This window comes from Macadamia integrifolia, chromosome 6 (assembly GCF_013358625.1).
Source record: "Macadamia integrifolia cultivar HAES 741 chromosome 6, SCU_Mint_v3, whole genome shotgun sequence".
NCBI classification, from domain to species: domain Eukaryota; kingdom Viridiplantae; phylum Streptophyta; class Magnoliopsida; order Proteales; family Proteaceae; genus Macadamia; species Macadamia integrifolia.
Genome location: NC_056562.1, coordinates 30,139,391 through 30,209,152, shown reverse-complemented (window position 1 = coordinate 30,209,152; position 69,762 = coordinate 30,139,391). Strand labels below are relative to the sequence as shown.

The window sequence follows — 69,762 nt, the reverse complement described above, 5'->3', positions numbered from 1 at the left end:
ATTTTTAATTCTGATTCGGTCAAAATTTTTTATTAAATTCGAAAAAATTCGATTCGACCAAATAATTCGTGAATTATTTGGCCGAATTGATAACACTGGTTGGGATACCGATAATTCTTGAAAGTATCAAGGGTTTCAGCCTCACCCTGAATGGCAAAAGCAGGATCAGGATCAATCAGGGCCAATCGGGCCCGATCCCACCCGACTAGGCCAATCAGGGTGGGCCTGGGCTGATCCCGGCAGGGTTGGACCTAGGTTGAGGTTCTTGGGAAGGCCAGAGAGGTCCTTCCCTGAATTTTGACGTTGAATCCCCTGGCGATTGCAGTTACTCGGTTACTCCATAGCTTCTAATGGCGAATTCCCAAGTAAACTATGAAGTTTCGTGAGTCGTAAGTCGTAATTCGAGGGAGTTGGGAAAGATGATGGTCGATCTGGGAGCGTTCTCTGAGGAGAAATTCGATGCGAAGAAATGGATTAATGCGGCGAGCCAATCCAGGCACCCTCAGGATCCAGTGGAGAAGCACTTGGCAGATCTTGAGATGAAGTTGCAGATGATGTCCGAAGAGATCGCTGTCTCTCTCGAGGAGCAAAGCAGCTCCGCTCTTCTTCGAGTTCCCCGTGCTGGCCGCGATGTCATTCGCCTCCGTGATGAAGCCATTTCTCTTCGCAATTCCGTCTCCGGCATCCTTCTCAAGCTCAGAAAGGTGCCCACATTCATATTCACACTTTTTAATTTCATTACAAAAGATGTTCTTTTTTACTTGAATATTTATGATTTTTTGGTGCTTATCGTTTTAATTGGAAGAAACTATAGATCCTTAGGGGAAATCGATAGATTTCGATCGCATAACGGATGCATTCAAACAAGTTGCATTGAAATACGCCGTCTAAATACCACTTAGTAGTAGTATAGTGATGGCAAAGTTACTCAAAATGCTTTGGCAAACTTCGGAGATGGGAATCCATGGTGCCGAAGCAAATTCGTGGCCAATGAATTTTTCTAACTTAAATCTATAACTAAACGAATTTTTAAATTATATTTGTACAGTAAAATTGAATGCAATTGTTACATCTTATGCGTGTGACAGTTATATTGGGATGTATTCATATGGAGATCCTTCTATAGATCCGAGTTCATAATGCAGTCATGAGACTTGGAAGGTGGCACTTTATAATATTGACTTTATATGACAAACTAGTAAGCTGAGAATGACTAGTGTGAAATTGACTATGGTTTAGGGCACTGAATTCATGTTTTCAAATAACTAGAAGATTTGAAGAAAGGATATCAAACAATCAAATTGCATCTGGTAAAATGACTAAAACTAAGGTATAGAAATAGTAGTTTTCATTTATTTGCCTGATTCATTTCCATCTGTTGATGTCCTGTAACATTTGTTGGAATTCTCACTGAAGTGACCAGGTATTCTTGAACTTACACAGCTTAAGCATAAATGCCAGTAAATGTTTTTTCCGTTGTGGCTGGGCTATTCATTGTGGTGCAGGAGAGTCTGAGAACTCTTATCCGCAATAAAATTCAATAAAAATAAGAAATGTTGGTGAAACTGGTCAGGGTCTTTATATCCTTTTAATAATAATCTTTCGACTTAATAAAAGAAAATGAGTGTTGGTGATGTGGTCTAGTGGTTCAATCTCATCACTGAGAGGAAACTTTCACAATTTCAAGTGTGTTGTGGTCTAACAAGTTTTGAGGCAACTGTTCAGACGAACAATTGTTTCTTAGATATAACATGAGCAATCTACTGTGTCCAATCTTGTTCAGGTTTACTTTTCATTTTTGTTAAAACTTTGAATATGTATAGCAGGAATTGTCTCTCATTGTCTCGTTTGTGTGTGTATGATTTTATGGTTCTCTGACTTGATGATCTTTATCTGGGCTAAGCTGGACAGAGTTCTAACCGATGCTGCAGCTGTCACTACTCTTCCCCCCATCAAGACTATCTCACTAGACAATATTCAGACCATTGCCATCTGCTTATCAAAGTGCAACACCTTTCTACTTCTCCTAGGCCTTTTTTTTAGATTCATGAAGATGTGGACTGATCATCAGGATTTTTTACCCTTCATCAGCTCTATTTCTTACAAATGCTTTCCATACTAAATCGTATAGTTGCTGGGAATTATTGATAAAATAATGCTTCATTTTTCTCCTGTGAACTTGTTGGTTCTTGGCTTATTGATGATCGAGATCTGCGTTTGATCATAAAATTCATATTTAACAATATATATACATTTTTTATCTTCTTTACTTTCAACTACAGGCAGAGGGCTCCTCAGCTGAATCTGTAGCTGCCCTTGCAAAAGTTGATACAGTCAAGCAGAGAATGGAAGCTGCATATGAGACACTACAGGTTGTAATTGTTCTTGGTCTGGTTCCAGACATTCAGACTTAGTTAATTCAACCAATGGAACCTTTGTTTTCTTAATTATACTGATGCTACTTTTAATTTAAGAACAGGATGCTGCTGGGTTGACTCAATTAAGTGCTAGTGTGGAAGATGTGTTTGCCAGTGGTGATCTTCCTCGTGCTGCTGAAACTTTGGCTAATATGAGACACTGCTTATCTGCTGTTGGTGAGGTAATTTATTAGTTCTCATTAATGTATTTATTTGGTCTTCTTTAAGTTTCTTAAGTAAACTAATGTGTAATTCTTGTACCTTCAGGTTGCCGAGTTTGCTAATGTTAGGAAGCAGCTTGAAGTTTTGGAGGATAGGCTAGAAGGAATGGTTCAGCCTCGTCTTTATGACGCTTTATCCAATCGCAAGGTATTCTGCTACTTTTACCCACATCCCCTTTTTACTCCAAATTTGGTTGGCATGTACCCTAAGTTTTGGTGTTCTCCTCCAATTGCTGTCTCATAGATTGATGCTGTTCAAAATTTACGGAAAATCCTCATTCGGATTGGAAGGTTCAAGTCTTTGGAACTGCATTATACAAAAGTTCATCTAAAGCCAATAAAACAACTCTGGGAAGATTTCGACTCCAGGCAGCGAGCTAATAAGCTTGCAAGCGAAAAACACGGTGGTGAAAGGCTACCTAGTATTACTGACTCATCATCTGGTTTGTCCCCTATTTCTTTCTCCAGTTGGTTGCCGAGTTTCTATGATGAAGTTCTGCTCTACCTTGAACAAGAATGGAAGTGGTATGGCCGTGTCTTTGTCAGTTTTGCCTTTTCAATTTTCTTTTTTTTTTTATTTGAGGAAATTAAGATCTGATAAGTTTTGTCTGGCTTCTTTGCATGGTGATCTCTTTCTTAAATATTGCCAGGTTACATTCTCAGTCACAATATCTGAGACAAGTATAATCTTTTAGGAGTTTTGTTACAGGAATTTGGCAATTATTCCTGCCAATACTTATGATTTTTTTTGAAGGAGAAATAGGTAGGATCAACATACTTTCCTATCTTCTGAGTAAAAACTTAAGAAAAAAAGGTCCTCTATTTCGGGTCCCCACCACGCGCGCCGCGCCAAAAAAAAAAAAAAAAAAAAAAAGTTTCTGAGAATATATAACTTCTTTCTTTTCCCTGTAATGTTTGGAAACTGATACTTTTGGAAATCTAGACTTAGGATTTGCTACAACAGCTGTAATGAAATTGTCATGCACTAATCAGGATGAGATACTTGTTCTTTTGGGAGGTGTTAGGGCCAATACATGGGTTCATGCTGGTTCAATAATAAAGAAATAAGGTGAAATAGAGGATGATGTTGCACATAGAATTAGAGCATGACTGATGTAGTGGAGAGGTGCATCTCGAGCGTCGTGTGTGATTAATGCATTCCACTAAAAAATATATACTTATAGCCTTATAGGACAGCTACAAGACCCACAATATGTATGAGCTAAATGCGGAATTCATATGCAAGGCTTTTTATGCATGAATTCTGATTGGGTTAATCCAACCATTAGAATCATCAATCATCCAATATCTTGATCAGTAGTTCATCAATCCTAATATCAGGGCTTACCCCGGCATGACGGTCAGGTAGCTCCATTGCGACCTACTGGTCGCGGAATCTAGTTTAGAAACAGCCTCTCCACGAAGCAGGGGTTAGGCTGCATAGATTGTGACCTCCCCAGAGTCTCAGTGGCAGGAGCCTCATGCACTGGGTATGCCCTTTTTTTGTTCATCAACCCTAATTAGAAACTCGATTCCAGTTTGGTGCCATTCTGACCTGGTGATCTTGAGTTAATTGAAATTTCCCAGCCCTTTGTTCTTATATCAGTATTACAGTTGTGCAATTGATTTATCAAACTGTTAATGTATTGCTACTGAAGTTTTAGAATCTTTACATGATCGATTACTGATCATAGCTTACATTCTGATTTCTGTTTTGATCTGTCAAACTACTGTTTGGCCCTTTTCCTAGTACTAGGATTACCCTTTATTTGCTGATTTAACCACCAGATCGATCCCCAACTTTCAGAATTTATTCCCCCTCCCAAGTACTGAACTTGGTAGGAGTTTCAGACTCATTCCACTCTCTGATTTTGTTACCTGTGAGTTCTCTTAAATCTGGAAATTATTCTTTGTGAAAAGATCTTGTCTTGGTGCTGTTCTTTCCTTTCAATTACAATATTATATTACATACCAAACATATTTATCATTATATTCATTATATAATCTTCTCTATCCAGTTGTAACGAAACGCTTATTATTTATGACACATAATTTATTCTCATAAATGGTTTCTCATAAGATTATAAATACAAGTCGAAGTTATACCAAGAGAGCCTTAATTGATTTGGTTGAGTTGATACAGTGTTCATTCAGGTTTTTTCAGTTATGTATTGACCATAGTAGCCCTTGCAAATATGTAAATATCTTGATTGGTCCTGCAGCATTTGTGTGTGACTGGTGTTAAATGTGGAAGTATGCATAAGCTATCCCTTCTTAGCGCTTGGAACACACTGAACTGTTTAATGTTCTCAAATCTAACCATAGCCTGTTGGATATTATATTTATCTAAGCCTTAAAATCTCAGATCTCTGTCTGGTGAAGGCGAAAGCTTCAATCCATGATGCTGGCAATTCATGCTCATTCCTTATTGTTTATGAATCTTGTGATTTTTCATTTGCGTCTTCAATAAAGGTTGTGCTAATCTCCTATATTAATGTTCCCTGTGGACATGAACTACATTTTCTTTTCTTTCCCTAAAGGTATTGTTGTCAAATTGCAATTAGCATGCATTGACGGTGTTAAAGATTTGTTTATTAATTATGGAACCTAAGCTTTTAGCTTGGTACCCTACTACCTACAGGTGTATGACTGCATTTCCTGATGATTATAGAGCGCTTGTCCCAAAGCTACTGATTGAGACAATGGCAACGCTAAGTTCAAGCTTTGTTTCTCGTATCAACCTTGCAACTGGAGAGGTTGTTCCTGAGACAAGGACATTGGCTAAAGGTTGGATCTTAAACATGTTTTGGAGCATTTATTTTGATGTCAAACCTTGTTCTGGCTTGATATGATAGATGGTAGAACATGTCATATGTGATGTAACTTCATTTGCATTGTTGTTAACCATAAAGGGTTTTTGTAGCCCCCCTTAAATCTAGAGGGGCTTACATTACCTATTGTGGTACATCGTATATACTTATTTGGCCAAATCTAAATCAAAGAATATCATCTTCTTGGTCTAGTTTGATGGATTTTTGGGGTGATGGATGGAGCACAACACTGGGGGAGGGGGTCAACTGTTGATCAAATGATTGTCACTGTATAATTAGCTTTTTTTCCTGATGAGGAAATCCACAATCAAGTGCATGAATCAGGATACTATTAGAAGAGCTACCTGAAATTGGGACGGCTTAGTCCAGAAAAGAGTAAGTCACCTTACTGGTGAAAAATCAGTGTAAAAGTAAAAGAATGGTACAACGTGTGTGGGGTAGCATGAATAAAAAGAAAGTTTGTCTGATGGTCAACTCAAGAAAATGGAATAACAGAGGAAAATTCAGAGAATCATGTTGTGTCCCCTATTTGACACATTGAGGCTATGTAGAGCTTTTCTTAATTTGACAAATATAGTGTCGCCTTGAAAGTATCAAACTATCCGCGTTGCTAAGATGTTGTCTTGTTGATTTGAAATTCACTCTATTTCCCAATGTTGAGCTCCATGACATCCATCTGGAAAGGAGGCCATTAGTCAGCACATGGTGCAGCCCAAATGGTAGCTGCAGAATAAGTTGAAATTATCTCAAAGAATCCTTGTGCTATTGGTATGAGTTCCGACATCATTATTTCTGAGAAGCATTAAAGCAGAAATCCATGGCAATGGATGATCATGGACATTGGCCTAGCCGCTTGATATGATGATGGAAGTGAAACTGATTAACCAGTATGAACCACTATTAGATCTGCTGTAGTTGTATTGAATGCTGACGATGATCTAGTTGGTGAAGAGCTTGTGACTGGAGGCTCTGCAACAATAGTGGAACCATGGGGCAACGTATCATTAAACTGTTACAATGCAATGCATTAGAGGTCTCTAACTAGATACATGTTCCGCAATGGGTGGACTAAAAAGAACTAAAGCCTGAAAGAATAGACAATGACCAAACCCTTAAAGATCTCTGTAGGGTACCACAATTAATTCCACAATTAATTCTATACTCAATCAATGTATATGTGCAAACTCTGTTATCTATACATTTTATTTCAATGATTCATTTGCACATGTTGATTCTACAGCCTTTTCTATGCTTAATGGTATGTACTTTATTGGATTTATGATGTAAACTTGCTTGTGTCACTTGCATTTGTTATAGGAACCTTGTTAGTCCTTTGTGCCTTCCACCTAAAAAAAATCTTTTGTCCTGAAATGATATGAAAATTTGGTTAGGATTTCTATTTGTTGTTTGGTGATAATCTAAATATTGATTCATAAGTTTATTTTTCATCTTTAAACTGAATATTGTCTTCAACCATCTGATGGTGAAGCTTTCTGTTTATTCTTTTCCAGGTATACTGGATATCTTGCCTGGAGATATGACAAAAGGTACTAAGATTCAGACTAAGCATCTTGAGGCACTGATTGAACTGCACAATATGACTGGTGCTTTTGCGAGGAATATCCAGCACTTGTTTTCGGAATCTGATCTTCAGGTTTTATTAGACACGCTGAAGGCTGTCTATTCTCCTTATGAATCGTATAAACAGAGGTGAAGACATAAACCAAGCAGTGTCATCTATTTTGTTGATTTAGTTGCAATATTACCATGAGGTTCTTTTATGAACACTTAGAATGCTTGCCAGGTTCAATAGTTGTGTTCAGATAACCTGTTATTCCCTTCCATCTACAGAAAATTAAGTTATACAGTTGCACAGTTGTACCGTTATTTCTTAATCTCAACATGCGGTTCTTTTCTCTCTACTTGTTCTCAAAATGCAGCTAGGCACGCTTCCTGAGATTGACAAGTCCAGTGAATGATTACTATTCTGTACAATGATCTCTATTAATGATCTTACCATGGGGAGATGGGAAATCAGGGAATAAGAAGTGGATTGGAATGAAGAATACTGAAACTATTTTTTTAACCACTTCTGTTAACATCACTAATTACAACAAGAACATAGCCTTATCCCAACTAAATGGGGTCGGTTAATTACATTCTGATTAATACTTAAAGATCAAATTTTGCTTCTTAAAAATGTGACAATTTTTTCTGCTTCTTGTTAGCTTCTAGATGTGCGTAGGGACCATGGTTTCAGAAATTGGATCAGAATTGGGGGAATTGGCCATGAATGCTCTTCGATCTCCATTTGTGGCCATGTTTCCCCCATTCCCCCTTCTTTTAGTCAGTAAATATAAAACATTTCACTTGTAACAAAAAATCGAAAACCCTAAAAGGCCACAGATTTGTGAAAATATTTGCATCTTCCCGATTCCAATTTCAAGACAATTCATCATTGTTCCTAATAAATAGTATTGTGACAAATCATGCTGTTTTTCTTTAATTGGATAATCATGTTATATACTTTTTCTAGGTATGGGCAAATGGAGCGAGCCATTCTTTCTGCTGAAATTGCAGCACTAGATCTTAGAGGGGCTGTTGCTCGTGGTGTGGGTGCCCAAGGAATTGAACTCAGCGAAACAGTTCGAAGAATGGAGGAATCCATTCCACAGGTCATTGTGAATCTTGAAGCAGCCATAGAAAGGTGCATAAGCTTTACGGGAGGTTCTGAGGCAGATGAGCTTATTCTTGCAATTGATGATATCATGTTGCAGTATATTTCTGTGCTGCAAGAAACACTAAAATCCTTGAGAGCTGTATGCGGAGTAGATGTTACAAGTGATGGTGTTGGACAAAAGAAGGAAATGGGATCTGACAGAAAAGAAGGAATTCACAACTCACGTAAAGTTGATGCAATCTCAGATGAGGAGGAATGGTCCATGGTCCAAGGAGCATTGCAGATCCTTACTGTTGCCGACTGTCTAACCAGCAGATCCTCTGTCTTTGAAGCTTCCCTAAGAGCTACTCTTGCCCGGCTCAGCACAAGTTTATCACTTGCTTTATTTGGTTCAGATGCAGACCAGAACCAATCACATGTGTCTAGTGATGAGGGAAATGGGGAATTATCTATGGCGGGAAGGGCATCCTTGGATGTGGCAGCTTTGCGGCTTATTAATGTTCCTGAGAAATCTAGGAGACTCTTCAACCTATTAGATCAGGTATCCTGGGTCTTGGTATAATTTTTTATATATCTTGAAGTCCTAAATTATGCCGCCATGATGAGTTTATATCCTATGATTACATACGCAGTTTACCTTTTTGTGTCCATTTTTGTTGACAATAATATATATGTGTGTGTGTGTGTGTGTTATATGTATATATATACATATATATGTTATGTATATGTATAGATGTGCCCACGTGTATACTTCTGTAATTGTGCACTTTGATACTGGACCATAATCTATTTCTTTGCAATTTTATTTTAATTTTTGGTAAAAACTCCATCCTTAACAGGCCACCAAACTAAGTTGTCCCTGTCACATGGTGTAACTGATTTATGCCAAAATTTGAAAATTTATCGATCCTACTTATATTGGATCTGGTTTTACTCTCTCTCTCATACTGCTAGTCTGTGTTACTTAGGTTTGGCCTTTGAAACTTTTGTTTTGTGGTATACTCAATGCATCAGTCTCCATGCCTTCGGTTGACATCATTTTTCATTCTCTCATGCAGTCGAAAGATCCCCGGTTTCATGCACTTCCAGTTGCGTCTCAGAGAGTAGCAGCTTTTGCAGATACTGTTAATGAACTCGTGTATGATGTTCTCATATCTAAAGTAAGGCAACGCTTGAGCGATGTGTCCAGGTTGCCAATATGGTCTTCCGTAGAGGAGACTAGTGCTTTTCCTCTCCCAAGCTTTAGTGTCTACCCCCAGTCATATGTGACCAGCATTGGAGAATACCTCCTTACTCTACCTCAACAATTGGAGCCACTTGCGGAAGGCATCTCTAGCACTGACACCAACACTGATGAAGCCCAGTTCTTTGCAACTGAATGGATGTTCAAGGTGAGACCAGCTTCACCATTTCCACTCTCAAATTTTCTCTAGGAAATCCGATAAATATTCTAAGAGTATATGTATATTTGTTTAAAGGTTGCTGAGGGTGCCACAGCACTTTATGTGGAGCAATTACGAGGAATTCAGTACATAACTGATCGCGGAGCCCAACAGTTATCAGCCGATATTGAGTATCTGAGTAATGTACTATCAGCTCTGTCAATGCCAATTCCTCAATTCCTATCTACATATCATTCCTGCCTCTCAACCCCAAGAGACCAGCTCCGAGATCTCTTGAAATCAGATGCAGCGGCCCAGCTTGATCTTCCAACTGCACAGCTTGTGTGCAAGATTCGGCGTGTGACTCTAGATCAGTGATTAAATCATTCAACTTTTATGATATGCAGTTCGGGGAAATTGGTCTTCTTTCTCCAACCCATTGAATTGAATTTGACATATATCTGACTACAACTTTGTACAACATATTTGTAATCCAGGTACCATGTAACAAAGGCGTCCAATTTTTGTTTCGGGCAACTTGATCTATGGTGAATTCAAAAACATTTTTATGGCTGAAATATTGCTGCACTGCTAATCTTGTGTCCCTAATGAATAGCCTAATGCACTTGTGACTAGGATGTCATTAGAGCAGATTCTGAGAAATTGAAAACATTTTTTAATGGTGAGTCCTTAACTGAAAACATTTGATTGCAGCTGAATCTTATCTGATACAGAACAGAATGTCACCCGAACTCGATTGTCCAGTTTCTTCCAAACCTGGCCTGGATCGGTCAGAATCAGCCAGGTTGGATTAGGGTCAGCAGGAGGTATCTGATCCTAAATAAAGAATTTTACTTCCTCGTGTGAAGTTTTGAAGGCCTGAATCTGATTTGAGTTTGGCCGGTATGGACCATCGTAAGCCCATCCAAGCCTGATACCACACAGGCTTGGCCAGATGCGCAGTCTTCAGAAATCAGGATACACCCTTGCAGACTAGGACATGCTTACTCTCTTTTAAGTTACTCAGAGATACCAGCTCAACCCTACGGCTATTTGAGGTGCCACCTTGGCTTGGTTGCGAGGTCTTCAGCAACTTATAGCAATGGCTTAGACTAACATTAGGACTTTTTTCGGGAGTGGGTGGAGCGATCCGGCTGCGACTAGGGGTGCAAGCCCAGCCAGGTTGGGTTGGGCTTCTTAAAACCTTAGCCCAACTCTAAGTTCCCTTCACTGGGCCCAAACCTACCTTAACCCTAACTCAAGGTTGCAAAACTTCAACCTATGCCCAACCCTTCTGTGTTCAACACAACCCTTACCCACTCTGATTGGCCCTGATTTTTCAGGGTCAGGCCAAGATGAGCCTGATTGACCCTGACCTTGGTTTGCCATCAAGGGCCGGGATGACCCTGACCCTGGTTGCCATTAAGGGTGGGGTATACTCTTTTATTTTTGGGTAAAAAGCAAGAGATTTTTTTTTTTGTTAAAAAAAACGTGAGATCGGTGAGAAGATATATTAGGGGTTTTGAGGTGTTAATGACTCAATGTCAAACAATATCTAAAACTAGGTTGATATCAGGGTTAACATCAGGGGCCAAAAACCAGGGCCGGGTTGGGCCAAAATGAGGGCCAAAAGTCAGGGTAAAAATATTAGGGCTGGGTTCAGGGCGGGTTGGGCCGGCCAAAGACATCAACCCTTACTCGCCCTAACCCTGACTCAGGGTCAAAAATTTCAAGGTTAGGCCTGCCCTCAGGGCCAAAAATTTTGGGTCGACACTTGTTCAGGATCAGGGTGGGCCAAGGGAGGGTTTGGGCTGTTGGGCCAGACTTGCACCCCTAGCTGCGACGTAGCACTGCGTGGCATGGTGTGCAACGCACATTCAATGGATGGGAGCATCCAGACATGCACCCCAACACATGGGCACGTGGTCCCTCAGGGGTTCCCAACTGTTGAAAGTGTGCTACACACTGTGCTGTGCCATAGAATCCTATCCGTGAGTTGGGGGGGGGGGCATGGTTAGAGGTTTTGGTTTCTCCTTGTAGAGAGAGAAAGCTATGTGGAGATAGTAGGCACTACCTGACCCATTATAGAATGATTCTAGGTAACCATGACTCAGTTTTTCTTATTTTTTGGACTAAGTTTTCCTTCACCGATGGGTGAATGAATGAGACGGTACAGATGTGACACCATCACTCCCCATATCTCTCTCTCCACCTCCCACCCTTTGGTGTGAAAATTGTCAGTAGTTGCTACACCAGTGTAATGAGCATCGAATGGTTGGGAGTCCTTGGGGCGTGTGCCTAGATGCTCTCAATCGTCCGATGCTCATTGCACCTCATCACTCGCTACAGAAGACGTGGACTCCACCCCTTGTGTGTTATTGATGGGCCACGGTGAATGGAAGCCGTGGCCTTCGGAAAACTCGATCCTAATTTTTTTCTTTATAGGTTTTCCTAATCATCAATAAATACATTTCACTAGTTTATCTATGAAGGTGGAGCAGTTATTACTGATATAAAATATTTAAACAAATGTAAGAAAATCCTCAACCATGGGGATGTAGCTCAGATGGTAGAGCGCTCGCTTAGCATGCGAGAGGTACGGGGATCGATACCCCGCATCTCCATTTCTTTCTAGTATTTTTTCGTCTTCCTTCAAAATGAGGGAGACAGAATTGGTTTTTAGCACCAAACATTTCCCTGGCATGCAGCAGCATTCCAAACTTCAAGCTTTCTAATTCTAGGTTCCAATTTGGAAAACTACCCTTTTAAATTCCCTCTGAAATATTCTACTTGAAAAAACAGAAAGGTGATTTACATTAACCTCTCTTTGCCTATATTAACATCATCTTCTTAAAAATTCAAAAATTACATTTAAACCCATCCAAAAATGGAAAAGATGATTTTACCCTTCTTCTTCTTCTTTGTTTTGAGTTTAACCAAAATCGAAAACCAATCATTTCTGATAAGTTTCGATAATCTTGAATTTTTTGATTTCGATCACAAGTTTTTGAAATGGAAAAGATGATTTTACCCTTCTTCTTCTTCTTCTTTGTTTTGAGTTTAACCAAAATCGAAAACCAATCATTTCTGATCAGTTCCGATAGTCTTGAATTTTTTGATTTCGATCACAAACGGGTGATTGGTAGGTTCAATTCTAATTTCGTTACTAATCAAAATCTTATCAGAAATGATTGGTTTTCAATCACCCATTTGCGATCGAAATCAAAAAATTCAAGATTATCGAAAACTTATTAGAAATGATTGGTTTTTGATTTTCGTTAAACTCAAAACAAAGAAGAAGAAGAAGAATAACGGTAAAATCGTCTTTTTTATTTCAAAAAGATTTTTGGATTTTTAGGGGGATGATGTAATATAGGCAATCACTAGGGGAGGTTGATGTAAATCACCTGAAAAAGAAACTAAAGCCGAAGAATGGATATGCAGTATTAAGGGTGTTAATCGGTTCGGTTTCGGTTTAAACGGTGTGATCAATTCGATTCACATTTATTTGACTAAAACCATAACCGCACCGTTTACTCAACGGTTCCACTTTATGAAACCGTGACCGTTTAGTAAACGGTTTCGGTTTTCACGGTTTCTAAACGGTGTTGGTTTCATGGTTTTAAACGGTTTCGGTTTTGGTTTCGATTTATTCCATACGGTTTGTAAAACGGTTCACAATCGGTTTATTATAACTTGCAACCATCTCTAAACTGAAGATCATGAGCTTATCAAAAAATAATTAGCAACCACAAATAAGAGATTCTATATTAACGATGGTATGTCTTAATTTGATAATCTAATGTTATTTCTTTGCATGGTCATTCTCCAACATTTAGAACTAATATCATACAACATTCAAATCCAGCCTTCTACAGCATAAACTATTAAAATGACAGGTGGTTCAGCCAAAACACCCCATCTATGATAACATAATATCATAGTAGCATAAATGGATTATAAGTAAATGATCTCAAGCCTAAACTTGAACTGAATTGCAATAAATCATACAAAAGCAAGATGGACACTTAATTTAATTGTTAATTGTTATACAGATTAATCAGATCGATTTAAACGGTTTTAAACGGTTTCGATTCGGTTTGAAACCAACGAGTTCCGCGGTTAAAACCGACCCAACCCGTTTAACTAATCGGCTTGAAACTTGAAACCATAACCGCACCATTTACTAAACGGTTTTGCGATTTCGGTGTAAATGGATCGGTTTGGTTTCGGTAAACGGTTTCGATTACAAATTCACATCCTTATGCAGTCTTATACTTGTATCCTTGGAACTTAATTCACTAAAATTGTTCTTAAGCCTTGAAGATTCAATTTATTTACTTCGTTGTGAAATAATAATATGAAAAAAGGAGGTATTTCAGCCGCTGACTTGTAACTATTTTATACGAGATCTGTTCGACTAATAGATCTCTCCTTGATGAAGAGTTTTTTTTTTTTCCCAATGACTTTTTCTAAGGCCTCTGTCTCCTTGGCTATCTCAATCCTGGTATTTCCAAAAGTGCCTCTTCTTAATTGTTTCGGCAAGATGCAACAAAGAATGCTCCTTCAGGGTCCCAGATAATTGGCCCTCTACCACCCCATGCGGGAGAGTAGGGACCAAGCACCATCAAGACTTATTAGACAATCTCTTCAAAGTGAATTCTATCTCTTCACTTTCATCTTTTTTGCCTCAAGACATGCCTACAGATTATGTCATCATATTCACCGATCAAGTTTGGAATGCTTAAAAACCTCTCAAATACGTAGAGGCTTGGCAACTTTATAGCCGCATAGAGCAAACATAGCCCAAGGTGATCAAAGCTAACATTTGAAAATTTGACAATAGAACAATAATTTTGATATATCTTCGACACTATTTGTTGATGGACTGATGACCAAAGCCTTACATTTGAACCTGTAAAATCCCTTTTATTGAGTTAATACTTCCATGTATAGATTCTTGTTGGCACAGAACCAAAGAAAGGGAGAAAGGGGGGGGGGGGGGGTTGGATCTTCTCCAGTCACTGAAAACTGACGGGGAGAAATCAAAGAGGTAGCTTGGTGTGTGGAGTCCAATGGAGAACTGCTACTCAACCCTATTTCTTTTCAGAGTCCTTTGATCAAGGGTCAATTTCAGTATAAGGATTCCTTAAATAATAAACTGACTTTACCCAACTGTGAATGAGGAATTCCTTCACATTGCATTAGGAAAAGATAATTTCAACTTCGTAACTAAAGGTAGTCACATCACAATTGGAGATTAAATCCCTCTTCTATAGGTTACAAAAACTTGGTCCCTAGCATGACTCAGTGGGAAAAGGTTTCAGGCTTTCAGCATGGATTGACCAAATTTCCTTATCGGCACTTACTTTGCCATGTGGAACCATGAGATGACAATTCATACCATTGGATATTAGTTGATGGCCACAGCCGAACACCTATCAAATTTCAAATCCAACTTTCCAAGAACCAGCCCACGTATACATACCGTCGTAACCCTCCCATGCACGTCCACGCACCACACCAACAGTCGCATCATTCTTTTGCACCCTCTCGGTAGACCCAATTTTATTTTATTATTATTATTTTTTTTTACCACTTGGCCAACTTAGATTGATTGAGATAATACTCAATACCTCTGCAAAGAACCTTTGGATATGCCTTTCCACAAAATTTTTACCCCATCCAACTAGGAGGCAGTAAGAGCATAACAAAAGCTCATGGTATGGACCAGTAAATTTGTTATGGCATATCCAAAGCCATCTCCATAAAAGTTATGGGAAAAGTGTCTTTTGAGTCTACAATGTAGGCTACGCCTAGAAACATGATTATTTTATTATTGTTTTTTCAAAATAAAATAATAAAAAATAAGTTGTGTCCTGGGAAGAGAGTGGATCAGGTTCACATACGAGAACGTCTCTGATCCGTGGATTTAGAATCAATTTTCTCTCTCTTCATTTTATATATTCTAAATCCACAAACCAGGGATGTACAAGAACATTCTCATACCTCGCCCGTAAGATATACCCAAAGGTCTGACCAAAATGTCGCAGAAATGAATAATGGTGACCAAATTTTCCAATAAATTAACAGACAAAACTCTAAGACATAACATGATATTTTTCACATCAAATTGCTTTCACCTGCTGGAGGAGAAGCTAAACCAGTCTATAATTTAGCAATTTCAATTACAAACAGCACCTGAAAGCCTGAAACTTGACTTTTGACTCGAACTCGGTGTTCCACTAACAGAGAGAATGTAAACCACTGGGCATCAACATTTTCCATATGCATTGAAAATTAAATGTCAGCTATACTAGATTCACTCAAGCTTTTCATCATAAACTTAACAAGAATTTCACACATAATCAAAATAAAGGTACCAACTTAGTCCCCTGATCAACCAGACATGACGTTCTCTTAACAGTTTTCCTCACTACCTGGATTTGTGCAGTTAGTCACAGAAAAATTTCCATTTATGCTAAGTACGTTTCCATAACCTCCAGGGTACAATGATCGCAGCCCCTATGTTTAATGGCACTGTTGACATCTTAATATCCACTCCCCTGCAAAGAGATGGGAAATGGCAACAGAAAAAGCAGATAGAACAAGGCAGTGACATGGCCCACATAGTAATTACGCTCGTGTGATGAGGAGGCTTCATCCGTCTTCCATCCTAGCCATCCAGCAGATAAATTAATGCCATTCTAATTCTTTTAGAGTACTTGAAAGAGGGAAGGAACAGTCCATGCACCACTTAAAATCTATGCTGCAAACCTTGTGGATGGCTTTTAGTAAGACAGTTTCTAGCACAAGCCAAAATGACAATGAGATCTACCAACTTAATGGAAATCCTCAATGATCATTGACCAAAGTGAGTGATGCAGTGGCATTAGAGTGGCTGGAGAGGCATGTTAGGCTTTGGAAACCAAAACCCAAGAAGTCCAGCTCAATATCCTAGTCTTTGGAATCAGGTTTGGGTCCAAACAGGGCCCGGCGTTGGTAGTTATCTAGCTGTTTATTTAGTTGGGGGTTATTTTATTTCTCAGTTGTATTCTTGTAATTTTTCTTTCAAAAAAAAAAATAATAATAATAATAATTAATAGCTGTCCAGAGTTTTGGGGCTCAACCATTATTTTAGTGTTAGTAGTTGATCGTTGTTAGGTTGTTAATTATTCATAAGAGACTTTGTTTAGGAGTTCAAAGTCAACTACATTTCTTTCTGGTTTTATTTAAAGGCATCTACCCTCTGTCAATTAAATTAGTAGAATAGAATATTGGTTTTGAAAAGAAGTGTGTGCTGTGAGAACTCCCCACCCCCTCTTGATCTCCTCTTTCTTTCACTCTCTTCTTCTTCTTCCCTAGCAGATCGAGCCCCCTTTTCTTCTCTTCCATTGATCTGAGTTTTCCCACCTTTGTTGCAACTCAGTTGCTTTTTTATCAATCCATTGATCTGAGTTTTCCACCTTTGTTGCAACTCAGTTGCTTCTTTTATCAATCCTTCTCTGTTGGACTGCCGCAGGTACAGAAGCAAGGGTATTCTTCTGTCTATTCTTCTCTATAACAAGTCAGTCATTATTTTATGGGAAAAGGTTGTGCATGCCGCCGGGCTGCCTAGCCTGTGCTCTCTCTTCCCCCCACCTCACCTGGAAAAGACCCTCTGCCCCTCTCATGCCTGCACCCCCATCGGTCCAGCTGCCCGCATCCAAGTAAGCAAGGCATGCCCATCCCTTGCCCTTTATATTCTGTTAACAAGACATCAAACATCTGATGTGTTTCTGGACCCGTTTCTTTATTATTCTGCTTCTGGTATTAATCCCTCTGATTTCAGATCTGAGAATAGTATCAATCCTATATTCTGTTACATAAACCAGATCTGTTTCTCTGTTAATCTTCTATTCTGGTTGGTTAGCCTGAATCTGTTTCTATCATCATTAAATCCATTCCTATAGCCATCGCATAAATAGGTGTATTCTAGCAATTGAGATCCATATCTTTTCTAATAGGGGTTTATTGGATAACAGACTCCATAAAACTGCCCAACAGATCATGTCATTAGGACAATAATATGAAGAGGCAAATAGATCTACCGAGTAAAAGCAACAATTTGAATTAGCACTGTGTAATGGGCATTACACCTAGGTGCAACCATCGACTGGTCATGGTAAGTCAATCACCCACAGCTGCTCCCCTGCTATATAGTGGTTACATGTAAACCAACATGGCATCAGTACACACTCCTTTAGGACCTAGTAGAAATGAAATATTACCATACCTATGTGAATCAAGGGTACATGCAGAGTATTGCATGCAACCTGCAAAGAAAAAATTGGAAGGAAAAAAAAAAATACCGGAGACCGCACATTCATAACCTGGAATTCCCTAAAACTCCAGCCATGACAAGTTGAGGATTATATATTACCTTGAAAATTTTGTGAAACCACCCAATATCTCCCTCAGCAGCAGCAACATTCAGACAAATATTTTTTGGGATCTTGTCATCTTAATTAATCTGAGAATATGATAACCCAAAAGGACCCAACAAAAGATTCTCTGAAAACAATGTTCAGAGATAATGCATAAAAAAGATTTAATTCAACAAAAACCTAAAGCTGAATATTAGGAAACATTACAACAATAAAATATACCTGCCTCAACCATTTTGCCCTCTTAAATATCGATTGATAGGGAGATCGTAATGAACAATAGAGCTGTGAGATAGCAAAAAAGAGTTTCACACACGATGATGTTTTCAGTTGACTACAAAGCACATTATAAGGTGATAGAAAAGGTCTACCTCATTTGGTAGTTGGTACCAAAAGATCATCTATCTACACTAGCCACTACAATTGGCGGACTGGACTTCGTGAAGATCTCCTGTGACCATGTGCAAGCGGGGAAGGTGATCTGCTCCTACGCCGACCCCTTTCTCTTGGCATATCCACACTTCCATTTCTGTCACGGTATCTGACTCTCCCCCCGTCTCTTCCATCCCGGTAATTGTTGTGCTTAGAATCCCCCCTCCGCCCATCTCGGCTTCCCCTGCCACTCCAATCTCGAGATCTTTCCCGTTCTCGGTACCGATCTCGTTCCCTGTCTCGGTCCCGACCATGGTACCTATCTTTCTCTCCTGAACTACTTCCTCTAACTTTACTCTCAGTTTCCCTTTCCTTCTGCTTTTTCTGTTCTTCTGCTTCTTTCTCCCTTGCTAGTCTTTCCTCTTCCCTTGCTTTCTCCTTAGCTATCTGTAGAATAAAATTCTGTGTACTTTACCAAGCAAAACAGGCTTCAACATGTAGGGAACAAATGGAATAGACTTTACCTTAAATTCATTAATGAAATCCCGGACCATGCCATAACCAATATGCTGCTTTCCTGTCACATGAGATTGTGTTCTCTCTGCAGCATCATTTGCTATAAGGAAAGAACCACATATCTCACACAATGCCATCTTTTTCTCCTGTGTATGCGTTAGGAGTTTCTCATTCTGTGGTTGTTGAGTCAAGATTGTCTTCTCAACATTCAGAATCTCAACCTGTAAAGGGACCCGAAAATTTTCGAAATTAAAACCCTTCTGTAAGCTAGCATGAAAAAAAAGAAGATATATTTATAGGCATAATTGCAGCACCTTCCTCATGAGTGCCTCAGCTTCATCCACCTTGCCTGCTTCACCAAGGGTCTCTATTTGCTCCAACAGATTCTTTATCTTCTCTTCCAGAACAGATAGCTGCTCAGACTTCTCACTCGGGATTGGAGAGGGAGTAACTTCGACTTCCTGGGCCAGGCGATCCCGACCACGCCTAACCTTTCTATCCAAATCAAGGACCTACAGTAACACAAGGATGCATGACTAAAACGAATAATCCAAAAATCATGACTCATCAGCATGGCTACCAACAAAAGTGTAATGTAGAATGGACCCACCAGTTTCTCACAAAACTGAGCAAGTTCAGCTTCAAACTTGGGCACATATGAGTCGTGTCTGGGGGACTTCTCAAAACTAAAACCACCATGAAATCAAATTTCATTAAACCACATACTGAATTACTGATGAAAAACATATCATATCTATGCATGACATCACAAGTTGATTTGGAAATGATAGTACACGCCCACTTGCAAATTAAAATTAAAGAGGGGCAGAAACAGTAACAGACAAAAAGGGGGGCGGGCAATTCACCACCTCATTACCAATAATTACAATCGAGACTTCCATAGACTCTTGTGAATAAAAAGCTCAGACCCCACTCCAGAGCATTTGTTCAATCTTCAAAATAAATCACATTGATGCCCTCGAAAATGAAATCAGGGGAAAAACACAACTATGTTAGGAAGCTTAGCTCACTCTATTTGAAGGTTCATTCCACATCAAAGGTTGTGATGAATCAAGGAAGCAAAAGGAATATCATATATTAGGCATCACAACAGCAGGGAGCCAGGGACCCATAAATAAGTGACAATCAGTAAGTATAGATCCCGAAGAATAAGCAATAATCTGGTTAGTTTGGAATGAGGAAAAGTAAAAACCATTTAAGATTACCAATGTACAGCCTCAGATTAGATTGAGTTAATGCTAGAAGTTGTTCTGTTCCAGGTTTTAATTCACCAGTAAATGGTCTATTAACATATTTGCATATTCTGTCAAGGAGAAAGGTCAGAATCATTGCTTTCAAATGCTCAGATTATCCTACCAAAAAAAAAAAAAAAAAAAAGGCAGCTCAGATTACATTTATCAAGGAAAAAGGATATTCAAAGTAAAGTAAATGATATGATTACTACAACTAGCTCAAACATAAATATATTTGAGAAGCAAAAAGAATCTCTATTTGTGGGGGAACCCAAGTGACGTGGAAAAAGATAAAAAGGGGTCTGACTAGACTCGACTAGACAAGAACCCAAGAGTACAAGAAATCACCATATTCTATGCATGAAAAGCTAAGCCAGTTAGAACTCATGTCAGAACTATTATTCGTTAGTCTTGAAAGCACAATGACAAATCAAATTAAAAACCCAAATATCAAAGAAGCAACAATTTCTATAGGTAGAATGCATCTAGGTTCTATATCCACAAGCCGATAAAACCAATAATCCAGGAAATCAATGCAGATTTGGTAGAAACATTAACAGAAGGGGGAGAGAGAGAGAGAGACAGAGAGAGACAGAGAGAGACAGAGATTTAGGCCAACAAAACAGAAGGATATTGAGAGTCAGAAATACATCACATGAATTTTCAGGTGTTACAAAATTAATAGTATCACACTATCAGTGTTATACAAAATTATCAACTTACAACAAAGAGAGATTAGAAATGATTTCACATACCAAGTGGCATGTCTCATTGTCTCCTACAAAATGATTGGCATTTCAAATTTCGATGTTTCACTAAGTACAACCAGCTAGCATTACCATGTACATCATTGGTTAACAGCCTACAAAAATCTACAGATAGATTTGGTCACCTTCAGGTTTCACAAGTGGCTTTGGCCTTCAAAGAACTTTGTCAATGGCCATTTCTTAACTAAATTTTTTTACCAATGAAATAGGAGACTGCAGTCTTGAGAATGAACACCTCCCAAAAGATCAAAGCTAAAAAAGATAAGCTATAGAAGACACAAAACTGAATAGTTCAGTCAAGAGGTCAACACAATATTTGCTATGAATACATTCTGTCCTTTTTTTTTAAATTAAAATAATGAAATGGATATTTTGAATGAAGTTCAATCTTTGATGTCTTAAAGATATGCATCAAGACTAACAGACAAAGAAACAGCATGGCTTGAGACCTAGTGAGTGGCAATCCCCATGAAATCTACTCGACGATACCTTTGGGAGGGAATTTAATTCTCCCTTACATTCTATGATCTCACCCAAAAGCTTTTAGATCAGTTACCTCAAAGGAAAAACCTGCAACAGCCAGAACTCCAAAGTTCTTATTAAGCCTAGCATGCACGCCAGTAACTCATATTATGTCCAATCCTACACCACATGTATAAAGCATGTAACTTACTCCAAGGACTTCGTTCAAAATAAACAAATCCATTGTCATGCATTAAGAAATAATATGCACCATTGTCGATGGTGATTATGAATATGAGGAACAGAAAGTGAATTCAGATTCATGGCGATAAAATTGACAAATCATGAAACAGGTTTAACTAAAAGAGTGTTTTCTGAGACATGCTATACAGAAGTCTACTACCGACCACAGACAAAAACTTAGAAGCACAATTCCGTTAGATTCCACCAAAAAAAAAAAAAAACAGTTTAATTACAGAAACAAACGACTAAAATCACTTAGTTACCTCTCTTTCAGCTTCTGATCGTGAATTCTAGAGCACGGTCCTGGTACAAAACCATAATAAGCACTGGTGAAAAATCCAATTGCCTAAAACGATTTTTTCACAAAAGGCAGAAAAGTTAAGACGTACCAAGATCACTTCGAGTGTTGACGAACAAATCATGAGGGCAAAACCGAACCATGTAAGAACCACAGACCTCTTTATCGTCCCAGCATATTTCTCTATAATTCTTTTTCTGCTCATCAGTAAGATTACGCCCTATGAACACCAAAATCAAATCGAAACAGCAGTTAAATGAAATCACATTGACAATTAAATGAATCAGAAAAACCAAATAGAAAGCAGTAACCTAAGTCTCGAGTTACCTGCTCCCATAAGCTCATCTAACAAAGCTCTCTGTGCATCCATGACCAACTACAATCAACGAGATTGATTTTGAATTCGAAACCCTAGCTTTCAACAAGATTCGAAAAGAAAAGATCGAATAAATGGAGAAGGATGCAGGAAAACGAGAGAGAGAGGGTAGAATGGCACCGACAGAGGAAGAATCGAAGGATCATATCTGTTTCTGATCCATACACACGTAAGAAAAAAAAATACTCCAGCACGCCCTAACCCGGATTAGAATCGGGACCAAGATTTTTAGTAATCAGTATCGGATCGGCCGTTCTGAATCACCCTGAATCGGATTTTTTTATTTTTTATTTTTTGTAGCCATGGTCAGTTCCAATCCACCGATACAGGATCACCCTCACCCCCACCCCCACCCCCAACCCCGCCCTCGCCCTCGCCCTCGCCCTCTCCCGAATCTGATACAAATCATCTGATTCGAGCAATCCAATACAGCTCAAACCATGGTGGGGAACTCGGGATCACACCCAAACTTCTATGCATGTTCTTTTGTTTCTATACATGTCATCCTCCCATCTTATGCTGTATTAAGAATGTTTAAAGGAATATTTATGTAAGTAAAAGAACATGTATCATCATGAAATTATATATAAAATGATCATGTATAATTGTTGGTCAATGACACGTGTTTATAGTAGATCAGTATTTTTTTATTTTTTTTTGAAAAATGTTTCCTATCCAAAAGGGTGACATTCGCCAATGCTAATCCATTTAAAAGGATTTTATTTACAAGAAAAATTTTCCTTACACTTATCTGAAAACAAAAGGAGCCCAAGCAGGCAAGTCAATTTCCACTATATTTTTTTCCCCTCGGATGTGAAGAGAAAAATACTTAAATTAATAAAAACTTTAGTACATGTATGTTCAGATCTGAAATGTTAAAGCCAATTTTTTTTTTTTTTTCTTTTGATAGGTAAGAAAAGTTATATTAAAAAGAAAAAAGAAAAAACAAGATAAGGCGATCATTCCCCCTATTAGACAGGCCCAAGGAAGGGAGAACAACCCTAATTAAAATAAGCAGAATAGACCCTGCATCATAAACGAAATTTGGAAAGGAACATTTCTACATTCGGAAAGAAATACTATGGAAGAACTAAGCAAATTGTTCACTGCCTTATATGCAAAACAACCCAAAAGGACTAAATGAGTACCATGTTGTTGTTTGGTTAGAGCTAAAATTAGTTAGTAATTGTATATGCAAAAAGGGCGGGGAGGTTACGCTCAAGGGCCACGATGTGGTACTATCAGTAAAAAGGATCCCACGGAACTCACTTGCGTTGCCCTAGATCTCAGCAATGCTCCAACCTGCTTTGTTTGCCTGCTGCAATCCATGATGTAGTGCCTTCGCACATGCATCAAAGGATTGAATGAACTTGCCGGCAACTTTTTACCCATAAACACTCAGTCATATTTGTGGTAGTTTGTGGTTCATCCAAATGAGGGCGGATCAAGTCCTCTACGAGACGAACTGGGCTCATTTGCGCAGATGGAATTTACCCAACAACCAACTCTATCCTGTTGAATGCATAGTAATTCTAACCAATTGCACTAAGGAAATAGTATGAATTGAGCACTTGTAACTTGGGATCTCAAGGATTTTGGGATTTAAAAATCTCTGGCCACCAACGTGTATTTGATGACTGGGAGAATACAAGCATGCACCTCAATGGCTGAACACACTAGCAGCTATTGAGGAGATTTGGATCCTAAATTCTGCGACAATGGATCAGTTATGGGTGCTATGGTGGACATCCAACCTTCTCTCCTTTTGGGAATGTTTGGACGCAAGGATTCCCCTGTGGAAAACCAGAAAAGCGCATCCACGTTTGGGGATACATACCCTTTTCTCTATTTTTGTCCCCAGCCACAGAATCTGCAGACCTCTTTGTGGTTCGGATCCATTTTGGGTTTATCCAGACGGTAAATGAGACCCGTCCTCAAGGTCGGGTCCATCAGCGAGGGGAACTTCTTAAACATCTGATTGGAATCTACTTCACATCTTGATACGGTAGAATTTGTCACCGAATAAAGAGAGGACACGCGGCAACCGAGGAAGGGACCCGTGTCACCCATCCGATAAAGGCCACACAGCTCCAAACCACGTGAGGGGAAGGTTCCCAAAGGGGGGTTTCCGAAACCCTAGGCCCAGCAACCCTATAAGAGGAAACCGAAAAGGGACCCAGAGGAGGTACGCCGACACCCACCATTACTCATTTGAATACACTGTTTTGCCGATCACTAACTTAGGCATCAGAGGATTAATCCCGGAGATACCTCCGGGCCTCTGCCTTCTGTACTTGTGCAGGATTAGCTCATAAGGGATTTCAATAGTAACAGATTGGCGCCGTCTGTGGGAACGACCGTAATGGTGGGGAAAACCTACAATAGTAAGAAACACAAGAGCAACGCCGAGCATAAACATGGATGAGGAGGAACCTTCAGGAGGGCTCCCTTCCTAGACGAAAATCGACGAAGAACAGGGAAACGATGATCGGGAAGGTTCCACGAGGAACCAGCATTCTATTGGATATTCGGTGTGCGGAGAAGGTAATCCTCCACCCCCTCCCAGGGCGCAGGAATATGTGACAAGGGAGCAATTCGAAGCCCTTCAAGAGAAGTATGACCGAATGGCCAAGACAATGAAGGAGGTATCCAAAGCCATCTCTCAGAAGACCGACGGAGCACCGCAAGGCCCCCATATCCAGAAAGAGCACGCTCAGAATGAGGACCGGAGTAGTACAGGATCGATAAAGTTCGGTAAGAATCATCGAAACCAAGCAATGAGGGAAGCCCCGCACCCAAAGAAAGGACGTGATGCGCCGCCGGGACTAGGTATGGGGAACCACGCCAAGGAGACGAACAGAGACACGAGGACATGGGGTTGAAGCAAATGATCTTAGACCTGAAAAACGAGATCAATAAGGTAGCAGAAAACCAGACAGAAACTCACGAGCCATACCTCACTAATGACACGGCTCTAGCCAATGAGGTCATGAGGGACCCGCTCCTGATCGGTTTTTGCCTACCCAAATATGACACCTATGACATGTCTGGGGACCCCATCGACCATCTGGAAGGCTTTAAGGTTACAATGCAGTTCTATCAGGTCTAGGAAAACATCATGTGTTGTGCCTTACCTTTGACGTTCAAAGGAGTGGCTAGGTTGTGGTACAACCGCTTGCCGACGAAATCGATCCACAGCTTTAGCGATTTAAGTTATTTCTTCGTGAAGGGATTCTCCAGTAGCCATCCCCTTCAGAAGACCACGTTGAACCTAACTAAAGTCAAGCAACATGAAGGGGAGTCGCTACGAAACTACATGAAGCGCTTCCAGCAAGAGAAGATCACGATTAGAGGTCTGGACCTGAAAGAAGAGTTCACGGCCCTACTGGGAGGTGTCAAGGATAAGGAGCTGAAAAGGTCTTTGGCGAAGCATACATTGAGGAACCTAGCCGAGTTGAGGGCTCGGTGTGATAAGTACATCCAGATGGAAGAAACCATTCAAGACGATGAAGAAGCTGAAGAGGACGGGAAGAAAAGGATCTCTGGAGCCGATGACAAACCCTCCGAAGAAGGAAAAAGATGAAAGTCCGAACGTGGTCAGGCACCCAGTCCACTAAAAAAGTTCAAGAGATACGCGCTCCTGAACTGGAAATGAATGGATGTGCTAATGCAGATAAAGGATTCCTCGGACTCCAGAGCCATGAAGTGGCCAGGGAAGATGGGACGACACCCTGAGAGACGCAATATGGACAAATATTGCCACTTCCACAGGGACCATGGCCACGACACCAAAGATTATTGGCACCTAAAAGGGGAAATAGAAGGAATGATCCGAAGAGGATATCTAGGCCGATTCGTAGATCATGAAAAGGAGGGCGCCCAAGACGGCAATGACCCCAGGGATAACCGCCGTAGAGCCTACAGAGGCGGCCATGAAAGAAGGGGACCAGCCCACAAAGGCAATCAGGAACTACGAAGGGACCGGACACCTGAGGAAGTTGACCATCGCCTCTGGGATGAAAATAAAAGCCCAACTAGGGTTATAGCGACAATCTATAGAGGCCTAGCCGCTGGGGAAAGTTCAGTCTCGGCCAAGAAAGCAAAAGCCTATGCGAGAAGTGTATATGTAGCTGAATAGTCAAACAAGAAGGCAAAGACGGGGATGGTTATTTCCTTCTCGGATGACGACCTGGAAGGAGTGCACACGCCACACGATGATGCCCTAGTATTCATCATGACTATAGCCGATTGCAAAGTAAAAAGGATCTTGGTGGATAACGGCAGTTCATCTGATATCCTGTTCCTTGAAGCTTTCCAAAAGATGGGCCTGGACGAGGGAAAGCTGAAGAGGGTCGAACACCCATTACAGGGATTCTCTGATGCCCCGGTCAAAGTGGAGGGATCGATTGAGTTGCCAGTAAGAGTCGGCACCGGAGACTGCCAAGCGACAGTAATGATCAACTTCCTGGTAGTAGGCATTATTTCAGCGTACAATGCCATACTAGCGAGAGTTGGTATAAACCTGCTAAAGACTGTTGTCTCCACTCCACACCTCAAGATGAAGTTCCCAACAAAGAACGGTGTTGGTGAATGTCGAGGCAATCAGGAGGCATCCCGGAGGTGCTACACACCACCTTATGGGGAAAAGAAAAGGTGGGCGAGGCGCTCCCAATAGAAGATTTGCGCGACGACACCAGTTATCAAAGGGGGGAACCGGCTGAGGAGCTGATATAGGTTGAAGCTGAAGAGGGGGATAACACTCACCAATTCCAAGTGGGCGCTACAATGCCAAGGCAACAACGAGAAAAACTCATCTCCTTCCTCTGAAATAATTCTGACGTCTTCGCCTGGTCAGCCTTGGACATGCCTGGAATAGACCGAAAAGTAATAAAGCACCATCTGAGTGTCAACCCGACTAAGAAGTCGGTACAACAGAAGAAGTGGACCTTCACCCCCGAAAGGCAGCGGAAGATAGATGAAGAGGTAGAGAAGTTGTTGAAGGCCCAGTTCATCTGTGAAATCCAATACCCGGAGTGGATATCCAATGTGGTGATGGTCCCAAAGGCAAATGGAAAGTGGAGGATCTGAATCGACTTCACCGATCTGAACAAGGCCTACCCAAAGGACGGCTACCCCCTGCCGAAGATAGACCTCCTCATCGATGCCACAGCAGGGCACGAGGCACTGAGCTTCATGGATGCGTACTCAGGATACAATCAGATAAAGATGTCTGAGGCCGATGTCCCAAAGACATCCTTTGTGACCGAGGGGGGATTGTACTGCTATGAAGTTATGCCCTTCGGACTCAAAAACGCAGGGGCCACCTATCAAATGTTGGTGAATAAGATCTTTAAGGGGATGATTGGTAAAACCATAGAGGTGTATGTAGATGACATGCTTGTGAAAATCCTGAAGGCAGAACACTGTATTCAAGACCTAGAGAATGCGTTCCAGGTGCTGAGGCGGTACGACATGAAGTTGAACCCGAACCCGAACCCGATAAAGTGCACATTCGGAGTAGCATCAGGAAAGTTCCTCGGCTTTATTGTCTCGAAGAGAGGAATTGAAGCCAATCCGGTGAAAATACAAGCTATCCGAGATATGAGGTCACTGTAGAATGTGAAGCAAGTCCAGGAGCTAACAGGTAGAGTCGTCGCCCTGGGACGGTTCATGTCTCAGTCGGCTGACAAGTGCCTTCCTTTCTTTAAAGCCTTGAAGGGATCCAAAATGTTCGAGTGGACGGAGGAATGCAAAAAGTCCTTCGAACAACTGAAGGAGTACTTGGCCGCACCCCCACTACTGACGAAGCCAAATACGAGGGATACCTTGTAGTTATACCTAGCTATATCGGCAGTGGCAGTAAGTGCGGTACTGATAAAGGAAGAAGAAATACAACAGAGAACAATATATTACGTCAGCCGAACGCTTTTGGATGTAGAAAGGAGATACAGGAAAGTGGAAAAAGTAACATACGCCCTGGTGATAGCGGCAAGAAAGCTGAGGCCCTATTTCCAGTCGCACATGGTGTGTGTGCTCATAGACCAACCACTGAAGAAGATACTACAGAAGCCGGATATGTCCGGTCACCTAGTAAACTGGGCCATAGAATTGGGAGAATTTGACATCCAGTACAAGCCAAGAATCACAATAAAAGCACAGGCTCTAACGGACTTCATAGCCGAGACAACACTCCCAAATGAACCCCAGGAGTCTGTCGAGGCTCGGGCGAAAAAGACTTGGGCATTGTATGTGGATGGTGCATCCAACAGCGCGGGAGGCGACGCTGGGATCATACTTGTTAGCCCCGAAGGATTCAAAATCGAGTATGCAATACGGTTCGACTTCGATGCCTCCAACAATGAAGCTGAGTACGAAGCCCTAATAGTGGGAATAAATTTGGCGTGAGCCTTGATAGTAGAGGAGTTGGTAGTGCATAGTGACTCACATCTCATGGTGTAACAGGTGAATGGGGACTATAAAGCCAAGGAACAAAGGATGGCCGAATACTTGAAGACCGTGCAGGAGAAAGCAATGGCCTTCAAGGAGTTCGAGGTAAGGCAGGTGCCGCGGGTGGAGAATGCCAGCGCAGAAGCGCTATCACAATTGGCCACCTCTGACTTCACAGACCTTGGGCGATTGGTGTACTTTGAAGTATTATCTCATCAAAGCACCAAAGAACCCCGGTAGGTATTATCCGTAGGCGAATACGGCCCTAGCTAGATGGATGCCATAGTCGAATACCTAAAGGAATGAACAGTCCCCGAGAATAGGGACGAGGCAAGGAAGGTATGAATGCGGTCTGCACTCTTCCTTTTGAAGGATGAGACGCTGTACAAAATAGGGTTCACCACGCCGTACCTCAAGTGCCTGAACCCTGTCGATGGTGAGTATGCACTCCGAGAAGTGCATGAGGGGATATACAGCCAGCACCTGGGAGCCCGAGCCTTGGCCCATAAATTATTGAGGCAGGGCCTGTTCTGGCCGATAATGAGGAAGGATGCGGAATCGATCATCAGGAAGAGATACCTCTGGGCCTCTGCCTTCTGTGCTTGTGCAGGTTTAGCTCATAAGGGATTTCGGAAGTAACACATCCTATTACACTGGCTGCCCTCGTGGCTCCACTCATTGATTTCTAAGCATAGTTTTAGCCTTTCAGGTATTAGTATCGTATTGGTCGTATTGGCCTATTTGTATTGATGTCGACCATGATATAGATACACTGGAGGGTAAAACACTAAAAATAAAAAATATTCTACGTATCAATATTTTCCGAGGCAAAATAGTCCTATCCAGCCCGATACATACCCATATTAGTATTGGCCAAGACTAATACCTATGTCCATGATTCTATGGCTATGTTTGGAATACAAATTAAAAAAGAAGTGAGAAAATGCATAAATTTATGAGAAGAAAAACGTTACCTGATCATGTAGCCCTTGCATCAGCACAGGAAATAATGAAGGGACCTATAGGGGTATCAACAAGGGGTGAGTTTTTCGTATTTCACACAGGTGGGCCTTCATTTTGCTCCCCTTTGATGCCACATAAAATGCACAGAAATCTACTTCCAATTATCAGGTGATTCACCTTTTTTTCTTTTTTTATCAACAAATTATTTGGTAGTCATTTTCTGGCTCCTTTACCACCACATATTTCCAAGGATACTGAAAGAAGGGACAAACAAAGACTATTGTATGAAATACATGGTTGTATTTTCTAAAAGAATTCTCTGCACTCTACATAGGAAATATGTTTCTATTTTCACTTTTTTATTTATTTTTAAGACTATTTATCTTCCAGTAGTCCCAACCAGAAGTGTAACTAACTGGATTATCCAAACTACACTAATTTCTGTGGCACTCCTTGATTTTAATGCAAACACACCAACCTAACTAGTAGTCCAAACCAATAAGCTATTTTAATACGGTCTTGATTTTCACACAAGGATTTGATGATCCCTTTCATTAGATCGAAGCTTTTTATATAGAGCATGAAGGATACATGTGAGACATGGATAAAGGTGAGACATGTGGACCATGTAGGTCCCGTACATTAATTACACACACTCCACTTGCACAAAAGACGAAAACAACAAAAGCATATTACACAGCAAAAGCATATTACAATACTCGAGGAGATAACACAAAACACGAAAAAGGTAACCCTAGTCGTAGCTGTCAAAGCTGTCAGTGCTGCTGGCTGGATAAAAGGTAGCATGATCGATGAGCCAGTCATTGTGCGCATCGAGGAGACGCTCGATTCGAGGATCAGTGAGGTGACCGATTTGATGGAGATCCCAAGCCTTATCTACACGGTCAAGAAGTGGAGCCGGCACATGTTGTGGCAGAGTGTCATTCGCTCGACACATGGTGGTAAGGAATCTTCTCTATTCCTCTCGATGGCCGAAACGAATGTGGTAAGGATCATATGGTTTGACGCCATAGATATGGAAGTCTGACACATATTGAATGTGGTGGCAGGGTTGTTGATGTTGATCCAAGGTTTGATGGATGAAAGGGGGTCTGTGGAAGAGGATTATGATATGGGGAATATCCGGATATGGGTCATTAGAAGAAGGGAGGTATCCAGATAAGAGATTGAGCCAATGTTCTGGTGGGGCGAATAATTGGAGAAACTTTAGGACAGGATTAATCCATTGGCGATGGTTGTAAAGAGGATGATGGTGATGAAGAGGATCTGTCCATCGACCTAAAAACCAATGAAGGGTTAGAAGGGGAAAATTAAGGGCGATGGTGTGGGTAGAACAGAGGTGCCAAAAGATGCACTTGTATATGAGGGGAAATTCTGAGATTTCTATAGGGGAGGTAAAGGTAAACATGGTGAGGGAGGGGTAGTCAGGATGAAAACAGAGTCCTGAGATGGGGAGTCCATATTGTTGTAACCCGACAGTCACTGAGAGGGGGGGTGAATCAGTGAGTTCAATTCCGATACCTAAAAACCTGTCCGATGTCTGGCCAAGAAAAACTTGATATACCTATCCCTGTTTGCACACAGTCGTATGCACACTCAGCCTCTCATAGGCACTTCCAAGTGTGCACACCCATTCCACATTCCACGCACTTCAATATAAAATGCAAACAACAAGCACTCACAACACAGGATTTTTACGAGGTTCGGCAATTTGCCTACATCCCCAGAGTAGTGCCTGTAAAGGCTCCGTACCTACTCAATACACTACTTTTGACTGCACCCACAATCGGGAGCACCCACACCCAATTTTCTCAAGCCGAAGCTGAGATGGCACTCGTAGTGCCGATACAATGTGTAACACCCACTACACGGGAGCACCCATTCCTGGTGCTTAGCACCCACTAAGCACACAATAAATAATACAATTAAATTGGGCTTATATCAATGCCCTACAGTCAAGCTCTGCCTAGCATATGCATCCACAACTAGCTAGCATGCTTACAATTCATCCACAACTAACCTAGCATGTATACATTCATCCACAACTAACCCTAACATACATACATACATGTAATGTAAAATCACAGGTTAGAGAATCTCACAACCGATTGCCTGGGATGACTGGAAACTTGTACTGACAAGTTTGGTGCTCACACCTTCTCTCTCCTTGGCTTCTTGCTCTTCAAAGCAAACACATCCTTGTTTTCTTCTCTTCTTCCTTGGCTTTGAGTTAATATACCATTAACACACTTCAACCACCTCTTTTACCTCCTTTAATGGCCTAAGAACATTTATCATCAAGAATGTATGTTCATTCAAGGACCAACTGTCACACCCCGTTCACACTGAACCGGAGCGGTGACCGAGTTAACACCGGTTAACCCAAACCTGTCAGGATCATCAGATACTGTATTCCACCACAGCATACACACACTAACATNAAAAAAGAACTTGAATGAGAGATTTGACCTTCATACCTTACCTATAGGCCGAAGATCTAGAAAATACCTTCGGATTCGGAATCGATCTTCGGGATTGCAAAAAAAAAAAAAGGTGCAAGTTGGGAAGACAACATAAAAAAGGGAGCATTTCATTCACAAAGCCCGAAGGCCAAAATTATATAAAGCCTGAAGGCCAAAATTACATGAAGCCCGAAGGACAAGATTACAAAAAGAAAAAAGGCTAAGTTACAAAGTGGCCTCATGGAGCATCTACTGGAGGGATGGCCTCGCCCCCGGCATTGTCGGTAGCGTCTACATTAGAGTCTCCTCTCCCAGGAGTAAGAGGGTCCTCACGAGAAGCATGGGACCCCTCTCCCTCACTGCCGCTGTCCTCGCCATCTGCGACATCGATGGCGGTAGGAGTTGCATCAATGTCCTCGAAGATAAGGCCACTCCCCTCGAAGGACACCTTGGGATGATGTTCGAGGACCCAGTCTCGAACATCGGTGGCACCCATGATGAATCTGGGGGCGATGGCACGCTTTACCAACTCCCTAAAGTCATCAAAGGACTTATAGCTCTTAATGGCTTGAGTTTCAGCCTCCTTTAACTTCGTGACCATCTACGCCTCCAGCTCTCGGAGCTTCCGATCGCTCTCATGCTGTGTGCAGAGGAAGTCGGCCTCCAAATGCTCCACTTTCTCAAGGAGGACTGTGTGCTCCTTGTCGAGGGTCGACTTTTCACGCTCGGACTCCTCGAGGTCCCTGGCCAGGGCTTCGGTCCGGATAGTCAGCTAGCTGACCTGGTTCTGAGCCTGAAAGAGATCAACAGTAAAAAAAAAAAAAAAATCTGGAGGCGGGAGACCGAAGATTACCATTGCCATAAACACGCAAGTGCTTGTTATCATTGCCTTGGTCCCTTGGCTTTGGGCCTCAGCCGCATCTCCTGGCAGGCTCCCCTTCTGGATGAGCTCTCGGGCAACCTACCCCGATGGTCAGTGTCTCGCCCTCCTTAATGGACCTCCGACGGACGAACCTAACTTCGGCTCGAGGATGACTGCCCCTCGAACTTTGAAATTCTACACCGGGGGAAGAGGCCCTTGGAGGAGATTCACCGTAGATTGGGGCCTTGAGCGCTTGAACTGCCTCGACCATAGGGCCTTCGGATCTAGGGTTCTTCCTTGGGAGGGCCTGGGAAGTCGAAGCCCCTCTTTTCTTACCCTTCTGCTGCTTCTGCTGGGCGTCTTGGGCCCTGGCCTCCTTCAGCTGGGCCTGTCTCTCGATCGCGGCCGCTCTTGCTTCTGCTTTAGATATTTGCACTGCAGAAAATAGGATAAAGATCAGTATGAGAATGCTAAATCCGAAACAAAAGTAGTTGCAAACCTAGGACTCACCCGGGCAAAGCCTGAACTGGAACAGGAAGGCATCCAATTGGAGGCTATTGGACTCGACAGGTCGACAGAGGGTCTTGTCCTTAGCCATCGACAGTGACTCTACATCTGTCCCGAAGAGGGTAGGTGCAGAATTCACATCCTTCAGGTCTGGGATGTCCCAGGTATTACCGAAGGGGAACCCTTTGGACACCCTCACGAAAAAGAACTTCAACTTCCAACCGTGTATCGAGGTTGGGTATCGGTTCAGTCGGAGGTCTTTCCTAGGGCAGAAGTAGTACCAACCCGAGTCCCCCTTGTTAGAACCGAGAGACAAACAGTTGAGGAAGAGTGGAAGGGAGAGAGGTCTCCCCATTCGAGAGAAGAAGACAATGAAACTCAGGACTTGCCGCCAGCCGTTCGGGGTCAGCTGGGCTAGAGAGATGCCATAGTGCGAGAACACCTGGCTGAAAAAAGGGTGAAGGGGGAGCCGAAGCCCGGCCTTGAAGGCATCCGGATAGAAGCAAAGCTCCTCAGGATTTCGGTAGCTTGCTCTATCTTCGGGCCTCGGTACCCAAAGGACGAACTCGTCCAGTATGCCACATGACACGCGGAGCTCAATCAACTCCTCTTTGGTTATGGTCGAAACTATACTCCTGGCTTCGACCTCCAGGGACTCGTTTTCCTGGACCCTAGAGTCGAGAAGCCCCTCCCCAATACCTTCACCGCTCATGTCACTGGCGGTAGAAGGCAAGGAGACATCCAAAGATGTGGATGTGGAGGACGAGTCCGAGGACATCCCTCAGACCCGACCGGGACTACGGAGCCTAGAGACCGCACCCTCAGATGACGAGGGGCCACTACCTACAAAGCTAGACATGACTTACTTCTGAATGACTGGCCGAATCGAAAGTCAGAGGAAGTTAAGGACGAAGGTCGAATGGTCAGAGAAATGAGTAGAAGTCGGAAAAATGAGAGTGACACTATTTGTAGGCAACAATGCGTCGGTACGACTCCCTAGAATCATTAAATGCAGTACACATCATCTAAGCGTGATTCCCAAAGTACACTTTAGCAAAGCGTACAAGCGTATCATCGTGCCTGGACTCACACTAACCTAACCAAAGGTTACAATCTCAGTTGGGATCTCGTGCCAAGGCCGAGTGGACCTGACCAAAGGTCACAACCCCGGGAGGGAGCTCAGGCAAAGGCCGAGTGGACCTGATCGAAGGTCACTCTCTCGATAGGGGGCTCAGACATAGGCCGATCTGACCTGATCGAAGGTCACAACCTCTGTAGGGAGCTCAAGAAAAGGCCGAGTAGACCTTACCAAAGGTCACAACCTCGGTAGGGAGCTCAGGCAAAGGCTGATTGGACCTGACCAAAGGTCACTACCTCGGTTGGGGGCTTAGGAAAAGGCCGAGCTGACCTGATCGAAGGTCCTTATCTCGGTTGGGGGCTCTGGGTTAAGGCTGAGTAGACATGTCCGATGGTCACCACCTCAATTTGGGGGCTCTGGGCTAAGCCCGAGCTGACCTAACCGAAGGCCCTTATTTCGATCGAGGGCTCAGACCATAGCCGAGTGGACCTGACAGAAGGTCACTACCTTGGCCCTCCATGAGGCCGTGCTGCCACCTCGGCCCTCCATCAGGCCGTGCTGCCACCTCAGGCCTCCATCAAGCCGTGCTTGCACCTCGGCCCTCCATCAGGCCGTGTTGCTACCTCGACCCTCCATGAGGCCGTGCTGTCACCTTGGCATCACACCAGGCCGTGCTGCCACCTCGACTCTCCATCAGGCCGTGCTACCACCTCGGCCCTCCGTCAGGCCGTGCTGACACCTCGGCCTTCCATCAGGTTGTGCTGACACCTTTTCTTTCTTTCGAGACTGAGGACAATTTTTGGCAAAATGTCCATTTTTTCCACAGATATAACAAGCTGAGAACCTGTTTTTTCCTTTACTTTGCTTTTTTTGGAGGAAACACCATTTTTTCCTTGGAGACCGAAAAGAGAATCGCTTTTTTTTGAATGGATCCCTTTTGTGAGAGAAAAGAGGAAACCGTCGGTGATGAGATGATTTCTTGGTAACACAGTCGCAAGATTTGTCACCTTTGCACTTGATTTTAAGATATGAAGTATCACAAGCAAAGGAGACTTTATCAGAATGGTCTTGTAAATCTTTCCAGACTTTTTTGATGTTGCAAAGCTTATCAAGGGCAGTAAGAGCATAGCTGTAGAGAGAACCAATGGTACATGAGGCCAATGGGATATTCTGGTTCTTTAAAAACTACTGTGTTTCTACGCCAAGAGGTTCTGGAAGAGAGTTGAAAAAGACTTGCTTTAAATTTTCATCATCAATACCACCAATTTTATGAAATCGGTCAGTCATTCTGGAGAAGTGTTTGTCAAGATCAGGCCGAAGAAGAGGACAACACTTCATCTGGAGAAACTCATCACGGGCCTTTGAAAGATCATTTGAAACAGGGCCAAGAAACTCTTGATAGAGAGTGGTAACAAACTGGCTTTCAGTAAGTTGTACAAGTTGCAGTTGTCTGTAAGGACCAAGAGCTAAATACCATTCCCTGAGTTTGCCTTGGAGTCTTGCAACAAATTTGGTCAAGACAGTAACAGAGGAAGCTCCGTCATAAAGTAATTCCGCATTTATCCATGCATGAAAATCAGCAATCCGAGACGCCCATTTGGAAACAGGAAGATCATCGAGGGTGAAAAACTGTTTTGGGTCCTGGTTTTGATATGGGGTAAAAGGTGTAGGGGGAACAGGCGGTTGTCTAGGTGTATCAGGATTCTGGATTTCAGGATCATCATCCATTTTCGATACATGAGGTGTATCAGGCTGAGGACCTTCATTCATGAAAGAAGGAGTCAGGGCTGGATCTGAAATAGTAAGGGTTGTGAGGTATCCAAAAAGAGGGTTTTCTGGGGGAGAAAGGATGGTATGGATGGTTTTAGGAGGATTGGGACTAACAGGGGTTTCAGTGGAAGAAGATTGAGGAGTTGGAGGTGGCCTGTGTGGATTTGGAGGTGGAGGTGCAGGATAAGAAACTGGCATGGGGTAAGGGGTAAATGGGGGAGGTTATGTTGGTAGGGCATCTGCATATTCATCTTCATAGTCACTAAGATCCATAAGGGCAGCAGTGGATGTCCATGCTGGGGGTATTCTACTACTGCGGGCACGACCTTTGACTGCTCGTGTTCTTTTGGGAAGAGCACACTGTTGTCGTTGAAGTTCTTTCAATTCTTCAGTAGGAAAAGTCCTTGAAGAAGAAACAATAGGAGGCGCCAGAGAGACATACATAGCAAAAGGATCTTGTGGAATGAAGCTTAGAACTGTCACTGGAAGTGGTTGCTGTTGTCGCGGAGAAGAGGCGAAAGAGGGAGCACGAGACTGTTATTGCTGCATTTGATGAAGCTGGGCTTCAAGGTACCTGAGGTGCTTCTCCTTTTGGCCAATAAGGGCAAAAGCCGTAGTGGTATCAGCAACACTAGAAGTAATTCCAGCAAGTTTAAGATGGACCTGGTCAATTTCTCGTCTGAGAGATTGAAGAAGATGATCATGATGGGATAGAGTACCATGAGATTGTTGAGTTTGAGCCAAGATACGCTCAAGGTACTGATTCTGAACAGTAGCATTTTCTGCCTGCCAATTCAAAGCTGCTTCAGCAGGAGAGATGGGTTCAGAACGTCCTGTGGCTTGGACTGAAGGTTTAACTTTCCAAATATGACGAACACCATGAACATCGGGACCAATATCATGAAATCCAGGAAAAGATTTAAGGGGGGAAGAAGAGGAAGAGCCTGGAGTATACATACAACAGGGAGGAATGACTGGAGGAGGTATTTATGGTGTTGGAGGAGGTTTACAAGGTGAAGGTGAAGGTTGAGACGAACTCTTAGGAGAACCATATTTAACAAAGAAAGGATATTTTGATTCAGTGCTGAGACGTCCGACAGAAGGATCACCTGCCTCATATCGTTCTCGTAATTGGTGCTGAGTAGACTTTCGTCTAGCAGAACGACGGGAGGAAGGAAAATCATCATCAGAATCTTGGAGACAATAGTCACAGTCACAGAGGTCAAAGTATTTATGGCCAGTAACTGGATCTTGAAAGTAGAAGATCGGATTACCCTGGGAATCAAAAGACTTAATAGGAATTTTTTCTTAGATCATCCCAAAAGAAGAGGGAAAAGGAGAAGGTCGGGGTCGAGGAGGAGGAAAACGGATTTCTACCTCACCATTAGGATGAGTAATATATTCTGGATCAGTAGATTGGACTGGTTCAGGAAGGGCCTGTGGCTGAAAGGCTGAGACTTGTTGTTCATAGGCTGTGACCCAAGAAGAGGGAAGGAGACGAAGAAGTTCATCTCTGGAAATTTGTTGAGGAACATAGGTACAGAAAGGGACCTTGGTTAGAGTCCATAGTAATGAACAACGCATCTTCAGAGTGGCATGTGAGAAGATCAAATGCATGATTCTGCAAACGGTAAGCCATCTGATAGTGCAGAGTAGCAGCCTTAGAAATAGCATTTTGGGGGACACCAGTAATATGAATCTGAAATTTCAAGGCAGTAGAGAGAAGAGGGTCAGACAAAGGGATGTTAAAATTAGGATACAATGTTAAAAACACTGCGCCTGCATTTAAAGTCGTCTGGACAGTGGCTATCACGGCATGTTGGTACCGCAAAAATTGACTGTCAAGTAGTGCAACCCTAGAAACCACTGGGAGTCCTTTTCTGCCATGAAAAGAAAGGGCAAACTTGATCGCTCCTAGATGGAGATGAGTATAACCTTGTTGGATCCATTGAGGGATAAGATCCGAAGCTATCTCAAGGGTGAAAAACTGCTCTGTATCAGTAGCAGGGACATGGAATTGATCCAAGCGAGAAGCCTGGACCAATTCCTTTAAGGGAGGAGTTTTCCTTGGTTTGAGAAGAGTAGTCCATCATGGAGGTGTAGGAGTTTTAGGAAAAACAGTATACGGATTAAGGAGGGGAGTAGGAGTAGGAGTAGCAGGGATAACCTGATCATCTGGGACATAAGAGAGCTCATAGAGACAGTCTAAAGAGGAGGAAGAAGAGCGAGAAGAAGAAGAACGACGTGGAGAAGAAAACAGAGAAGAGGAAGGGGATGGGGAAGTCATTATCACAAAGAAACAAAGGCAAAATCCAGATCTGAACCAACACCACCTGCCAGAGAAACTGGAGTAGGTAAAGACACAGCTAGTCAAGGCCGATCAAGAACTCCCCTGATCATAGTACCTAACTGCAAAGAACTCGAGCTAAACAGGGCATTGAACGGCATCCTTCGCCTGAAAGCCCACAACGCTCAAGGGTCTTTTTCTGCCAGTAGGAACCATAAGCAGGGATTACTTGCAAAAGGGCGTGGCCTAGACTGTATCTTTAGCTACAGCAGGTTCAATCCAGACAAGAGTGAAGGCCAGAAGAGGAGTTTAGCCGGGGAAGGAAGAGACACAAGGCTCTAATACCATTTTAATACGTGGTTGATTTTCACACAAGGATTCGATGATCCCTCTCATTAGATCGAAGCTCTTTATATAAAGCATGAAGGATACATGTGAGACATGGATACAGGTGAGACCTCAACCACTAAGTCATACCTCATGCAGCCATGAATGACAAAGTGGATAAGCTGGTCATCTTCCTAGCAAAGAGAGATGGCATAGACAAGCTAGTGAAGACTTTCCAGTATGTCTCTAAGCTTGTTCACTGGAGAGTTGAAACCACCCATCCAGACCTTGCTCAAAGATTCAAACAGTGGGAGGTCTCATCTGGACTTGGTCATAAAGCATTCCGATCAGGTCGTTTCCTCACTGGCTTCAATGCCATCTGCAGAAACCCAGGCTCCACCCCAGGTTTCCGTGTTCTTGCTGTTCTTGCCAATGCTGGAGAGATGGTCTACTTCTTCTTTGACCATTTTCTATGGTTGTCGAGGATTGGAGTGATAGTTGCACAGCTAGTCACGAAGATGAGCTTCATATCCGCCTTTGGAGAGGCCTTGGGTTATGTTTCCTTCATCATATCTGACTTCATTATCATTAAAAGGGGAATAGCAGTACAAAGAAGGCTCTCTCTGCAGTCACCTGGATTGAATGATAGCACTACAACAGAGAAAGATATGGAGACAAAGGAAAGTTTGAAGAAGATCAGAGCCGATAGGGTGATGAGGCTGATGGCTGTGGCTGCCAATGTTGCTGATCTAGTTATTGCACTGGCAGACATGGAGCCTAACCCATTCTGCAACCATGCGGTCACTTTGGGTATTAGTGGGTTAGTCTCTGCATGGTCTGGTTGGTATAGAAATTGGCCTTCATGAAGTAACTCAAAATGATCTGAACATGAAAAGCTGCGGCTGAAGGAAGAAATATGAAGCATCTTATTGGTATTGTACATTTCTACACTAGTGATATGCACATCTTACAATGGTTTCTGAACGCTAAAACAACAAATTTAAAGCTATGTTTCATTGACTATTAAAGGACTTAAAACACATAAGGTAAACATAATGCTCTTCCTCCATAAGGAAACAAATTTCACAAGCATAGAAGCTCTTACGACCGACGATTAAAAGAGCAACCATGTTTTCACTTAGAAGTACGGATATTGTGAATCAAAGTATATAATTTTCATAATTTTCCATTATATAAAGAAAAATGCGTCGTCTTGTCAACCAAATAACTAGTAGATTGGTTATGCACCAAGTAAAAATGTCTGACTGAGTTCATAGTACAAAAGCAACACAATCTTGGGATTGCACTTCAGCCTCTGTTAAATTGCTTTCGTGTTCTGTGGTCCTCTCTGACAAATAATCCAAAAATAAAGAAGTTAAGACATATAGCTTCAAGCAGAGAACTAACTAATTCAAATACTGAGATGCATTACCAGTGAGGCCAGTTTCTTCAGCTCTTCTATGTGCCTCACAAGCTCTTCCTGTTTTGATGTTAATCCTGCCAAAGACTTGGGGGAGGGGGATTAAAGAGAAATCAGAAGAAAAGAAAAGAAATAAGCCAGATCATTCAGAATCCCCACGTTGTTTGGACCATAAAAATTTATGCCTACCATCTTGAGGTCCTTAACTGCATCTTCTAATGCCTGAATTTTTTGGGATACGAGGTCATTCACATTTCCCATCTGCATGCTTGGCTCTAGACCACGTTGCTCGCTTTTGGGTGTATTATGGACACCACTAACTTCGGAACTACCCTGCATTAAATTTATTTGAGCTTGATTCCTGCTTCAGTTCTGAAAAGTGGCACAATGACTCAACTCAACAAAGCCTTATCCCAATTATTTTGGGTCATCCAAGTGAAATTTTCTCTGCAAAGATTGTCCTATGATTACGAACCAAACATAATCATCAAGAAATGAAGCTTAGTGAACACAACTTTTCAAGTAATGAATGTCCGAAACAAGGTAAACAAGACAGAGATATGATAATGGGCTCTTCTATGATAATCAGTAATCATTTAAGTTATAAACCTACCTTGCCATGAATAATCTATCATAGGGACTTCAAATCATATCAAGACAAGATAATAATTTTAGGACTGAGTCTTCTTTCAGCCACGGTCAAGGAATTCATCCTTGACCGAGGCCTTTGAATGGTGTTGAGAGGGAATGGTGCAACACGCCGGGGGGGTGGAATTTTGACCATTCATAATAGGGGGCAGACATTTACAGCCAATGATGACTGCACAGTTCCTTCACTGTACGGAGAAAGAAAAATTTCCCATAATTTTATAGCTGTGAGCAATCATGGATTTGACATGTTGAAAAGTGGATTTGGAACACAGATTGAACCTGGTTTATGAAGGAAAGACCATTTTACCACAGATTCTTATCCATGTAGAGGACGCGTTTTTTGGCCATTGGAGATACTTCAGATAAGCAAAAGTTTCAGAGATGATCATAGATTGATTTACAGTACCAAAGACCTATTTTACAGAAGAAATATGTTGTACGCACCAAAGCCTCTTCCAAAGCTGTAATATTGTTTGTTTCATTACTGTATTCCATTTCAACATCAGGAACTTCCTACAAGAAACAAGCCTAAGATTAACACTAAAGATGGAGCGGAGTTGTGTTATCAAACGCTACTTGAGAGTTGAGACATTTGATGTGTTTACCTGCAATTTTTTTTTAATTTCAGGATCGTTCCAGGGTCCTTTATCACTAATTAGGCACCCTCCATACTCAGAACATGTGCAATTTCCACCAAGAAAACTAGGCAAATTTCTGTGAAGGAATGATAAAACCATCAACAGAGCATACATAAAATTTAGATATGCATGTATACATGTACCTCTGGTCAATAACTTCAACCAGGTTACTTTGATAGTTGCCTCCAATTACCTGAAAGTGCAATATCAGAAGTTGAAACATATAGTCTAAAATGTCTCATGTGTAAAATAGCAACAGAAACAATTACAAAATCCTCACTTGTACTTTTTGAACTGTACGTACATCCAGAAAAGCTTTGAGCGCTTTCCACAGGACCCTAAATCCAGATCCAGCATTGACAATAAAAAGTCGATGTAGAGTCTGTGAGGATATCAACAAGCAATAAATTGTTGGATGACATGAGAAGATGCCAAAATATTAAATAATAATAATAAAGATGATCTATAGGAAGCTTCTTTTTTGTGTTGACTTTACAATGCAAAGTTATATTTCTTCACTTACAATAGTGTTATCCATTTTTTCTATTGTTAGGAGTATATGGTCAAACACCATGTGTTTATATAAATGATGGAAGTGTGGGAGGAGGCACTCTACAACCACTCTAATTCTCTCCCTCCTCTTTCTTCTTCCCCTGATCCTTTCTCTTGAATAAATCCAAAAGACAAAATCCACTTCGTATCCACTCTGAGTATCAAAGGAAAGTTACAGTTGGGAGCCAGTGACATAGAGTAGCAACCAAGCAACTCTAGTGTGGCAAACTGGCTGCACTAACATTAATAGCTGCATGGTCAGTTTGCTCCTTTTGGTCCACTGAGGATATTAAAAATGCAGAATATTTTGCAGTACTTTGTGAATATGATCTGTTTTGTTTCAAGTCATTTGTGATGAAGATCTAGAATTTTATTTGTTTATTTAAGAGCCAGTTCTTTGTTTTTTTCTGGAGTGGTGCTACCTTGTGTAACCTGTGTCAAGGGAGAACTAGGCCACTTGAGTCACTCCAAGCACCAACCTCAGATGGGTGATCACCAAAACCAAAACCAACAGACATGGCAGCATGTGAATTGTTTTACGTGTATCAATGATAATAGTGTGTTTCTTTTCTTTTTTATATGGAGGGGGAGAAATACACACAAAGACAACAACTACTTTGATCCCTTAAGCAATACTTATAGAATTATTCACATGATATAAAAATAATTTCGATTTTTTTTGAAAAATAAGTGTATAAGGCCAAGTCCCTGAGTCTTATTTTTGTGGAATTCCAATCCTGTACCCATATAAGATAAGCTGAAATAATAAAAGCCTTAATGCAACTTAGTTTATTTGATTACTTCTAGTAAAAAATGTGCATCCATTGTTGATGGATTGGTATTTAGAGAACATCACAAGATTTTTTCTTAGTGAACAACTTTAAAAATATGAATACTGCTGTGAACCAAATTGAATAATGAACAATGTCATGCTCACAAGTAGAATAAAAGTGCAACATGTTTTAGCAACCAAGTGAAAGAAAAAGGTAATTTCCCAAGATATTCATCACACCACCCATGCTTGTCACTCGTGTTTCTACACAGACCTGCAATAACTTCATCTGTTATAGGTAATTGCTAATGAAATTCCACATACCTCAGGGTAGTAATTGCTGTCAATCTTCTGAATTTCTATAAAAAGGTCTCTGGCAGGCTTTGTAAAGTTATTCATACCCTGCACAACACCATTGTACAAAATGAAAAGTATACATCTTTGTCATGCAATGATCAGCAGGCTAAGGGAAGATATAAAGTTCTATGGAACAGCCTCTCTAAAATAAAATGTGGCAGCCTCATTGGAGTAAATCACAGTTGTCACGGAGTCTTGGCAGCCCAATGCATCTGAGGGGGGATGGAAGCAAGGCGTTACCGACAAGGAGCCTAGACGACCAAGGCGATACCGACAAGGAGCCTAGACGGCCATGGTGAAGCCTAGACAACTATGGAGTAAATGTTGTCTTGGAAAAATGCTTCAGAGTTTCTTTAGACTTTAGATATTAAATATACTTTTGCAGTCAAAACTAAAAAATTTTAAGATGTTTTCAAAGACAAAAATTTACAATTGAATAATTCAGTTCTCCTATGTAATGTTGAAATCCGTATATTATACCCGATTGGGACCTGCTTTGATCATTAAAGAGTATTTGCATCAAACAACATTTGCAGCATTTTAAATGTTTCTCTCTTTTATATTTGGATTTTCCCCCTTGACTTATGTTCATTCATTAAGGAAACTTACAAGAAAAAATGTGGAAACAAGATGACAATGCTGTTTTGATTTCATAATTTTGAAGAGAGAAAAATGCAACTATTTCCACGCGTAGTTGGCAAACTCTGTTGCAATGTTAAAACCCAGATAAGACAATCAGGAGGATCATCAAAACAGTGCCTAAAAAGTGAGATTAAAGTGATATCCATTAATGCAATGGTATTCCTGTAACTTTATGAAACTTTGAACGCACTTTTTAACCACTTCCAGCTCTTACTTAAGAATGAAATTTGACTAGTGAAATTGGTGTGTTGCCCTCTACCACATATATGCACCCAAGTCCATCCATCTCTGCCACATGGCAAGGAATTGTAGCTTTGGTGATGAGTAATCAGTGATGTGAGTGTGTGTGTGTGTGTGTGTGTGTGTGTGTGTGTTGGGTGGGGGAGGGGGGTTGATAATAGCCATCGCATGAGGCGACAAGTAGACAATTGGTTTCCACTCATCTCAAATAAAGATTTAACATTGTCGTCAACAAGCACAATCTCACAATATTTTCCGTCGAGGATCACTTCTACACAAGGTTCTATATGTAGTGTATGTTGTCTTGCTCTGGACAAACATGGAGAAAAATTAAAATGCAATCAGGTTCACATATTTATTGTATGCTATCTTGCTATGAATAAACATGGAGAGACTTACTACTCCCTGTACATCTAGAATAGTTGTGGTGGATGATATATGCGTCTTAGCTGCAATTGAACAAGCTGGGAATCTCAAATTCTGTGTTTTTTCTTGCTCATCAACATGATTCTTCAGGAGACGCTCAAGTGAAGTTGCTTTTAGAAGAGCATTCAAATCAATCATCCCTGTCCTTTCAATGTATACTGGTCTACCAGATCTATCAACTCCATGATATCCATGAGGGTAATATTTCTTGACCTCTTCATACTCCTCAAACCTAAATTCCTGCAGAATATACCAAACAAAATGAACACGGACCTCTTTATATCTTGACTAAACATGCAAGAGTAAAGAAGAAGTATCACAAAATGGTTGTAGAGTGTAAGGTGTCACCTTGGGAATTGCATCAACCCTGAAATCGTTACGCCACCTGAGCATGTTTAAATAGGCTTCTTTCGATTTTTGCAAATCAAAACCCTTCATTCGCAGAAATCTGAAAATGTTATAAACAAAACGAACCACTTGAAGTTCAAATAGTAGAGCAGAGAATCAATTTTTGGCATTTTAACTTAACAATCACCCTCGTTCTTCTTTATTTGAACGAGAATAACTCAATTATGTAATCTACCTTAAAAGCGTATGATAATCACTGAGTTTCGACGGTAGCTGACCCTCAGAATTGAGCAATTCGCGTAAAGATTCAACGAGCTGTTCTTCGTTTACATCACGAGGGCCATCTAGAACTGATTGCAAACTCTTGCTCCTTCCAGTTCTCTTAAGCGAATTCCGGAATTTCCACGGATAAGACATTACACGCTTAAAGCTCATCTTGGAAGAACACGATCCCATCATTTCTACTTGAGGGAGCTGCCCAAGTTCCTGACGATCTAAAGATCGTTCTTCTCCACTGTAACTTTTTGAAATAGAAACTTCATCGTCATTCTCTCTTGAAGAAGGCATGTGATGCGTCACGGGAAACGATGAGAGATGAAGAAAATTTCTTTTGATTTCAGAGAATTCACATTGCCGATTGATGAAACCAAATTAAGCATATAAAGGTGCAAATAAGCTGTCGCAGAAGAGGAAATCATCGTAGAAAGAAAAGAATGGCTTCTGTAGTCGTCCATCGAAGAAGAATTCGAATGTTTTTAATGTTTAAAAAGGAAGAAACCGCCATGAGTGAACATCTATCGCCGTTTGAGAACCGTTGAACAGTAGCATAAAACTTGTAAATAGAAGAGCCGTAAAGATTTGAAGGGTCTTTCGGAAAAAAATGGTCTGCAATTCCGATCTCGTGCAATTCCGTGTAATATCACCTTCAGTGGGTGATACGTGTATTGATACCAATGCAATAGTCTAAATCTGATTTAAATGCATCTTCACTGATTTAATGTTTTATTAGTTGTATTAGATCTGGACCATTGTATAGGTATCAATACACGTGTCACCGCCTGAAGGTGGTATTACACGAAATTGTACGAGATCGGAATTGCAGACGATTTCAACCCGGGTCTTTCGAATATTGATTTAAAGGGCTACCTTGTTATGTCACCAATAAGGGTGATATGGTATTTTTACACTTTAGTTTACCCTTTAGATATTTTATGAGGGACAACTTGTTGCGACTTGCAACCAAGGATGGTTTAACACAAGATTGTGACCTCGTTTTCACCTTTAATTATAAGTCCAGGGGTGCAAGGTTGGTCTTATCAACCTGAGCCTAGCCTGAGCTCGAACAGGGTTTGGACCAAAATACCTTGGTCCTAAATCTGAGTTTGAGTTGAGGCCTCAAACTGAGCCTAACTTGGAGAGATTTCAATATTCTTAGTTTAGTATGCTAACCATAAGTTGTTTTGATAGTACAACATGCATCTGGAGTTTCTTCTAGAGTTCATGCATTGCATTGCTTCACGTGATAGTTTTAGTACATGCTTGTATATTGTGCTGTCTTTAGCTCATGTTTAGATATGAGTTTCATGTGTTTTTATTTGTTGTAATCATGTTTAACATGTCATTTAGTCGCAAATTTTTAGTGCTAATACTATTGCATGTTAGTTTGCATCATTCTTAGTCTAGGTTTCATCTAGTTAGGGTTTATGTGTATGTTGTGGTTCAGTTTCTTTTATGTGTACGATTGTTCATGTTAAGCAATCCATGTAGTTTAGGGTTTTTCTTCCCATGTTGCATGACTTAGGTCCTGCATTTATATTCGTAATCATTTTATTTCTTGCAACGTTTTCAAGGTAATGTCTTACATGAGTTTTCTTTTTTTTTTAATTGCATCCCCATATACATATTAATGTTGACACGAGTTTGGTCCTCCATTTATGTTCCTAATCATTTTATTTCTTGCAACTCATTCAAGGTAATGTCTTACATGAGGTTTCCTTTTTGTTAATTACATCCCCATATACATATTAATGTTCACGCATTCGTGTTTATATTATAATTCCAATCACCTAAAAAAGTGAGTCTTAAGCTATGCAGACTCGGAGTGCCTAGCATCTTACTAGACCACACACTGATATGTTTCCAAATAATGGTTTGACCAATCCCCATTGGAGTCGAACATGAAATTATTTTGATGGGTCCTAGACCTAATCTAGATGGTGACTCTCAATCTTTATTGTATCTCATTTTTCTTGTTAGAATTTGAGATGTGAGGAAGTTCTCTCTCTCTTCCACGTGGTAAGAGATGGCTAGACTGTGGTGGCATCCGGTTCTCATAGTTGAAAAGTTCTCCTGCTCTACCTAGCAGGTAACTTTACAGGTTGAAAGAATACAGGCAACAATGAAAATATCCCCAAAGTAGGGTAGTCCCCTCTACTTCTAGTGCTATCAAAATTACGCTGTAAAAAAAGAATCCTCTCACTAAAATATACCAAAAAAAGATTGAAAAAACAAAAACTAAAATAATAATCCATTCTATTATTATTCAAAAATTGCTCTGTACAAACGTACATCTAAGCCATCGAATAGCTGCTCACGATTTCAAAATCTATATATGTGGTTATGGAATTGCTATTCTAGATTCAGATATAAAACAAACCCCCCTCACCCCCACCCCACCCCACCCCACCCCACCGCAAAAAAAAAAAAATGTACTGACTCACTTTTTACTGTTGTATGTATACATTTTTTTCATTCTACCAAAAAGAAATATATACACATTTTTCACAACCCTTTTTTTTCCCACAATAATTCAAGTAGAACTCCACGTGCGGGTAAAACCTTCGCAGCCCTCGCACGTTTGTTGAGTTTTAACAAAAAAATTCAAACCCTATGGCCACGCAGCGACCACCATCATAGGTTGTTATCGTCCCCGGTTCAGGCTATCCCAAAGGGTGGCGCACTGTTTCCGGGCGAACCCAACCCTCCCCTTCTCCAAATCATAGATCACCTCAAACCCTTGCTGCTGGTAGTTCCCCAGAGTCGCCATGGGCCCACCAGACTCTGCATCATCTCCACCGTTCATTAACATTAAACACCCCACCTTCCTCTTTCTCCCCACTCCATCCCCACCGTTTGTGAATCCAAAGAAGTAATTCCTGGTCGGCAGAACCACACTAGCGTTACCCACAAAATGAAACGCCACTTTGGGCACCTTCAATGGAATCGCTTTATCCACCGAGTTATCAGTGTAGTAGCAGAGACCAAGCCCGGTCTGGTCTTCTGTCTCTCTCGCCCGCTCATAAATCCGGCCGACTCGGCGATCGAACTCAGAAACCACAAGTTCATATAGTCTCGCCGGAAGCATAGTAAATGTCGTCCCCGAATCCACCACCATTCCACCATCGCCATTCCTGTTCACCTTCTTCAACCTCTCCGGTGTCGGAATTCTACTCCCTCCGACTGAGACCGCTTCAAGCCCGACACAATAGAAGTATTTGTATTTGGGGTTGTTAAGCATAGATGTGTACTGAAACTCTTCTTCCCCATTCACAGATTGCTTCCCCTTTTTATCATCCAGAGAGTAACGGCCGAGGATTAAAGGGCTTGGTCGATGGATTCGCTGAACATCGAAGGAGTGAGAAATCAAACAGTAAGAGAACGAGTTAACGAGATGGGGGGAGAGGTTAGATAGTTGGGCTGGTAAAGAAAGGGTTCCTCGGCCGAAACCCGCGATGCCGATTGGTTCGCCGAGTGCCGTGTGAGCACAGCCGAAGGTGAAATTTTTCAGATGGAGTGATGGAGACGACATGGGTATTGAGATACTGTCGCGGTACAGACGGGCGATGAGGCTTCCATCCGCGTAAGCATAGTAGAAAGATGGGCAAGCGAAAGAAGAGCATTCGGAGATTTCGATGCTTTCCAAAGGGCAGCGAGAGACAGCGCAGAGGTCGGAGGAGGGGAGGGACGAGTGGACGGCGGAGCAAACAGGGGAGTTGCAGGGGACGGAAACAGAGGAAGACACGTTAGGAGTGGTGGCGGCGGTGGAGCTGTCGTATTTGCCTTCGCAGAGAATGCATTCAAAAGGGGCACAGGGGAACCAAACGAGGTCGCTCCCGGTGTCCATGTAAAGGGAGATGGTTTGAACTGGGTCGGAACCAAGAGAGCAGGAAAGGGTGTAGTCGCTACCGGGAGAGAGAGGGAGAGAGATTTGGCGGCGGTGGTGGAGATGACCATGATGGTAGTGGCTGCGGAACCTGGTGGTCGAACGAACAGAGGAGGATTTGAGAAGCTGGTGGGTGTGGTTGAATTGGGTTTCAGAGAGTGAGTGAGTCAGAGGTAGCACAATCTCTGAAGACGAAAGGGAGAGGTGTGTCACACAGACAGAAATGAAGAAGAACAAGAAAATAAAAGACGCCATGAATGCAGAGATAAGTAAGGCAAGTAAGGTACAGATACAGACAGAGAGGCTTTGAGAGGGAATGAAGCTGGCCGAGGTTTCTATTGGCACTAACCATGGAAGTGAAAGACTGATAGTAGAGAGAGAGAGAGAGAGAGAGAGAGAGAGGTCACATCCTTAAATCCTTAATTCGAAGGATGGAGGACGCGAAAGAAGTGGTGTGGTTGGTCCTTTGAAAAAACCATGTGGGTAATTTGGTCTGGAAAAGTTCAAAAGAGGTAAATAGGCTCTGGAATTGCCAGCTGTTCTCATAATTAAAGACTAATTCCACTGTGCAGACGCCCCGTGGTACCTAAAATTCGCCGACGCGTCATACTCGGTGCTGAAGTGGCATCCAAGGTGTAGGACCCACGGAGGTAGGTGACACTGAGTCTTGTTTGCTTGGAGGTGACGTCTATGTTTTGGGATTCGAGAGAGATTCCCGTTAGCCAAGAGAGGCAGACGAGCAGCAAAAACAAAACATAGCATTATCTGTTTTACAGACACAGCTGTATCCAGTATTCCTGTGTATCTTTCTGGACCAGTTAACGATGCTCATTGGACGAAACCTGAAGGCGATGCCATATCTCTCTCTCTCTCTCTCTTTCTATTTCTGTGCTTTTGGGGAGTAAAAGGGGATGGGAAAGGACGGAGAGTTTGAATGTTGGAAACTGGAAAGGGACAGGTCCAGGGTGTCTTCTCCTTCTTGAGTCGTTTTCAGTCTTTAGTATGTGCCAGCTGCTTCCCGGCCTCACCATTAGCCAAGTACAAAAATAAGGGTTCTTTGAGCAGCAAACGCCATGGAAGAACCCACCAATGAGGAGCGTCGGAAAATAAAAATGTATACATGGTAGTGTCTAGGTCAATGGAAGGGTGTGTGAAGCATCTTCAGCACAAAGGTATATAGTTATGCACTTGCTTTGTCTAGGTACTTACTTGCGTCAATGGGTAATTTTTTTTTTTTTCCATAAGCAAATGGCAAACTGAGAGTTTTTTTATGGAGATGTAAACAGATCGAATATAGATCAACCACGGATCAATTCGTACTCTCTAATTGGATACAGATGTGAATCGAATTTAGATTTTTGACTATTCATTACATCCTTAACATATGTAACCAACTAACCAAGACCTTCCTCTCTTGACAACTCCGATTTACTCTCAATCCACGTCTCCGTTGTCTTAACTCTTCTCCTCATTCTCTATAACTTGTCAAATCTTCAAGAACCCTCTAGATCATTAATTGCTTAATATTCTTTTTAAGAAAATTATTAGCATAACAAGGGTCTGTTATTTATCCAAACATAACAAGACACTCATTACCCTCTTAAATTACAATTAGAGACTTGATTGAAAATAAATTTATGAGGATAGTCGAGGAAAATCACATTCACTCCTAAGAAAATCGAAAAAACCAAGATTTTTAACTTGATTTTTTCAACAAAGGGTTAAAAAGTAATTTAGCATAATCATCTTCCTCAAAATCATATACCCAAACACCTCTCTCGTGTGTTGCCTTTTGTTTCCGGTGGAGCTAAAAGCCCCCATCAAGTAATTGGCAAGTACTGTAACGTCTCAGCAGTCTAGGTCATTGGTGCACTCACGTTGTTTTAGGTTTTGAAGATTAAGAAAGGAAAATCTATTCCAACGTCATGAATCATGATCATGATACTCAATATATCTGAAACAAAAACTGAAAAGGCAACAATCCTTTCTAAACTCAAATAGACATCAGAGTTTCCATGATGGAAACTGTTGGATATGTGGGTTCCTACCAACAAAAACAACACATGATTCTTCTCACATAAAAGCAATGTTAAGATTGGACTTAAGAAAAAAAAAAAAAAAGGGCAAGCTTCGGACGGGAAATTGAACATAACAGAGCAACCGAAACTGAACTAATATCTAGTATCATATTTGTACGCATGACGATGGAGGATTTGGGGTGAATTTGTGTACGAGGAGGTGACGCATGCACTTGGCATTGTTGATACAACCCTTGAGCTTGTGTCTAGAGTACCGATACAATATGCCGCATATCATCGCCTTCTTACGGCCGTGGGTAGAAGGGGAGTCCCAGGAGGGGCATAGTTGTACGAGGAAGGAGCCAGTGCCAATGCCGGTGCCGGTGCTGATGCCACAAGATAGGATGGTAATAATAGGAATAGTGGGGAGGAGGAGGGAGGCTGCAGGGATTTGCGATGTGGGTTATGGCTTGGCACTTAGCTCATCTTATTGATTGGGTTCCCGACGGGAGTTGCAGCAGTGTGTGGCAATTGGAGCAGTTCACGAGCAAATGCCTATGGACGAATCAACGAATTTTGGACATAGAACACAAAGATAAAGAGAGAATATTAATGTGGAAATCAAGGAAAAGACTGAAAATTAGAGAAGAAGAGAGAGAGAGAGAGGCTGTGAGTTATGAACAAATGGAGGAGAGGAAGAAGGATCTAGGATTGATCCTTTTGAAGGGGTGGGATCGGGTGAACAGAGTTGGGAGGCACCGATGGAGTAATCCTTTCTTCTTCGGAGAAGTTCAAAAACTCAAAGAAGAAAAATCCCAACTTGAAGGGTTTTTTTTTTTTTTTTTTTCAATAAATCCTCAACTTGAAGCTCAATTACAAGAGAAGAGGTTTGAGAAATTTGATAAAATGACAAAAACGCCTATAGAATTTCAATTGTGAATATATCTTGTGATTTTTTATTTGTAAAAAATGAAATTTCTAGTTTATCCCCAACTTAATTCATTCTTCAATAAAATCTCATTATAATTTGGTCTGTTTACATTTTTGTTATTTTACCAAACATAACCAACCCTTGTTACGTTAATAACTTCCCTTTTTTTATTATTATATTCAAATCAAGTAGTTATATTCCAAATTATATGAATTTAGATCCAGTTAATGTTTGATTAGCTCCAGATAACTCCAAACAAATACAGATGCAAATCGAATTCAAATTTTCAACTATCTATTTACATCCCTGATTTTTTAAAACAACTTCGTAGGATCCCAAATAGTGGCAACATTTGCCTTTGGAAAAAAAAAAAATTTTAAACTCTACCGTACCAATAAAATCAAACTTGAAAATTGATTAAAAAATAAGTAGACGGCTGATAATAGAAAGGATGTTTGTATGGTTCAATGTACATGGGAAGCTTGCATAGACTCTTAGGATTCAAAGACCATCACTAGTTACATTCTACTCTAGATGCCCATAAGAATGTGGGCCAGCGAATGTTCCAGATTTTTGACGCATATAATTAAAGCCCATAAAGATTCTGGAAAATCTCACCCTTGGGGAGCGAACTGATGCGTATAGACAAAATTTGAAAAATATTTCCTATGATGACAAGAGTACAGAAAAAAGCCTAACAATGACAAGATGTTATCTAATTGGCCAACTACTCTCTTGTCGAACTTGTCTTGTGAGTTGAATCCATTTGGGTTTTAAAGATTGTTCAATGGACGTCCATCCTGACATCCTTCACCCACTAGGGTCGTCTCTATTAGACAACACAAGATGATGATGGGGCTGCCTAAGCCAATGACTTCAAATCACATCTTTTTTACTCAAAAGATGCTGAGATTAGACCTACAAGAAAGAAACAGTAAGATCAGGGATTAAAATATTCTTTAGCTTCCTCAAAACTTGTTTAGGCAACCAAGAGTTCTCATCCATCCATGAGATTGGCTGGGTATTGGTTATTAGGCAAATCTGGTCAGAGACCTAAACCCATTGCATACTTGAGGCTGGCACTTCTTTTTTCCCCTTTCAATGTTTTAGTTTCTGGTTTAGATCTTCATACAAGTAGAACAATGTCTTCATCAGTTTTATTAGAGTTGCCAAACCAGGGTCTCTCCGAATTGAATGCAGCATGTGTGAACTAATATGATAGAACCATAACTTGGAGCCAATATGGGTAATGAAGAAGCAAACTCTACAGAGATAAGGCTCGCTGCCAATAGAGATGCCAGAGCTGCACTTGACAGGATATAAGGATATGTTTCCTCGAGAGATCTCTTGGCCAACCTCATCTCTGATATCCAGGCCTACCAAAAGGATCATGGACAGTGGAGCTCAAACATATTTACCAGAAGACATCAATCTGCCAGATAGCTCACTTAGCATTTTGGCGGAGATAGTTTATTGCAATGTGCCAGTGTTGAGCTTCAGATGGTGTAACTCAATGACATATCTGGAGTATAAACAGGAATTCTGCCAGCAGCAGAGAACTGACTGGTAATAGTAAAAAAACTATCCTCCTGTCAAACCTGAAACACGGCAGGGACTCGCCTACAATTGCAACATTTCCTCACGACCAGAGACTATAATCCAGAGAGTTCACCTAAATGGTACTCAAGACATTGTTGACACTGAGGTTGTGGGTTATGAAGATGGTGGCAGGAACGCGTTGAATTTGATGCTTACTGTTGCTGGCAGATGAGATAGATAGCTAATGGCAACCACATAGAAAAATAACAAAAAAAAAATCAGACAACAGATGATATAAAGAGTTCACCCACAAGGATCAAGTAAGACCACAGCTGAAGATCCCAACAAACCCTTTCACCGATCAAATGAGAAGATTACAAAGAGTAAGACCAACAGAGAAACACCAAAGTGGAAAATCCTAAGAAAACTGAGAAACTATATTGAGTAACCAAAAGGGAACTCCATCCCTTGTCCTAGAAACTATATCGAGTACCCAAAAGGGAACAGATCAGATGTTACTCGTACAAGACAAGCAATTCTCAACCTATAGATTCACGAGGGAACCTATCTTCATAAGGGACACAGAAACCCAGCTAATTTTTCAGCACCTCTGAATAAAAATATAAAGAAGGGCAATAAAAGCTGGTCCTGAACAAAGTTACCTGAACTGAGAGCAGTGATATCTATTTCATGCTCTGATCCCAAGGTAACAGAAGCTGCCCAGGCCCCAGATAGATTCCAATGCAACCACAGGAAGATGCAATAACATGGATGGAAAGCCTGTCTGATATGAATGACCTAACATTTAGTAAACTCCAAACAGAAAGGTGTTAAGATCAATGCTCAAATACTGTTTTTTTTTTCTAATCCTACTAAGCAATGACAAGATAATTAACATAAGCAACTGCTACCAACAATCAGGTGAAAGCAAACTCACAATTTGAATGGGTGCGTAAACAAGCTACAGCAGCACCAGCACACTCATATTTATGACTGGTCAGATGCTTATGGATTTATCTTCTTTAGCAACTTCTCGGCCTTGATGAATCCACCGAAGGGTCCTAGAGACATGTATTTTATACATTTCCATCTGTTCACGATCTTGAGAGCTAATTAGTAGACGTACATAAATTTTACGTGTCAAATTTGGGTCATCCTAAAGAAAAGAAATGGAAAAGCTTCAACATTGGAAGAGAGAGAACCGTAAAACACCAAAATGCTTACCTGGGTATGAAGGGAAGTGCTAAACAATGGAGATGGAGATGGTTAACACTATTAAATGGAGGCTGGTGAAAGCCAAATCTGCAGTAAGTACTGAAAGCTTAGACACATGGTGAAGTTCTCCAGAAATAGACAACAAAGATCCATGAAGTTTTTATTTTCCTTAATCTGATATACAAAACTACTAACAAATACTATGTTCTATCCACAAATATGTGCAACTGGTTATGGTTCATCAGTAATTATTATAAGTATATAAGGCCGATAGAAATCATTACATCCAAACTAAAAGACTCAAATATTCTAAAACTAACTGCTTATGAAGTGAATCACCGGTCACTAGATGTGACCATTTAAATCCATGTCCATTCGAACATCTCCTCTACCATGATTTCCCCCTTCCTCTGTGAACTTTGCTCAAATTATAGTGGATACATAATCAGTGGTTAGCAATCAAAGAGTTTACAATTGACATGGGTAAAGAAAGGGAGAGAATGGGAACGACACAGGTTCAACCAGAAGTTATGGATGCCCATTCTCTGAATCTCCTGATTTCAAAAAACCCAAAACTATTGTGTTGCAGACCTTTTCAAATCCGTTTCATTCTCTCTTAGTGTGATGAAATTTTACTAACCATGAGAATTTTGTAATCATTATCCAGCTGGTCCATCCTCAATAGAAGTTAAAAGGACATCAGAAGTGGGAAGCATGAAAGTTTCTGATTTTAGTTAAGGCAAGCATAGTTGTCAAGGTTAGTGCGGTAAAAAGACTGGGATACCTAGATGTGTGACAAGTATGAAGGCAAGACATTCTATTGATCAGCTTGATCAGATAAGAACTGCAAAACTTCATCAGATAAGCAAAGGGAAATTCTGAAGAAACCCACCAATTTAATAATAAAAAGTCCAAAAATTCAATTAGAATACTAATTTATGATCTGCATATGAAGACTGTATTCCTACAGATGGTAGAACTTGGAATAAGTAAATGAGATGCCTCAAAAAATTGCAACCCCAAACTGATGTGGTTTAGGGGTCCAAGACCCTAAATTGTGTGCTATGGGCCCCCACAAATGGCATAGAAACTCAAATATAATGATGGAATGAAACTTTGGTAATTAACCATAATGCTCAAGGGGTCCTTGGGGAGAAAAAAGAGAAGGAATGTCAGAATGGTAAATATCTCGAAGTTAAAAAGGAAATGACACAAAAGTAATTTAGTTGAAATCCAATAATAAGCACAAGCCAAATCCAAAGGGTAAACTTAGAATGGGAAGTAAAATAAGGACAAAGATGGGTAATAGAAATAGGGAAGGACATAAATGGAAACTCAAATAATAAAATAAAGGACAAAATAATCATGGGAAGGAGTTATCATATTCAAGGAATACAAAGAGGAGAAGTAACCCAGATGAATCCATCGGAACTTCTTCAACTTTCGTCTCTTCAATCCTAGCAGCAAATCAAATATTGATTAGGGCATCTACGATAACATGAGGAGCAAACCGTAGCAGCAATCGATGCAAACCAGCAAATCCAGAAAACCTCTGGCAACAGCAGACAATAAGTAACAATAAAATCGGGATCTGCAACATCAGTAGCAAGAGATAATAGATTCACTCGATCGCAACAAGTCCTTCCAACGATATCAACAGATAGCAAAACCATAGCAGAAAAACGATACAACAGACAATCGATGGTGTCAACAGTTCCAAATAGAGATTCGAGAAACAAGAACATCGACATATGACATCATTAGCCTTCATCGAAACCCTAGTTCTTCTTCTTCTATCAAATAGGTTTCACAAAAGGGGGGGGGGTACAGCATAGGTGGCTTTACACCACAAACCAGAACCATAAACAACTCTCAAAACAGATACTGGTTACAGCTCTGATACCATGTAACGAAACCAGAACCTGAAACCAGTACCTGCAATAGTGAAGAGAGAGGAAAGAAGAGAGAAAACAATGGGAGAGGATGTGTTGAACATGATAAGATTAACTTAGTCTATCGTGGTACACTGCAGTTATTTATAACTTTAGCAATTAGACTGTTAGTAGCAATCCTACTATTAGTCAATGTCTAATACAAGAAGAATAGAAGACTTAAACTAACAGCAAACTACTAACTAAGCTAACCTATATCACAATAGGGACACTCCCCCTATAGTGAATTCGTGATCACTAACAAAGAGCATCACTGCCAACTGTACTGCAGGGGAAAAAACATAAATACCCCAGTAGTAAATGTACATAACAGCATGAACCCACACTCAATAAAGAACATTTGTTTTTCTGATGAAGAAACAATACCTATACTGCTTGGAGTCTGGAGCATCTCTATGTAGTAGAGTTTGTCCCACATCCAACAAATGGCTCACTGGAGAATAAATAAAAATTGGAGATTGGAAGAAAAGTTAAATAGACCAATGTTAGCCAATAATTATACTCAGAGGAGTACCCAATTGATAATCTGCCATTCTCCTTTGGAGGTCTTTGACTGTTGAAATGTGCTCCACAGGAATGACAAGATAATGCCTACCAGTTTATCAAAGTATAAAGATCAAGCTAATGAAAGAAATTTATCAATTGATTTGATAAGCTCTATAGATAGACATAAAAAAGGAAAAAAAAAGTGATTGCTAAGCACTATCTACATCATACATAAATGATAAGATAAAGTAAAAGCTATATGACCCATCATGTTCTATAACCAATGAAGAGTAATAAAGTATCTGATTTGAAGTATTTGGAAGGAGGAAAATTCTCAAGCTTTCTTTAGTTGCACGAAACAGTTGCTAGAACAGCTCTGGATTTGGCACAGGAGCAAGAAAAAACCAGCAGCAGGAACAGTTAGATGTTCACTATATAATGTATTTTTTCATAGGGAGAACTCAAATTTAAGAGATACAAAATCAGTTCTTAATAGATTTGGCTAGAAAGCAATCAGCAAACACAACATATTTTTCAAACATTTCAGGCATGGATGAAGCTCTCTACTTGTCAAAATGTGAAATATAAGCCTCAAAAGCATGAAGGCTGTGCTTCAGGAGCTTTTCTTTTAAATTTCTATTTTAGATATAAATAGATGAATATAAAAACTATATGACTCATGTACATAAACAGAAGTCACAAGATGAAAAGCAAATAGATAGAAAAATTAAAAATAAACACTCTAGTAGGAAACACAAGAGAAGTAAAGTTTTACCTTAATTAGATTTGAAATAAATTTATGATAGATAGTGAAGAAATTTGAAAGGAAATAGTCAGCAATCTAAGTGATAAACAAATTCAAAATAAAAATTTATAATTAAGTTTTAACACCTTTGAGACTTAAGCTTTTCATAATAAACCTCACATGCTTTTCAAGTTCTCAACAAATTGCTAACACGGTCGAGGTTTATGGTGACAATTTTTTAACTAAACAGATAATAGAGAAGATCATATTAATAAGAAACTGAAAGTAAAAGGGATAAGATTATATAAAAACAATAAAGGGGAGGGGGGGGGGACCTCTAGAATAACCACAAAGGGACTACAGAATCGGATACTGATGCAGATAAATAGTATTTTGGCTTATTTTAGCACAATGAAAGCCAAAACACTACAAATGCTATATAGCTATCGATTCCTTCAAGCACAAAATGACCCATATTTTGGTCTCTGTCACGTTCCATAACTGCAGTACCATCCCTTTAAGTCTTTAACCCACCATAAAAAAAACCCCTTTATTTCATAAATGGGGATCAGCCAAAGAGAGAGAAAGCTTCCACCATCTCCAGAATTTTCTCTTCCAAGTTATGTTTACAAGAAATTCAGAGAGATCACTCTATAACAGAGAAAAGCAAACTAAAGAAGCACAGACTAATATTACCATGGCGATAAGGCAAAATTTCATTTACATGGATCTGAACGGTCCATCAATTTGAGCCACCCGGACAATTGGTTTGGGCAACTGATTGGTAAACGTTATGGATTAGTTGTACACCTTATAAATTAGTCACATGTCAAATTCAATCAAATACCCTCTGATGAATGTCTATGAAATTTTATATTTTTCAGCCTTGTGTATGTCCTAGAACCATCTTGTAGTCCTTAGATTTTCAAATCTTATTTTGCCACTTGGTGAAGTCCGTTTGGACTGAAACTTCCCTTTGGCCAGTTCAGGACTTTTGTTCACAGTCTACCCCTAGTATTTGTGAAGTTAACTTCTAAGAGCTTCCATCCATTCGCTACATCTCCTCATAACTGACAATTAACAACTTTTTGAAAGCAAGAATCAACAATCTCCAGAACCATAAAAAATTCCAAAAATTCAGTACCTCCAAGCTAAAAGTCCCCAACCTTTCAATGTGTATGCAATGCAGTTTAACGGTTCAGATATGCTTTCTTATAAAGCCGCATTTTTACATTCCCCAACAATTATATGTTAGACCTAAGATAAATAGTATAATAAACGAATAAATAAGTCCGAAAGATTTGGATTCAAGTATCAAATCTGCTTAACTATAAACTCTTTTAGTTGTTGAGACAGGAATCTGAATAAAACGGTGCAAAGAATGATGTTTCTACTGTAAATTTGATCGAAAGCCTCAAATTTGGCTCCATCAACAAGAATATGTTATCAAAATTAAAACTCAATAAAAAATCACAAGCAGAATAAAGGAGTTTTAGATTTAAATAGTTACTTGAACGCAGAAGGGTTGATATCTTGAAATGCGACAACCTTCTCATCCTGCACGAGATGAAAGTGATTCAGAATTTCTTAAATAATGCAAGGAACAGAAATGGAGAGAAGGATCCTTTAGTGTCGTACAGAGTGGAGGAGTTGGGTAGAGGTGGAAGAAGAAGCAATCTGACAGAACACACATGGCCCTGCTCCTGCCATTGCCCTAACCCCAACGTCCGTCCTTCCCAAGTTCCAACTGTTCTCCTCTTCCTCGGTTGACTTGGCGTACTAGTTAATCGGCAAACGAACAGTTATCGGTCTATTGAAACAAAAGTCGCGACTTCTGCCTTGCGACTTTGCGAATCGCGAGCCAGTGTTGTGAAGTTGTTCCGGTTAGAGAGGCCGCTATCTACCCTCCGCTAAATATATATATGTAACTACCAAACTTTTCGACTACTCAGGAGTCTCGAGAGTCTGGACCTGGTTTGAGGAATCGAATCGGATCGGATCACTATTGGTCGATAGAATATCAATAGATTGGTACGAACGATGGGTTAAACGGTAAAAAAAAAAAAAAAAAAATTAATTGAACCCAAATGTAATTGTGACTGATCCAGGTTCATCCGGATCAAAATTGGATGGGTATTGGCTTTGATCAATTGTTCTTTAATCATGCTTTGGATTCTCTAGAACTCTAAAGTGTTGGGCCAATGACAATGCATGCTAAAGCGTCAATATTGATGAGATTCTTGATTTTTTTAGGGGCAGAATTATTTGTGGTCTCTTATGTCTAAGCATAGGAACCACACAACTAGATAGCATTCTTATGTCTCTTAGTCCCTATTTTACGAATGGCTATTATTACCGTTTGTAATACCCTTTCAACAATATTCGAAAACCATGGTCAAGTGATTGAAGGAAAATCACCCCTTTTTAATTAGTTGGGGGAAAGAACACTCCTTCGTCGTGTTGGGCCAATGAAGAGATGCATATGAGCACGAATAGGGGACAGGCTTTGTCTCTTATGTGTGGATGGTAACTACTTATTGCCACCTCCTGCGGTGGCAGGTTTGCAGTGACATGAAAATTTACCCTTTTCTAAATATAATCCAAATTTTAGAACAAGTATAAATATACCTATCTCTATCATATTACCAAAAGGATAGGTTGCCTCCTGAATGATCCAGCTTTGCACACAACACCTGACTCTTGTAGCAAATTGAGAACCTTTCTTGTATTTTTAGTCTTGAAATAAGCATTTATGACTTTCTTGCATATCGGGGTTGAATGAGAGCCATTCAATTTTCACTGAAAACAGTGAAGAGCACTAAACACCTCGTATGAGTGGCCCAAAGAGATAAGAGGAGTTGGACTCAGAACCACACGCTTTCTGAGGTGAAAGTCCTTTGCCAAATCGACTACCCCTTTGGGGTTTCTCCAATTAAAAGCTTTAGCTTCTTCAACATTGCCTTGGTTGCAAAGACCCCTATAACAATCTTATCTTTTACCATCACCTTGAAAACTTCTACTTCTTCTACCCTACCCTCTTTGCAGAGCTCATCTCCTAAAGCCATATAGTTAATAGTATTAATTTTGTTTCCTGTATCAAAACATCTGTTTAAACATTTCCAAGGCTTCACCTAGATCTCCAGCTTTACAGTTTCCATCAATCAGAGAAGTATAGGTGAACTCACTGGGAGTAAGGCCAACCAACCTCATGTCAACAAAAAACTTGATTGCCTCTTGCATCATCCCTATTTTGCAAGGCATCAATGAAAGGTTACAACATCTGGGTTAATGAATATATGATTCCTGTTTTAAGATTTTTATATCTGAATCTGATATCTGGTTTGTTTTCTTAGTCCTTGAACTTGGCTAGAAATATAAGCAATCTAAGAATCATCTATAAATCCTCATCGATTGATCAGATTATTCCCATTCTCACTCAACCAAAATTTATCAAGATCTGATCACTGGTTTGGAAACTTACTCTGGTCCTGTTCTTGTTCCATTGATTACTTTGATCCAGGTCATGATTCCTAACAAGAGAACTTAATATTGATGATGTAATTAGTGATATCAATGGTGAAATTAAGATCATCAATTCCTTATTTTGCATACGTATACTTAATTCCATTGTGGTTGTCTACTTTATAACTTATGAATTCTATATTCTGGGAAGAGAGTTCTTTCTCCTGCAGAGACTGGTACCTAGCATTTTTTTTTTTTTTGAATGAAAAATATATTAAAGCAGGAAAAAAATAAATAAATACAACATACAAAGCCAAATTGGCTAGACTAGGGTGAAAACCCTATCAAGCTCTGAAGAAATGGGCATCAAACCCCTAAGAGAGGGGTCAAACCCAAATAGGAGGAAAAAACAAGCCAAATAAGGGAGGGATACAATAAAAAAGGGAGGACAAAAACAATACAAAAAAAGAGAACGATAACAAGAAAATGGGGGGCATAGAATGAAGGAGGTCCCAAGAAGATGCTTAATTTAAGGGGACGGAAAGAAGAGAGGAAGGTCCTGCGAAGAAGCTAGGAAACGATTTCTATTTGTATCAAAATTATAAAGAATTGTATTTCTAGCAAATTGACTGATCAATGATTTTCAATGAGTAACAAAAATGTTGTTGAGAATTATATAGCTAATAAATTTTACATATAATAAAATATTACTCTTTTATGATGAGAATCCTATTAATTAAATTGTATTTTATGATGGAAAAACTAAATGTCATAGTCTATGAACTTTATTTTGGCATCCCCACATGAGACTTCCATTTGCATGGTACTTCTGAGAATGACTTTCTAGAGGACCATTCTTCACTTAACACCTTAGTAGCTACATCCTTGAGCTTTCTCTTCCTCTTCCGTATTCTCCTCCCTTCTTCTCCTACGATTAAGCACTTCACCACTTTAGCAATCTCCGCTCTCCCCACTATCCTGTTCTTCGCAGCTTTAGGCCTCGAAGCTTCCTCCAAATCCTCCACCTGCATCACTGCACTCATCTTTTGCTCTGCATGGAGTGGCCATGCAATCAATGGTACCCCATGCACCATGCTCTCTAAAGTTGAATTCCAACCACAGTGGGTAAGGAACCCACCGGTAGAGACATGGCTAAGTACTTGTATCTGAGGAGCCCATAATGGTATCACCAAACCCCTTCCTTTGGTCCTCTCCAAGAAACCCTCTGACAAGAAAACCAAAGGGTCTTCAATGCTTTGGGTATCGAAGTTGGTGGCATTTGGGCTCCTAACAACCCATAAGAATCTTTGCTTACTAAGTTCTAGGCCTGACGCCAATTCATTCAACTGCTCCCTTGAGAGGGCACCACCGCTCCCAAATGAAACAAACAAGACAGACCCCATGGGTTGATTGTTCGACCATCTTAGGCACCCAGAAACATCAAGACCATCCTTCAAATTACCATTTTGTATGAGTAGTCTGATTGGATATATTGATGGAAAACTTGAGTCTCCTCCTTCCTTCAAGCTTCAAGGCATTGATCTCTTTTAAAAATTTAAACATCTCTCTTTTTTTCCTTTTAAAAATTCAAACATAATTCCGGCGATTCAAAAAAATGAAGGGACAAGTTACAAATTCACCAATTCACTTGGGTTTGGTTGGTCCTTATTTCCTTGTCATTTTTGTTTGGTATCGATGATGTGTTAGGCCCGTTAGCGTGAGGTAATGATTTCTAGAATTTTTTTTGAGGTGCTTACATAACAGTTTTAGATACTAAAAGGGAGACATGCATGAGGTTTAATTCTAAGCATTGGACATTATTTGGTGATTATGAGATATGAGCTCCAAAGTTGGAGCTTAGATATTTTATCTATTGCACTACGTGATCATTTCTTATTCATTTAATATTTTTTTTATCTTTTTTCCTTTTTCCTTCTTAAGGGGTAGATATAGTCTCTTACACGACTATTGAACTTGTATCTAAAAAGTTTTATTATTATTATTATTATTATTATTATTATTATTATTATTATTATTATTATTATTATTATTATTATTATTATTAAAATAAACATTATTGAATAAGAAATGAATAATAATTGTACGAATTATTAACTCTTTATTTTGGCTGTCTAGATGCAAACCCTTCATGGTATCAATTTATTTATTTTAGTGCTAGTGGATTTAAAAATAAAATAGCATACCTAGTGCACAAGGGTCCCACTATCATAAGATCTAGGGCTAGCATATATATGCAGTCTTACCCCCACTTTTTGTGGAGAGTTTTCCTTATTTGAATCGGTGACTACCACATTGTAAGTGTATTGTACACTTTAAATTAAATGATTCAACTTATTTATTTTGGTATGCATGTATCACACACTCCCTAATGACTCAAACTATTTATTTATTTATTTCAAAGCGTGTGGATGACACACTACAACTCCCTCATTTGTTCTAAATTTATATTGGAGAATCCACTATTGCACCAAATTAGGGCATTTTTAATTTATCGAGTGGAGGAGAGGGACACGATAACTATGTAGAAGTATCCTAGGTAATTTTTTTTTTTTTTTACATAGGTAAGGTTTAAGTTTTTATTGTAGAGATTCTCTCCATTTATATGAAGTTTGCATGTATTTTTATGCATTGACATTAGAAGTCAAGAAGAGCTACAAAGTATTTCATATAAAAAAAAAAAAAGGATAAAGTTTTCCTGAGCCACGTGGATCCCATGGAGGAAACCCCATGCATGCAGTCCAAAAAAAAAAAAAATGCTACAAATTTTTTGATATAATGACATCTAAGTGTCACTCTAGAAGCATGCATGGTGAATGGTGATTCTACCACTTCAACGAAGTTTGGTAATGCTACCACAAAAACGTCACTCCTCTAAAAATATTTAGACCCAGACCAATTGGTCATGAATTCATGACTCATCACCCTAACTCGGCAGGACTACTCTAAAGGTTTTTTAATGCTTAGATATTTTTCTAGGAAATTTCGAGAGGGCAAAAGGTGGTCAAAGTAGAAATTGTTGGATATTAGCTACTAAATCAGATTTTTTAGTAATTAATTCAAGTTGCATTTTTTAGTGTCAATTAAAAAAATGAATCATATTTTTAAGGAAAAAAAGAATTATATCCGAGAGCATGACTTATGCTAGCATTCCCATGTGTCAATCTCTCTGCTCCATATGTGAAAAGATATCTCCATCCCATGTTTTGGGGAGGAAAGAGACAGACACTAGGAGCATTAGCATAGGCTGCACTCCCAGAAGTCCAAAATTAAAGGGTTTGCAACTTTGCATCCTGGTTGGGTAAATCATGAATTACAAAATCTGTGGAGTTCATAATCAATACGTCCTTTTCGTTGCCAATACATATAATTATAATTATAGTTATAATTAAAGGCCAGTTAACAAGTTGTTTAAGAGACTATACCTACCCCTCAAAAAGGAAAAAGAAAAAAAAAATCAAATGAAGGAACTACAGTGCATAGACAAAATATATAATATCAGATAGTCACCAACCAAATTCCACTACTTCGAAATTTAACTCTCATGACTCCAAAAATAGATAATAAAACTGTTATGTAATTTCCTCAAAAAAAAAAAAAAAATTCTAGAAATTGTAACCTCACTTAATCCCTCAATACCCAATAAAAATGACAAGGAAATAATAGCCAATTAAATTGAAAGGGCTATGTCACAATGTCAATTCATTTGTGGCACCAATGAGATTCATGAATTTGTAACCTCCGTCTCCTCAACTTTTGAATCGGCAAAAATACAAATTAAAGAGAAAAAAAAAGGACATGGAAAGCTAGACCAAAACCTATATATAACCCCACCATATTCATTGATTGCCTTTCAACCAAAGTACATCTCATAGAATCTCATAAGCTCTTCTTCGATTCTTCTTGCATTCAATCTCCAAAACATAGTCACCATGGAAGGAGAAAATCAAACTCCACGCATTGTCATTCTACCTACTCCAGGAATGGATCACCTCATCCCCTTTGTTGAATTTGCCAAGAAATTCATCCGTGACCATGAGTTCACCATTACATTTACAATCCCAACTACGGTTCTCCAACCAAATCACAAAAACAAGCCTTAACTAGCCTTCCCAAGTGCGTTGATACCATCTTTCTCCCACCTGTTAACCTTCAAGACCTCTCCAAGAATGGAAGGATTGAAACCCAAATCTACATCACAATAGCTCGTTCCCTCCCTTCATTACATGAAGCTTTTAATGTCCTAACCGCCACCACAACTCCCATTTCTGCCTTGGTTGTTGATCTCTTTGGCACTGATGCATTTGATGTGGCTAAGGAATTTAATGTTCCTTCCTACATATTCTTCCCCTCAACTGCCATGCTATTGTCATTGTACCTCCATTTGCCTGAGATTGACGAGAAGTACTCTTGCGAATATAGAGACATGCTTGAACCAGTGAACTTACCTAGATGTGTGCCGGTTCATGGAAGAGATTTCAAGGACCCACTCCAAGATACACAAGATAAGGTCTATACATGGACTCTATACCATTCCAAGCGTTTCAAATTGGCTGATGGTATCCTGCTAAATAGCTTAATGGGCATGGAAGCAGGCGCCATCAAGGCTTTGAGGGAGGGTGGAGACCAAACTATTCCATCTATATATCCAATTGGGCCACTCATACAGAATGGTTATTTGAAAGACGGACCTGAAGTTTTTGGGTGTCAAGATGGTTGAACAATCAACCCATGGGGTCTGTCTTGTTTGTTTCATTTGGGAGCGGTGGTGCCCTCCCGAGGGAACAGTTGAATGAATTGGCGTTGGGACTGGAGCTTAGTAAGCAAAGATTCTTATGGGTTGTCAAGAGCCTAAATGCCACCTACTTCGATGCCCAAGGCGTTGAAGACCCTTTGGTTTTCTTGCCAAAGGGATTCTTAGGGAGGACCAAAGGAAGGGGTTTGGTGGTACCAACATGGGCTCCTCAGATACAAGTGCTTAGCCATGTCTCTACTTGTGGGTTCCTAACCCATTGTGGTTGGAACTCAACCTTAGAAAGCGTGGTACATGGTGTACCATTGATTGCATGGCCACGCTAGATGAATGCAAAACGAAAGATGAATGCAGTGATGCTAGTGGAGGATTTGGAGGTAGCTTTGAGGCCTAAATCTGTGAAGAACGGGATAGTGGGGAGAATGGAGATTTCTAAGTAGTGAAGTGCTTAATGAACGGGGAAGAATGGAAGAAAATACGGAAGAGGATGGGAAAGCTCAAAGATGCAGCTATTAAGTCATGAAGATGGGTCCTCTAGAAAGTCACTCTCAGATGTCGCATACAAATGGAAGTCTCAAGTGGGGATATGAAATAATTTATGCTTTGTATTTTTTAGTGCCCCTCCCCTCCCCTCCTTCTGTTACAAAAACAAAGTTAACAGATTTTGACGTATAATTTTTCCATAATAAAATACTATTTGAGTAAAAGGATTCTCAACATAAATTAGTCATAGGGTGGGTTGTGGATAGTTGTGAAAAATAGTATACAGAAAATGAAAGGAATGGTCTTAATGACACAGAGTCGTCACTTTGATTAAGGTCTAGGACAAACAAATAAACTATTGGCTCCCTCCAAATTTGTCCAAACAAAGATCAGATTCGTGTCAGGTTGCGAAGAAAGGAAGGTATTAAGTTTCTTGGTTCATTTGGTTAAATCTATCTTCTATTCACATAGTATTTCATTCAAATGTTTTTATTTTTTTATTTATTTTTATTTTATTTTTTTGGTGCAAGAAGATTTCTATTCAGAAAGAGAGGGAGCAGTATTTCATTCAAATATGACAAGCTATGCATCTTGACATAATTTGTAAGGATGTAGATCTAAATAATATACAAAAGAAAATAAAATAGGAGTGAAGAAAGTCAACTCTATCATGTTGGGCTACAATACAAGGTTTGGACAAGGGTTAGATACTATGCCGCCCACGTGCTACACGCTAGCGACATGCACCAATGGAGGGGCAAGGGATCTTTCCCGCGGGTTAAAATCGTCTGCAATTCCGATCTCGTATAATTCCGTGCAATACCACCTTTAGGTGGTGACACGTGTATTGATACCAATACAATGGTCCAGATCTGGTACAACTAATAAAACATTGAATCAGTAAAGAGGCATTTAAATCAGATCTAGATTTAAATCAGATCTAGACCATTGTATTGGTATCAATACACGTGTCACCGCCTGAAGGTGGTATTGCACGGAATTTCACGATATCAGAATTGCAGACGATTTTTTCCCTTTCCCGCAGGGGGGGTGTATATGGGAATGACTCAAGCCAGCCTTTTCCCATTAAACATATGTTAAGAACAAACCTCATGGAGATTTACCCTTTTTTGTTACATTTCTTGTCGATTTTCTTCTATAAGTAGGAGATGCTACCATGCACGTTCTGTGTTGCAGCGTAGGAGATCCCAATCGTGCAATGGACTACTATTAATTAAGCATTATTTTAGCTCTCCCAATTCATGGAAGAGTTTTCATGAATTCATGAATTGGGAGAGCCAATTCATGGAAGAGATTTCATGCACACCGACTTCCAAGACAGAAAGAATAAGGTCAACAATTAATTGTTGTTTACAATCCCATTTTTTGCAGATTTTGTCCATCTCTTCAATATATATTGGGGTGGGAGTGTATGCATCTTCCTATGATTAAGTACTTTTACCACATGTCCGCATTGAATGCCCATGAACTCAAATTTTTTACAATTGCATACAATTGTGTTCTTGGAAGAGTCAAATGTGACCAATCTTTCACTATTTTTATAAATTCCAGTAACTTTGTACATGCAATTTGATCCTACCTCTTCCAAAATGTCACAATCATAGGCAATCCCCTTGGACAATTAGTTTTGGATAACCAACTACTGGATTAGTTGAACACCTTATGGATTAGCCACATTTCAATTTCAGACTCAAATTCATTCAAATGCATTCCCTTTTATGCTATGCATCCTAGTATTTTATAGTAGCCGCTCCATGCATCCTTCCATAGTCTTTAGATTTTTCAAGTTCTATTTTGATACTTTGACATCACTGTTAGGTTAACATTGACATGTGTGTATGAGATCTACCAATTCCATAAGATTTAGGTCAATTCACATGAAAAATTTTTGGGCATGCCTATCTTGGAAATATTTTCCCATAATATTATCTTTTGACCAAATAACGTTTATATTCGAGCTCATCCTTAATTTTTAAGGACATAAATGCACATAGTATAATAAACCATAAAAATATCAAGTCATCTCTAAGGGCTCTCATCCCCACCATTGAATTTGTACACACCTCATAAAAATTGAAAAAAGCTGCCAGAACATTCCCGTTGTTGTTTCTAATAATACCTCCCCACCACTAATACCCGGATTCCCCTTGCTTGCACCATCCACATTCAGTTTAACAGAATTAAAGAGAGGGTACCAATAAATAGGAATTGGAGCTTTAACCTACTAATTGGTGGGTTTAATTTAAAGACCTGCAAGATAAGATTATCTCTCAAAGAAAGGGATTAAGAAAAATTAGTAGAGTAACTGATTTCAAGAATCCAATCTTTGATTTTCTCAATTATGGTAGTTGCAGCACGGGAGCCTTCACTATGTCTTCTGTTATTTCTTTCCCGCCATAACTCCCAAACAATAAATGATGGTAATAGACCAGTGATGCATTCACAAATACCTTCGGCATTGGTAAGGGATTGCTAATAAAGAATTCTAGTACTGAGATCCTAAGTTGAAATAATATCAATGTCCATTGCTCTTCCAAAGAACTCCCAAACCTTAGAAGTAGTTGTACCCACCAATAAAGTGTGGGTTGCTGTTTCCCGCCAAGGATCTTTGCAACAAAAGCATTCAGAAGCTAATGGAATACCAATACTCATCAAAGCGTCATTTGTTGGATTTTTCTCATTAAAGATTTGCCAAACAAAGAAACCCACTTTGGGAGTGATTGATTTATTCCATAACCATTTAAAGTAAGGAATCAGAGGGTAGTGTGCATGGATTTCATTCAATTCCGACTTGGTTGAGAAAAAGCTATTGCTCGTCCAAGTCCAAACCAATCTATTGCCAAGTTTTAGAATCCACTAGTTTACTTTCTACTAAAACAATATGGTTACTTCCTAAAAATTTAGCCTTGAAGAACGCACTCCAAATAGAATTTTCTGAAATAACACATCACAGACCTTTCAAT

At 40.3% G+C, this 69,762-nt stretch overlaps 7 protein-coding genes, 1 non-coding gene and 1 pseudogene across 25 annotated transcripts; 4 read left to right on the top strand and 5 right to left on the bottom strand.

Annotated features, from left to right (window-relative positions):
• The first annotated feature begins 285 nt into the window (after window positions 1-285).
• LOC122081957 (conserved oligomeric Golgi complex subunit 7) lies at window positions 286-10,109 on the top strand. The gene is made up of 10 exons (XM_042649395.1): window positions 286-704; window positions 2,283-2,372; window positions 2,480-2,599; window positions 2,685-2,786; window positions 2,883-3,163; window positions 5,280-5,425; window positions 6,981-7,179; window positions 8,006-8,690; window positions 9,208-9,540; window positions 9,628-10,109. Exons 1-10 carry the CDS (start codon window positions 420-422, stop codon window positions 9,907-9,909), a joined length of 2,523 nt encoding a protein of 840 aa, XP_042505329.1. The 5' UTR covers window positions 286-419; the 3' UTR covers window positions 9,910-10,109.
• Window positions 10,110-12,082: 1,973 nt separating this feature from the next.
• Window positions 12,083-12,155, top strand: TRNAA-AGC. Its single transcript has one exon. It is a non-coding gene; the product is annotated as a tRNA-Ala (tRNA).
• A 3,442-nt stretch (window positions 12,156-15,597) lies between these two features.
• On the bottom strand, window positions 15,598-22,404 carry LOC122081884 (luc7-like protein 3). Of its 3 annotated transcripts, XM_042649258.1 has the most exons (8): window positions 22,196-22,404; window positions 21,960-22,088; window positions 21,834-21,873; window positions 19,456-19,531; window positions 19,160-19,357; window positions 18,854-19,066; window positions 18,329-18,776; window positions 15,598-18,242 (listed from the first exon to the last, which is right to left on the bottom strand). In XM_042649258.1, the coding sequence occupies exons 1-7, from the start codon at window positions 22,236-22,238 to the stop codon at window positions 18,375-18,377; spliced, it is 1,101 nt and encodes a 366-aa protein (XP_042505192.1). In that variant the 5' UTR covers window positions 22,239-22,404; the 3' UTR covers window positions 15,598-18,242; window positions 18,329-18,374. The 3 variants fall into 3 exon arrangements, with proteins under 3 accessions (XP_042505192.1, XP_042505191.1, XP_042505193.1); XM_042649257.1 differs by having other exon boundaries at window positions 15,598-18,776; XM_042649259.1 differs by lacking the exon at window positions 22,196-22,404 and adding an exon at window positions 21,422-21,507 and having other exon boundaries at window positions 15,598-18,776; window positions 21,960-22,061.
• Window positions 22,405-39,129: 16,725 nt separating this feature from the next.
• Window positions 39,130-39,836, top strand: LOC122080995 (peroxisomal membrane protein 11-4-like). Its single transcript, XM_042647909.1, has one exon. It carries the CDS (start codon window positions 39,130-39,132, stop codon window positions 39,832-39,834), a length of 705 nt encoding a protein of 234 aa, XP_042503843.1. The 3' UTR covers window positions 39,835-39,836.
• A 246-nt stretch (window positions 39,837-40,082) lies between these two features.
• Window positions 40,083-54,446, bottom strand: LOC122080993 (phosphatidylinositol/phosphatidylcholine transfer protein SFH11). Of its 3 annotated transcripts, XM_042647908.1 has the most exons (12): window positions 54,327-54,446; window positions 45,293-45,528; window positions 45,015-45,114; window positions 44,640-44,906; window positions 43,326-43,403; window positions 41,958-42,059; window positions 41,821-41,870; window positions 41,645-41,753; window positions 41,484-41,552; window positions 40,578-40,721; window positions 40,401-40,475; window positions 40,083-40,316 (listed from the first exon to the last, which is right to left on the bottom strand). In XM_042647908.1, exons 3-12 carry the CDS (start codon window positions 45,102-45,104, stop codon window positions 40,287-40,289), a joined length of 1,014 nt encoding a protein of 337 aa, XP_042503842.1. In that variant the 5' UTR covers window positions 45,105-45,114; window positions 45,293-45,528; window positions 54,327-54,446; the 3' UTR covers window positions 40,083-40,286. The 3 variants fall into 3 exon arrangements, with proteins under 3 accessions (XP_042503842.1, XP_042503841.1, XP_042503840.1); XM_042647907.1 differs by lacking the exon at window positions 54,327-54,446 and having other exon boundaries at window positions 41,982-42,059; window positions 45,250-45,935; XM_042647906.1 differs by lacking the exon at window positions 54,327-54,446 and having other exon boundaries at window positions 45,250-45,930.
• LOC122080992 (probable aspartyl protease At4g16563) lies at window positions 47,735-49,614 on the bottom strand. The gene has a single exon (XM_042647904.1). It carries the CDS (start codon window positions 49,429-49,431, stop codon window positions 47,935-47,937), a length of 1,497 nt encoding a protein of 498 aa, XP_042503838.1. The 5' UTR covers window positions 49,432-49,614; the 3' UTR covers window positions 47,735-47,934.
• LOC122080996 (bifunctional adenosine 5'-phosphosulfate phosphorylase/adenylylsulfatase HINT4-like) lies at window positions 52,521-59,953 on the bottom strand. Of its 14 annotated transcripts, none has more exons than XM_042647912.1 (9): window positions 59,701-59,953; window positions 59,573-59,619; window positions 57,346-57,422; window positions 57,198-57,264; window positions 55,664-55,723; window positions 54,889-54,966; window positions 54,602-54,773; window positions 54,327-54,462; window positions 52,521-53,905 (listed from the first exon to the last, which is right to left on the bottom strand). In XM_042647912.1, the coding sequence occupies exons 1-7, from the start codon at window positions 59,770-59,772 to the stop codon at window positions 54,662-54,664; spliced, it is 513 nt and encodes a 170-aa protein (XP_042503846.1). In that variant the 5' UTR covers window positions 59,773-59,953; the 3' UTR covers window positions 52,521-53,905; window positions 54,327-54,462; window positions 54,602-54,661. The 14 variants fall into 14 exon arrangements, with proteins under 14 accessions (XP_042503846.1, XP_042503847.1, XP_042503850.1 ...); XM_042647913.1 differs by having other exon boundaries at window positions 52,521-53,043; XM_042647916.1 differs by lacking the exon at window positions 55,664-55,723 and adding an exon at window positions 56,292-56,336 and having other exon boundaries at window positions 52,521-54,462.
• A 2,356-nt stretch (window positions 59,954-62,309) lies between these two features.
• Window positions 62,310-62,927, bottom strand: LOC122082210 (hydroquinone glucosyltransferase-like). Its single transcript, XM_042649682.1, has one exon. The coding sequence runs from the start codon at window positions 62,925-62,927 to the stop codon at window positions 62,310-62,312; it is 618 nt and encodes a 205-aa protein (XP_042505616.1).
• Window positions 62,928-65,474: 2,547 nt separating this feature from the next.
• Window positions 65,475-66,885, top strand: LOC122082209 (annotated as a pseudogene).
• Window positions 66,886-69,762: the final 2,877 nt, after the last annotated feature.

Excerpts from the sequence above, each read along its gene's own strand:
- LOC122080995 (XM_042647909.1), top strand. The coding sequence starts at position 39,130 with ATGAATGACAAAGTGGATAAGCTGGTCATCTTCCTAGCAAAGAGAGAT.
- LOC122080996 (XM_042647911.1), bottom strand. The coding sequence starts at position 59,772 with ATGGCAGGAGCAGGGCCATGTGTGTTCTGTCAGATTGCTTCTTCTTCC. Across the intron at positions 57,423-59,572 it reads ATCAACCCTTCTGCGTTCAA|GCATTATCTTGTCATTCCTG; the intron begins GTAACTATTTAA and ends ATAAACTGGTAG. Across the intron at positions 57,265-57,345 it reads AATGGCAGATTATCAATTGG|TGAGCCATTTGTTGGATGTG; the intron begins GTACTCCTCTGA and ends TTTATTCTCCAG.
- LOC122082210 (XM_042649682.1), bottom strand. The coding sequence starts at position 62,927 with ATGGGGTCTGTCTTGTTTGTTTCATTTGGGAGCGGTGGTGCCCTCTCA.
- LOC122081884 (XM_042649257.1), bottom strand. The coding sequence starts at position 22,238 with ATGGATGCACAGAGAGCTTTGTTAGATGAGCTTATGGGAGCAG. Across the intron at positions 21,874-21,959 it reads CAACACTCGAAGTGATCTTG|GACCGTGCTCTAGAATTCAC; the intron begins GTACGTCTTAAC and ends GTTTTGTACCAG. Across the intron at positions 19,358-19,455 it reads CTCAGTTTTGTGAGAAACTG|GTCCTTGATTTGGATAGAAA; the intron begins GTGGGTCCATTC and ends GTGTTACTGTAG.
- LOC122080992 (XM_042647904.1), bottom strand. The coding sequence starts at position 49,431 with ATGGCGTCTTTTATTTTCTTGTTCTTCTTCATTTCTGTCTGTGTGACA.
- LOC122081957 (XM_042649395.1), top strand. The coding sequence starts at position 420 with ATGATGGTCGATCTGGGAGCGTTCTCTGAGGAGAAATTCGATGCGAAG. Across the intron at positions 705-2,282 it reads TCCTTCTCAAGCTCAGAAAG|GCAGAGGGCTCCTCAGCTGA; the intron begins GTGCCCACATTC and ends TTTCAACTACAG. Across the intron at positions 5,426-6,980 it reads GACAAGGACATTGGCTAAAG|GTATACTGGATATCTTGCCT; the intron begins GTTGGATCTTAA and ends ATTCTTTTCCAG.
- LOC122080993 (XM_042647906.1), bottom strand. The coding sequence starts at position 45,581 with ATGCCTTCTTCAAGAGAGAATGACGATGAAGTTTCTATTTCAAAAAGT. Across the intron at positions 40,476-40,577 it reads CAGTTAAGGACCTCAAGATG|TCTTTGGCAGGATTAACATC; the intron begins GTAGGCATAAAT and ends CCCTCCCCCAAG. Across the intron at positions 40,317-40,400 it reads TGAAGAAACTGGCCTCACTG|AGAGGACCACAGAACACGAA; the intron begins GTAATGCATCTC and ends ATTATTTGTCAG.